Source organism: Heterodontus francisci, unplaced genomic scaffold (genome assembly GCF_036365525.1).
Source record: "Heterodontus francisci isolate sHetFra1 unplaced genomic scaffold, sHetFra1.hap1 HAP1_SCAFFOLD_632, whole genome shotgun sequence".
NCBI classification, from domain to species: domain Eukaryota; kingdom Metazoa; phylum Chordata; class Chondrichthyes; order Heterodontiformes; family Heterodontidae; genus Heterodontus; species Heterodontus francisci.
Genome location: NW_027141616.1, coordinates 536,426 through 592,745, shown reverse-complemented (window position 1 = coordinate 592,745; position 56,320 = coordinate 536,426). Strand labels below are relative to the sequence as shown.

General features: G+C 44.9%; 2 protein-coding genes across 2 annotated transcripts; one reads left to right on the top strand and one right to left on the bottom strand.

Moving 5' to 3' along the window:
• Positions 1-41,352: 41,352 nt before the first annotated feature.
• Positions 41,353-43,527, top strand: LOC137364168 (histone H3). Its single transcript, XM_068027561.1, has one exon. It carries the CDS (start codon positions 41,379-41,381, stop codon positions 41,787-41,789), a length of 411 nt encoding a protein of 136 aa, XP_067883662.1. The 5' UTR covers positions 41,353-41,378; the 3' UTR covers positions 41,790-43,527.
• LOC137364169 (histone H2AX-like) lies at positions 42,621-43,304 on the bottom strand. The gene has a single exon (XM_068027562.1). It carries the CDS (start codon positions 43,284-43,286, stop codon positions 42,897-42,899), a length of 390 nt encoding a protein of 129 aa, XP_067883663.1. The 5' UTR covers positions 43,287-43,304; the 3' UTR covers positions 42,621-42,896.
• Positions 43,528-56,320: the final 12,793 nt, after the last annotated feature.

The following is a 56,320-nucleotide window of genomic DNA, read 5'->3' as shown; positions in this document are numbered from 1 at the left end:
TTCGTGGATAATGTGTGGCCGACAGAGCAGCCCCACTGGGAACAACTGTATCCCCAGGGACAACACACCCCCAAACCAAACGCCCACCCACCCCCACCCCACCCCTCGCTGGGGCCTTCCGGACTGGGCCCAGCAAACCCGCCTCACCTACCACTTTGCCAAGATCCAGTGCTGGGCCTGGGTCTGAGGCCTCTGCAGTACTGGCAATGGCCACTACTCCCAGTGGAGCTGCCGATACTGCTGAACTGCCAGCCCTGTAAACGACCGGCAGCTTTTGGGGATGGGATCCCGGTTCCTATTAAAGTTTTTAAAAGGACACGGATCCCGGCTCCTTAAACTTTGACAACAAAAGATTCAGAATCGCTCTAGGGGCAGGGGTGCTGAAAAAATGCAGAGGCGGGATTCCCCCCACCTTTTAGGCCTGGCGCCAGGAGCCCCGCCTCCTGCAAAAAATCCAGCCCATGAATGAAAATATCTGTGATTACCTTTTGTTATACAAACAATAGCTGTAATGTTGTGCTAAATCTATCAGCCTGTTGTCCTGTAAGTGAGAGTGGGATTCATTATTACCTGCCAGTCTCCAGTACAGTTTGTGAATGTAGGAGTCATTTTGTCTCTGTTACTCATTGTTACTGTGTGAGATACATTCTGAACCTGTCAGTCTCTGGTATTGAATATGAGTGGAGGATACATTCTGTCAGTGGTCTGTATGTAATTGTTGGATTCATTTGGTATTTTTCAGTCACTGGTATTGTATATAAATGTGGGATTCATTCTATATCTGTCAGTCTCTGGTAGTGTGTGTATCTCAATGTCAGCTGCTCTATGTGAGTGTCTGGTACTCTGTGTGAGTGTCTGTTATTCTACGTGAGTGTGTCTGGTGCTCTATGTGAGTGTCTGCTGCTGTATGTGAGTGCCTGGTGCTCTATGCATGTGTCTTGTACTCTATGTGAGTGTCTGCTGCTCTATGTGAGTGTCTGCTGCTCTATGTGAGTGTCTGCTGCTCTATGTGAGTGTCTGCTGCCCTGTGTTGACATTCTGAGTTCTTTTTGCCTTCAGTCTGGTTCAGTAAATATACCGAGTCGGATGTGTAGGTAAAATCAATTACTTTATTTGCGCATTAGCCGGTGGACTTACTATGATACAGCGGCACTGACTCCAACAGAGTCTGTCGGGTCCACCAAAGTAAGTGCCCCACCGTGTTACAGATATCGTTTATACATTTAGGATTCATGCTATACCTCCTTGTTTAACCAATCAGTGCGATACAACTCAGCTTCGTGATATACCCCTTTGTTAAACCAATTATTGAGGTTAACAGCACATTTAGCAGCACATTCTGTTTGTTTTACATACTAATTACTGAGGTTAACAGCCCATCGTGTTCTTAATATCATTGCACAATCTACCTATGTCTAGTCTATTCTAAAGTCTATTTCCAATAAGGGGTGCGATTAACTCGGGCGTGACTACACAATTACAGAAGCTAAATTCTGCTGATCTATTTCCTTATCCTACAAAAGCAAGCTTTTATTCCTAACTTGGCTAAATTTCCCATCAAGCATAGTGCCATGCCTTTCTGCTCACTTCCACAGTGTGAGTGCTGCTCTCTGTGAACGTCTGCTGCTCTCTGTGAGTGTCTGGTACTCTGTGTGAGTGTCTGGAACTCTACGTGAATGTCTGGTACTGTTAAGTTTGGACTCTTTCTGAATCGGTCAGTGGTACTATTAGCATGAGAGATTGAGTATCACTAAGCCTTCGGTACTGTGAGGGAGCATAATAGTCAGTCTGTATCTTTCAGCATCTAGTACTGGACATGTGTTTCAGAATCACGATCTGTCAGTCTTTGCTACTTCATGTTAATGTGGGATTCATTATGTAACCTTCAGTCTCTGGGACTGTCTACAAGTCTGGATTCATTCTACATACAAATTTCAGCACAACAACAGGCCATTGATGGAGTAGGTTTTAAGCAGACAAAGTGTGTAAGATTTTGCCTACTATTAAATATCTGTCACTGTGAACACAATAGTGAAAGATAATGTATCCTTCAATCTGATACAGGATTGGTGTGCAAGGGTTACTCAGGCTGTACTAATCAATTTGATCGGTGCCATTCAGTCTGACTCTGAGTGAGAATCTTGGACTTGCCTGTAATGTAGAGCTGAGTCTGCACGAATGGAACTGCTACAGTATCTTCCAGTCTCATACTGTATGAAGGCTGGAATGTGATCCAAAGCACAGTCAATACAAATTGAATTGCTATTGTATCTTTTAGTTTCACAGTCTGGGGGAGTTTTAAAGTGGAAACTGAGTTTGTATCTTAGGTTTTCGAGTCATAGAGTTATGCAGCACAGAAACAGGCCCTTCAGCCCATCGTGTTTGTGCTGGCCATCAAGCACCTATCTATTCTAATCCCATTTTCCAGCACTTGGCCCATAGCCTTGTATGCTATGGCATTTCAAGTGCTCATCTAAAGACTTCTTAAACGTTGTGAGGGTTCCTGCTTCTGCCACCCCTTCAGGCAGTGTGTTCCAGATTCCAAACACCCTCTGGGTGAAAAATTTTTTCCTCAAATTCCCTCTAAACCTCCTTCCCCTTTCCTTAAACCCCTGGTTATTGACCCCTCTGCTAAGGAAAAAAGTTTCTTCTTATCTATCCTATCAATGCCCCTCATAATTTTGTATACCTCAATCAGGTCCTCCCTCAGCCTTCATGCTCTAAGGAAAACAATCCTAGCCTATCCAGTTTCTCTTCATAGCTGAAATGCTCCAGCCCAGGCAACATCCTGGTGAATCTCCTCTGCACCCTCTCCAGTGCAATCACATCCTACCTACAATGTGGTGCCCAGAACTGTGCACAGTATTCCAGCTGTGGCCTAACTAGCATTTTATACAGCTCCATCATAACCTCCCTGCTCTTACATTTTATGCCTTGGCTAATAAGGCAAGTGTCCCATATGCCTTCCTAACCACCTTATCTAATTGTGCTGCTGCCAACAGTGATCTATGGACAAGTACACCAAGGTCCCTCTGACCCTCTGTTCTTCCTAGGGTCCTACCATCCATTGTATATTCCCTTGCTTTGTTAGTCCTCCCAAAATGCATCACCTCACACTTCTCAGGATTAACTTCCATTTGCCACTGCTCTGCCCATCTTACCAACCCATCTACATCGTCCTGTAATTGAAGTCTTTCCTCCTCACTATTTACGACACCCACCAATTTTCGTGTAATCTGCGAACTGACTGATCATACCTCTTATATTCACATCGAAATCATTAATGTACACTAAAAACACCAAGGGTCCCAGCACCAATCCCTGTGGTACACCACTGGTCACAGGCTTCCACTTGCTAAACAACCCTTGACCATCACCCTCTGCCTCCTGCCAATTTTGGATCCAATTTGCCAAATTGCCCTGGATCAGATGGGCTCTTACCTTCTTAACCAATCTCCCATGCAGGACCTGATCAAAGCCTTACTGAAGTCCATGTCGACTACATCAACTGCTTTACCCTCATCTACACATCTAGTCACCTCCTCGAAAAATTCAATCAAGTTAGTTAGACACGATCTCCCCCTCACAAAGCCATGCTGACTATCCCTGATTAATCCCTGCCTCTCCAAGTGGAGATTAATCCTGTCCCTCAGAACTTTTCCCAATAGTTTCACTACTACTGATGTTAGACTCACCGGCCTGTAATTACCTGGTTTATCCCTGCTACACTTCTTGAATAAAGGTACCACAGTAGCTTTCCTCCAGTCCTCTGGTACCTCTCCTGTGGCCAGAGAGGATTTGAAAATTTGTGTCAGAGCCCCTGCTATCTCCTCCCTTGCCTCACATAACATCTCATCTGGCCCTGGGGATTTATCCACTTTTAAGCCCGCTAAAACAGCTAATACTTCCTCCCTTTCAATGCTAATTTGTTGAAGTATATCACAATCCCCCTCCCTGATCTCTACACCTACATCGCCCTTCTCCATAGTGAACACAGATGAAAAGTAATCATTTAAAACCTCACCTATGTCCTCCAGCTCCACATACAGATTGCCACTTTGGTCCCTCATGGGCCCTACTCTTTCCCTGGTTATCCTCTTGCCCTTAATATACTTATAAATTGCCTTGGGATTTTCCTTTATCTTGCCCGCAGTGTTTTTTCATATCCCCTCTTCGCTCCCTTAATTACTTTTTTAAAGTACCACCCTACACTTTCTATACTCCTCCAGTGCCTCCACTGTTTTCAGCCCTCCGAATCTGCCATAAGCCTCCTTTTTTTCCCTTATCCAATCCTCTATATCCCTTGACATCTGGGAAAGACATTCTATCTTACGGAATCTCTCAATCTGATGCTGCACCTGAAATTTGGACGAGTATCTAATGTATATGTCAGCAGACACTATGGGAATTAATACTGCAACTTATAAACCCATAATGTGTTAATATTGGGCGGGTATTAACTTGAATCTCGGAGCACATTATTGAGGCTAATTTTGTAACTTTGAAACGGGAACCATGTGTCAGTTCTCTGTGTGTTTAATTTGTAGCTGAGGTTGCACTATTGTGGGATTGACACACTGATAATTTGATAGTGGGTGAGAATTTGGACTGGGATTTATGAATCTACCTGTCAGTGGTCCTGAGTTGGGGTGACATGGAAACAGCGTCTGTCTCTCCTGCTCTGTTTGATTGATGGATTGAAATGTGTCTCTGGAACTATTTCTGCTGTCTGAGACTGTGGAACTGATGACCTGTCTGTGTCTCTGCGCTCTGTGAGTGATAATGTACGGACTGTGTGTGAGAAGGAGCTGGTGACACTCTTCCTTGTAACTTGGGTGGAGGAAAAATGACATTTACTCTGGTTTCTTCAATTATTTGCTTGTTGGAACAAAAGTATGTTTACAACTCAAATACAGGTGAGGTCGAAGAGACAGAGTTTTAATTAATTTAATCCCTCAAATAATAAACATTATGGATACCTGCAAAAGAACCTCAGCCACACAAATATTGTCATTGTTTCACTCCACTACAATAACAGTTTCTTCCCATTCTGTCTCCCTCCCCTTGTCCACACACAACCCGAGAATAGTCTCTCCCTTCCCCCACTCACTCCATGTTCCGGGACCGGTTTCCGCTCCACTCCGCCTCTTACAAACAGCCCCGCCTCCCCCTGAACTTGCCCCGGACTCGATGCTGATCTCTGAGTCCATCTGCGGACACGCTCCCAAAGCGATGTGCCGCTGGAAGGAGGCTGCTGTTTGCTCCCTTCCCCCAGGACCGGGATCTCTCCGTTTGCGGCTGTTTTAAACCATCTTCTTCCGCTCACAGGTAGTGCTGGGGGAGGGGAGCGCAGGCGCAGATTTCTGCAACAATTCCGCAAACAGATACATGGAAAATTTCCGGGACAGAATGAGGCCATTCGGCCCATCGTGTCCGCGCCAGCGCAAAGAGAGCGATCCAGCCTCATCCCACAGTTTATTGTTATTGGACAGTGAAGTGTGAAAACAGAAACGGACAGTCAAGATGTGGGGAGTTACACAAAGAGAATCTATTATAGGCACCAGGTGAGAAGTGTGAAGGACACATTTTAAACAGCGGCTGTTTGGTTTCGCTTGAACGGTTAGACCATGGGAGCGGGAACTGGAAATCTGACCTGTGTAAAAGTCCCTGCTCCGTCGGTCAGTCCCATTCATGGCCCAGTGGATTGTTTCTGGATGTCATTAAATTGTTGTAAAATGGCCAAAGCCCCTGGTATGCAGTAGCTGGGGGCTGCAGGACTGCAGTGGAATCAGACACTGACTCTGTTTCTGTTGCTGGGTTTCCTTTGTGATTGTTCATAATGATTATTCATTGAAACATTGTTTTGGTCACATTTGTATCTTCTACCACATCTCTTCCTGATTTTTTTTATTCGTTCATGTGATGTGGGAATCGCTGGCTAGGCCAACATTTATTGCCCATCCCTAATTGTCCTTGAGAAGGTGGTGGTGAGCTGCCTTCTTGAACAGCTGCAGTCCATGTGGGTTAGATACTCTTAGAAAGGGAGTTCCAGGATTTTGATTGGGGAGGCAGTGATGCAGTGGTATTGTCACTGGATGAATACCCCAGAAACCCAGGGCCTTGTTCTGGGGACATGGGTTCAAATCCCACCGTGGCAAAATGTTGAATTTATTTACTAAGTCTGGAATTAAATGAAGCTCGTTTTATGATGGCCATGAAACCATTGTTGGTTGTTGTAAAAACCCATCTGGTTCACTATTTTCCTTCTGGGAAGGAAATCTGCTCTCCTTACTTGGTCCGGCCTACATGTGACTCCAGACCCACAGCAATGAATTTGACTCTTAAATGCCCTGTGAAATGGCCTAGCAAGCCTCTCAGTTGTATCTAACTGCAACAAAGTCAATTATAAATACCTTTTCTTCCTACAGGCAAATACTTGAAGGAAGTGGAATAAATCCACACATAGTAAGTACAGTATCACTCACAGAGAGCAGACATCAGTTCCACCAACAACAGAAGTAGTCAGACTGGCACTGATCTCAAGTTCCAGAGACATTCATTCAATCCAACAGTCACACAGAGCAGGAAAGACTGAAGTTGTTTCCATTTCACCCCAACTCAGTCCCACTGACAGGTAGATACATCAATCCCAGTCCAAAATCACACCCACTATCAGATTGCAAGGCACTGTGTCACTCTCATAAGAGAGCAGCCTTAACTGCAAATTCAATGTCCGATAGAACAGACAAACAGTACCTGATTGCAAGGTACAGAATTAATCTCAATAATGTACCCAGACTGCAGACTGAGCTACATGTTACACACCACTCCACAAAACTGACAAAGGGTCAGACTGGAAGACGCAATATTAATTCCATTGCTACGAGTTGAATGAAGCTGACTTCACATACCAGGCCATCAATCAGATTGTAAAATATATTGCCATTCTCAAATTGTGTTCACAGTGATACTGATTGAATACTAGACCAAAACTCTCACACAATATCTGATTAAAACCAACAGCTATTAACTTCAGTTGATCCACCTTTCAATTAGATGCAAGTCAGAATACATTGATGGAACATTAAGGTGTGAAACACATCCTTTCCAACACCATACCTGACCGATACAGAATGCATCCCAAACTCACATGGAACACCAGATACTGAGAGCAACTGAATGAATCCCACATTCATACATGGCTACAGACGGAGTGTAACAAAGGAGTCACTATCACATGATCAGAAACAAAGACTGATGGAGACAGAATGAATTGCACACTTATGCACAGAATCAGGGACTAAGATTTACAGAATGCAATCATACAGAATACCAGAGTCTCACACAGACAAAATGAATCCTACACTCACATATCAACCCTCAGACTGACAGATACAGAATTAATCACACTCTCACACACAGCACCAATGTTATACAAGTATAGAATGAGTCTAAATGAATACAAGAGATGGAGTGATTGTGAGTGTGGGATTTATTCTCATTCAGCCCTCGGCACTGAGAGATGCAGAATAATTTCAGTTGCTTACCATACCTGAGAATGGCAGACAGAGGATGTATCCCAAAGGGTGGCACAGTGTTGCAGCAGTTAGTACCACAGCCTCACAGCTCCAGCAACCTGGGTTCGGTTCTGGGTACTGCCTGTGCGGAATTTGCAAGTTCTCCCTGTGACTGTGGTTTTCCGCCGGGTGCTCCAGTTTCCTCCCACAGCCAACGACTTACAGGTTGATAGGTAAATTGGCCATTGTAAATTGCCCCTCATGTAGGTAGGTAGGTGGTAGGAGAATTGAGGGAAGGTGGGGATGTGGGAGGGAATATGGGATTAATGTAGGATTAGTATAAATGGGTGGCTGATGGTTAGCACAGACTCAGTGGGCTGAAGGGCCTGTTTCAGTGCTGTATCTCTCTATGACTCACGCACAGTACCAGAGATTGACAGATACAAACTGAATTTTACACTTTCATTCAACTCCAGGTGTTAACAGGTATGGAATTAATATCATATTCACACACAGTACCAGGCACTGGCACGAATGAGTGAGACCTGCATTCAGATGCAATACCAGAGACTAACTGACATTCAGTAATTACCAGTGACATTTAGTTTCAGTTACTGACTAAAACAGAATTAATCCTATTTAGTTTCAGTGAGTGATGGATAAGGAAGGATATCAACATCTTTATAGAGTGCCCAAGGCAGATGGATGAAACTTATACTCACATAGAGTATCAGAGACTCATATTTTTATTAATCCATCATGGACACACAGGAACAGAGCCTGGCATACAGATGCGCACACTCAGACATAATACCAAAGATTCAAAGATATAGAAGAAATACCACATTCACTGACAGTGTTAGAGACTGACAAACACACTCACATACTGTTCCAGAAATTGACAGCTGCAGAATGAATCCCATACTCACATACAGTGCCAGAGATTGACAGGTAGAGAATGAATTCCACATTCAGACACTACCACAACCTCACAAACACTGAATTAATCCCATACTCAGGCACAATGTCAGAGAAAAACAGAGACTGAATAGATTCCACACTCACACACAGAATGAGAGACCACAGTTACAGAAAGAAAACTCCTCCCCCCCACCAAACACACCAAGTATCAGACACAGAATGAATCCCAGACTCATGTATAGCAGCTCTGACAGATACAAAGTGCTTTCCACACTCAACAAAGAACAAAGAACAGTATAGCACAGGAACAGGCCATTCGGCCCTCCAAGCCTGCGCCGATCTTGATGCCTGCCTAAATTAACACCTTCTGCACTTCCGGGGCCCATAACCCTCTATTCCCTTCCTATTCATATATTTGTCAAGATGTCTCTGAAATGTCGCTATCGTATCTGCTTCCACCACCTCCCCTGGCAGCAAGTTCCAGGCACTCACCACCCTCTGTGTAAAAAACTTGCCTCGCACATCCCCTCTAAACTTTGCCCCTCGCACCTTAAACCTATGTCCCCTAGTAACTGACTCTTCCAGCCTGGGAAAAAGCTTCTGACTATCCACTCTGTCCATGCCGATCATAACTTTGTAAACCTCTATCATGTCGCCCCTCCACCTCCGTCGTTCCAGTGAAAACAATCCGAGTTTTTCCAACCTCTCCTCATAGCTAATGCCCTCCAGACCAGGCAACATCGTGGTAAACCTCCTCTGTACCCTCTCCAAAGCCTCCACGTCCTTCTGGTTGTGTGGCGACCAGAATTGCATGCAATATTCTTTGTGTGGCCTAACTAAGGTTCTGTACAGCTGCAACATGACTTGCCAATTTTTATACTCTATGCCCCGACCGATGAAGGCAAGCATGCCGTATGCCTTCTTGACTACCTTATCCACTTGCGTTGCCACTTTCAGTGACCTGTGGACCTGTACGCCCAGATCTCTCTGCCTGTCAATACTCCTAAGAGTTCTGCCATTTACTGTATACCTCCCACCTGCATTAGACCTTCCAAAATGCATTACCTCACATTTGTCCGGATTAAACTCCATCTGCCATTTCTCCGCCCAAGTCTCCAACCGATCTATATCCTGCTGTATCCTCTGACAATCCTCATCATTATCCGCATCTCCATCAACCTTTGTGTCGTCCGCAAACTTACTAATCAGACCAGCTACATTTTCCTCCAAATCATTTATATATGCTACAAATAGCAAACGTCCCAGCACTGATCCCTGCGGAACACCACTAGTCACATCCCTCCATTCAGAAAAACACCCATCCACTGTTACCCTCTGTCTTCTGTGACTGAGCCAGTTCTGTATCCATCTTGCCAGCTCCCCTCTGATCCTGTGTGACTTCACCTTTTTCACCAGTCTGCCATGCGGGAGCTTGTCAAAGGCTTCACTAAAGTCCATATAGACAACATTCACCGCCCTTCCCTCATCAATCATCTTCGTCACTTCCTCAAAAAACTCAATCAAATTAGTAAGACACGACCTCCCCTTCACAAAACCATGCTGTCTCTCGCTAATAAGTTCGTTTGTTTCCAAATGGGAGTAAATCCTGTCCCGAAGAATCCTCTGTAATAATTTCCCTACCACTGACGTACGGCTCATCGGCCTATAATTTCTTGGATTATCCTTACCACCCTTCTTAAACAAAGGAACAACATTGGCTATTCTCCAGTCCTCTGTGACCTCACCTGTAGCCAATGAGGATGCAAAGATTTCGGTCAAGGCCCCAGCAATTTCTTCCCTTGCCTCTCTCAGTATTCTAGGGTAGATCCCATCAGGCCCTGGGGACCTATCTACCTTAATGCTTTGCAAGACACCCAACACCTCCTCCTTTTTGATAATGAGATGACTGAGACTATCTACACTCCCTTCCCTAGGCTCATCATCCACCAAGTCCTTCTCCTTGGTGAATACTGATGCAAAGTACTCATTTAGCTCCCGAAATGCTCCCCCACTGAAACTTCGACCACCTGGCCGGGCTCATTCCCCAATACCAGATCCAGAATGGCCCCATCCCTAGTTGGACTATCTACATACTGTTTCAAGAAGCCCTCCTGGATGCTCCTGACAAATTCCGACCCATCCAAGCCCCTAGCACTAAGTGAGTCCCAGTCAATATTGGGGAAGTTAAAATCACCTACCACTACAACCCTGTTACCTTTACATCTTTCCAAAATCTGTCTACATATCTGCTCCTCTACCTCCCACTGGCCATTGGGAGGCCTGTAGTAAACCTCCAACATCGTGACTGCACCCTTCCTATTCCTGAGCTCCACCCATATTGCCTCGCTGCATGACCCCTCTGAGGTGTCCTCCCGCAGTCTTCTTCTTCTTCTTCTTTGGTCTCCTTAACCAGTAATGCAACTCCCCCACCCCTTTTACATCCCCCTCTATGCCGCCTGAAGCTTCTAAAGTCTGGAACATTTAGCTGCCAATCCTGCCATTCCCTCAACCAAGTCTCTGTTATAGCAACAACATCATATTTCCAAGTACTAATCCAAGCTCTAAGTTCATCTGCCTTACCTGTTATACTTCTCGCATTGAAACAAATGCACTTTAGTCCATCAGTCCCGCTGTGCTCAGCAACATCTCCCTGCCTGCTCTTCCATGCATTACACATGCATTGCCAGAAACTGCTCACACATGCATTACCAGAAACTGACAAATACAGTGTTAATCTCACACCCACACACTGTACCAGTGAATGACAGATAGGTAATGAATTTCACTGAGGGTCAGTACCAGAGACTGACAGATAAAAAAATGATTTTCAGTCTCACAGGCAAGACAACAGATTTATGACAACATTAAAACCAATGATTGGTTAAATAAAATGCATTAATAGCTCTTCTCCACTCCTAGTATTTCTAAATCTCACACATTCACGATAATGTGAACAATTATTTCCTGTTGCATCCCTCGCAGATTTGTAAACTTCACTGTATTGGAGTGAGGTGACATCTACTGGCTGGAAGCAAGAATTTCAGTAGAGTGGCAGAAACTCCCAAAGTCTGTCAGGTTTAAAGAAACATTGCAATATGAGGAAATAATAAAGGGGGTTTGATAGGGTAGACAGAGACATGTTTCCACTTGTGGGAAAAAAGGGCCAGAAATTTAAAATTGTCATTAATAAAAGAAATGAGGAATTAATGAAAAATGTGTTTATGTAGTGAGTGCTTAGAATCTGGAACATGCTACCACAGGGAGAGGTTGAGGCGAATAGTATCGGTGCACTTAAGGGGAAGCTTAACAAATGTATGGGGTGAAAGGAATAGAGGAATATACATATAGGGCTTTATTTTTCTGTTATTCATTTATATGAAGCAGGATGGCTGGAAATATGTGTAGAGCACAGAGCAGTTGGGATGATCCCAATGCAGTGTTTTGTCTGGATGGATCTGCCCAGAACACTTGTGATGCAGGAGCTGGGAGCTTCAGTACTTCAGTGGAGACAGTCACTGATGCTGGTTTTCATTTGCAGGTGTTCTTAATGAATATTAATTGAGAAATTAAATTGATCACTTTGATATTTTGCACCTCACCTGTTCTTGAGTTATAAGATATATTTTTTCTTCATACAGGCAAATACTTGAAGCAATTGTGATGAATGTGATGGTTGCTGCACTCGAGGCACAAGGAACAGTGCAGCCAGCTCCTCTCACACACAGTAGGTACATTATCACTCAGAGTACAGAGGTACAGATAGTTCATCAGTTCCCTTGTCTCAGAATGCAGAAGTAGTCAGACCCGCATTGATCCCGAGTTCCAGAGTCATATTTTCAATCCAACAATCAAACAAAGCGGGAGAGAAATAAATTGTTTGTGTTTCACCCCAACTCAGTACCACTGACAGGCAGATACATCAATCCCAGGTCAAAATCGCACCCACTAGCAGATTGAAATGCAATGTGTCAATCTAAATATAATGCAGACTTAGCTATCAATTAAATATCAGATAGAATTGGCACACAGTATTGACTGAATGGCACAGAATCTGACCTAATGATGTACCCTGAGTTTTTAATTAAATACCATACCCAAAGCTCACGCCTATTGATTATAAAAGATGATTAACCATCCCAATAGTGTACCCTGAGATACAAGTTACATACAAGTTCAACATTCATTACAGTAAAATATTTAAAAGGGCTGAAAAATCGCATAACCTGAGACACAAATTAGATACCAGTTCAAAACTCACCCACACCATGAAAAATTTCTCAATATTACATACCATTCTAAAAACAGATACAATATCAAACTGAAATACAGTATCAGTTCCATTAGTACAGATTGAGCTAAACATTGCCAGTCCAAAAATCACACACAGGGCTGAATTTTATAAGCCCGCTGCCGAAATCGATGGCCGGTGAAAACAATGGTGGTCTGCTCGTGCGGGCCACACGTCGTGGATCCACTGCGATCCTAAGTGTGGCGGCTCATTTAAATAGCCGGGGTGGGCCACCTCCCGCCGATCACGTGTAAGGGGCGAGCTGACCATCCCTGGCAATGGTGTCAGCTGCCTGTGCGCAGGTGCTGATACCATTTTTAAAGGGCTTTGAGCCCTACCTTTAAATTTAAATATTTAAACCACAAGGACATAAAAATAAACAAAGACATTTCTTCTGCCTCTCTCCCACCCCCAGTAACAATTAAATTAATGACTTGCCCTCTCTCCCCAAAAACACTTATCTTGTCCACCTGACCTTCCGCCCCTCCCCCCCCAAAGTGCATAAACTTTAACCTCAAACCCTTCCCACCATCCCCTACACCAATATATTACTTTGACCACGTTCCCCCTCCCTCCTGCACTAAGAAACTTACCTCCTTCCCCCTGCCCATGAGTGTGTGCCTCATTTCCCGGGACAGGGATCCGAAGGCGCAGGAGTGCCAGCCACCAGGCCGAAGATGGGAGCAGGAACTCAGGTGGGTACGTAAATATAATTAGTGCATTAATTTACATATATTTGAATATGCAAATGGAGATCTGGTCGCCGAGCGGCGGGAAGCGGGGTGCCGCCATGAGGACTCGCCACCACCAGCAATATCAGCGGGTCGGATCCTCCCAGCCTCTCCCGGAGGCATTTTCTGCTGCCCCCTCCCCACATGAAAGGCAATGTCGGGTGGGGGTCTGTAAAATCCAGCCCACAGTATCCGATTGTGCAATGCTTGTAAATTGTAAACTGTGGTGTAAATTAGATGTCAGTACAGAACTCACCCAAACTGAAGAATTGAAAAATACAGGAGACTGAATTACACATTATTTACCAGCCATAAAAACATATACAGTATCAGAATGAAATACAGTATCAATTTCATTTGTGTAGACTGAGCTCCACATTACAAACCAGTAAAAAATCTAATCTAACAGAGGTATGGAGGTTTTAGTGGTTGTGGTACAGGATTAATCCAGAAGTCTCGACTAATGATTCAGAGACATGAGTTTAAATTCCACTACAGCAGCTGGGTAATTTAAATTCAGTTAATTAAATAAATCTGGAATAAAAAAAATCTAGTCTCAGCACTGGTGACACTGGAGCTACTGGATTGCTGTCAAAAAATCCATCAGATTCATGAATGTCCTTGAGAGAAGGAAATCTGCCATTCTGACCCAGTCTGAAGTATAAGTGATTCCAGGCCCACAGCAATGTGATTGAATCTTAACTGTCCTCTGAAATGGCCCAGCAAACCACTCAGCTGTATTGAAAGTGCAATTAGGGATGGTCAATAAATGCTGACCTTGCCAGTGACACTAACGTCCTGTGAATTAATAAACAAGCATTATCAGACTTAGAGATAACATTATCTATTCCATTGGAACCGGCTGAAGTACAGATAACATAGCACTCCAAAAATCTATAGTGTTCGAGTGAAAGATACTGTCTCAATTATTGATTGCAGCCTGAGCTCCACATTACATACCAATCTAAAATCGCATACAGTTTCAGACTGAGATACAATATTTATTCCATTACTGCAACAGAACTACATGTTCCACATTATTGAATAGGCCTGGGCTCCTTTCTCTGGAAAGAAGGAGGCTCAGTGTTCAGGCTAATAGAAGCATTGGCTATGAAAGGATTTGATAGGGTAGAGGTAGAGATTTTTCACACTTGTGGGAAAAGTTGTGAATAGGAAATAGTCAGTAATAAATCAAATAAATAATTCAGTAGAAACTTCTTCATCCTGCTTTGACCGTGGTTAGAATCTGTAACATGCCACCACATGCAGCAGTTGAGTTAATGAACATTGCTACATTTAACAGCAAGTTAAATGATTATATGAGGCAGAAAAGATTTGAGGAATTTGCTGATCAGATTAGATGAAGTAGAGTTGGAGGAGGCTCATGTGGAAATGCAAAATCTTGGACAGAATAGCCTGTCTCTTTGCTGTAAATTCTATGTAATTCTGTGTAGAATGAATTCAGAACAGCAAAACATCCCAGAGATTAATGGTTACGGAATATATCCCATAAACAGAATCCCAGAGACTTACAGATACTGAACAAAAGCCACACTCACAGGCTGTCGCAGAGACTGACAGATACTGAAAAAACCCACACTCACAGGCAGTACCAGAGATTGACAGATACTGAACAAGACCCACACTCACAGATAGTACCAGAGACTGACAGATACTGAATGAAACCCACATTCACAGGCAGTACCAGAGACTGACAGATACTGAACAAAACCCACACTCACAGGCAGTACCAGAGATTGACAGATACTGAATGAAACCCACACTCATAGACAGTACCAGAGACTGATACTGAATGAGTCCCAGATTCAAAAAGTTACAGTGGCTGAGAATTACAACAATATTCCTACACTCACATACTGTACCAGTAGCTTAAAGATACAGAATGAATCACACACTCAAATACCATACATGAGACTGAGATACAGAATGAGTCCACTCTATCACACAGTACTGACAGATACAGAATGGATCATAAAGTCACATGCACCAACAGAGACCTATTAGCACAGTATGAATCCTACTGTCACATACACGACTAGAATATGACTGACTGCAGCATGAATCCCATACTCCCACTCAGTAACCAAGACTGACCGTTAGCCGCATATAAAGAATAATTTGCATTCTCATGTCTGGGACAACAGGCTGGCTGATGTGGCACAATGGTACAATTAATGTTTGGACAAACTCAATGCAATTCTGGCTCGTCTCCATTCCCAATATTTCTAAGTTCCACCTGTCCAACATAAGCTGAACAATTATTGCATGTTGTGACTGACGGTCTGATCTGTAAACTGCACTGTATCACAGATTGCTGACATTTGCTAACTGGAAATGAGAACTGTAACATAGGAGAAGAAATTTACACAGTCTGTCAAGGTTAAAGAAGCAGGTAATGTGAGGTAATAGATTTTGTCTGTAAGTGCTACACTCATATTGTTTTATATTTTTCTATTGAAAATAAAGGTAATTGATTCTTACTTTAAAAAGTTGCCTTCAATTAGATATTTGTAAATGTGCCCTGTTATATTTTACACTGCATTGAGCAGTATTTCTGTCTGATTTTTTAGGATACGATTTACATCACTTCAAATAAAGAAAACATAACTACACAAAGAACTGAGCACAACGCTGAAAGTTTCACAGCAAATAGTCAAAAGGGAAAGGGATGAAATACAAATAAAAATCTGAAATACTGAAAACACTCAGCCAGTCCAGAAACAACTGTGGAGAAGAGAAGCTCAGGTTAATGGTCCAGTTCTGTGACCCTTCTATAGACCTGAAACGTTGCTCCTGCCTTCCTCTCTCCACAGATACTGCTGGAACTGCTGAGTGTTTCCAGAATCTTCTGTTATTCAGATTTCCAGCAAGTTTCTCTTTTTGAAGAATGAAATATTCCCTGGGAAGGAATTGTAAGATTTTGGTTCGGTCTTCACAGATACACAAAGAAGGGGTCCGAGCTCATAATGTGATTTTAAAATAGTTTATTAAGAAGCAACAGTTTAATGTAATATTAAGAAGTATCAGCTTAAATATGAACAGTTTAAATATGATGATGCGTAAGCTAAATAGATGAATTAGACGTACGACCCATAACAGATTGAATGGATTACCGATCCGGATCATACAGTGGGGAAGAACAGTGTTGACAGCCTCCCTGTCGATGAAGCAGGCGAGGTGTTGGTGTTGGTGTCCTCAGTCTTCTTCAGCCAACCAAAGCGTTAGGCCAAAGTCTAACACTCAGCTGAAGCCGAGCTTTGGGAAGCTCTCCTGTCTGAATAAGACTGACTATTTCCCTGTCGAGCACCTGTTTATATACTTTATTTCTAGGGACTGGTACCCTCTGTCAATCACTTGTGCCAACACTTCTAACCAATGAATACAGGACAGGTAACTGAAGTATCAGGGTGGCCACCCCCGCCCCCCCCGCCCACAACAACTTTGTCCATCACTTTTGCTCAAGGTCATTTTATACTGGAGGCCATTTGTTAGCTTTCACTAGACACTTGTACTGATAACAGGGTACACAAAGTGCTGGAAGACTCCCTGTATCAGTTCAGGAATGTCTATGGTGCCCAGTGGCTTCTATATGACCACCTCAGGAACAGCATACTCCTCAGCCCCTATCTTTATTTATACCAGTGCTGACCCTGGCTACGAAGAACTGCTCCTCTCTCCCTTTGGAGAGAGAGAGAGAAACAGCTTTTCTGTGGGTGGCCTCATGCTATGCCTGCTATTTTAATTTTATTTATTTCAACATACAGCACTGAAACAGGCCCTTCGGACCACTGAGTCTGTGCTGACCATCGATCACCCATTTATACTAATCCAACATTAATCCCATATTCCTACCACATCTCCCCACACCTATACAAGGGGCAATTTATCATGGTCAATTTACCTATCAACCTGCAAGTCTTTGGCTGTGGGAGGAAACCGGAGCACCCAGCGAAAACCCACATGGTCGCAGGGAGAACTTGCAAACTCCACACAGGCAGTACCCAGAATCGAACCCAGGTCGCTGCAGCTGTGAGGCTGCGGTGCTAACCACTGCACCACTGTGCCGCTATGATATATTTCTCTAAGCATTCTACATTATTATGAGAAGAACCAGTTATTAAAGGTCCCATTTCTTACAGAATGGAACTTTGCATAAGAAATAGGATTAGGCCACTCGGCCCTTCGAAATAGCTCTGCCATTCAATAAGATCACGGCTGATTTCCTACCTCAACTCCATCTCACTACACTAGCACAGATCCCTTGATCACCTAAGTGTCCAAAAACCTATTGATCTCTCTCTTGAATATACGCAATGATTGAGCATCCACAGCTCTCTGGGGAAGAGAATTCCAAAGATTAACAACCATTAGAGTGAAAAGAAATCTCTTCTCAGTCCTGAATGACTGAGCCCTTCACACTGAGACTATGAGCCTTTTTTCTCGGTTTGCCAGCCAGAGGAAACAGATTCCCTGTATCGATTTTGTCAAACCGCTTAAGATTTTTATTTGTCAGCAGGATTACTTGTCATTCTTCTAAATTCTGGGGAATTCTGGCATAGTCTACTCGAGCTTTTCTCACACATGGATGACGTCGCCGTCTTCTGCTCGGACCCGCTGTCTGTGCGCAGACTGATGAGCATCTGCGACCAGTTCAAACTGGCCTCGGGAGCCAAAGTTAACAACGGCAAGAGCAAGGCCATGTTCTTTGGGAACTGGGCTGACCGATCCTTTGTCCCCTTCACCAGAAGGTCAGACTACCTGAAGGTGTTGGGGATATGATTCGGAAGGGCTGGGACGTGCACCAAAACCTGGAAGGAGCGAGTAGCCAAGATATATCATTAACTGAGCATGTGGGAGCAGCGATCTCTCTCCATTGTGGGTAAGAACCTGGTTATCAGATGTGAGGCGCTCACATTGTTTCTGTACGTGGTGCAGGTCTGGCCCATACCCCACTCCTGCGCTGTGGCGGTCACCCGAGCCATTTTCCGCTTCATCTGGGGACCCAAAATAGACTGGGTCGGAGGGACACGATGTTCAAACCTCCGGATAAGGGTGGGAAAAATGTACCCAACGTCGCCCTCATCCTGATGACCAGCTTCATGTGCGGCTGCATCAAGCTGTGCGTAGACCTCCAGTACGCAAACTCCAAGTGTCACTACATGCTGAGGTTCTATCTGTCCCAGTGTTGTGAAGGATGGGCCTGGTCACATTGCCGCGGAATGCTCCATCCAGTTGGACCGTGCTGTACCACCTATCCTTCGTGGGAAAGTTTCTGCGGAAAAACACCTTTGACCACCAATCCATCAGGCAGTGGTCTGTACGGAATGTCCTCAAGGCCCTGCAGGAAAAGTAGATGGTGGATCCAGTCGGATGGTTCCCTGAGCAGACTGCCAAAGTCATTTGGCAGAATGCCTCATCACCAGACCTTTCAAACAAGCACCAAGATGTAGCTTAGCTGGTGGTGAGAAGAACCCTCCCCATCAGATCTTTCCTGCACACCCAAAGTCTCAACCCTCCGCACAATGCCCTCGAGGTGGCTGTGGTGGGGAAGAGACGGTTGCCCACCTCCTTCTGGAATGTGTCTTTGCAAAGCAGGTGTGGAAAGAGGTGCAGTGGTTTTTGGTTCATCCCAATCAGCTCTGTAACACAGGAGTCTGTGCTCTACGGGCTGTTCCCAGGGACGCACACCGAGATAAACATCAACTGCTGCTGGAGGACTATCAGTTTGGTGAAAGACGCCCTTTGGTCCGCCTGAAACTTGCTGTTCTTCCAGAGCAAAGAGTTGTCCATGACCGAATGTTGCAGACTGGCACATTCCAAGGTCCAGGACTACGTGCTGAGGGACGCACTAAAGCTTGGGGCAGCCGCAGCAAAGGCTCAATGGGGAAAGACCACTGTGTAAGGTCCCCCCATCAAGCTGAATGGAGGGGCTGGATCCATGAAAAACCCCTTGAACTTTATCGGGAAAATTTCGTGTGCTGTAAAATTTAAAAATGTATCTGGCATGACAAATGAAATGGAAGGGTTGTGAGGCAACTCACTCCTGTATTGAAGCAAACTGACCTCCTTTACACTGTTTGTATTTTTTGACTTGATGCTGTTTGAAACTGTTTGGTAATGTATTTTTTTTACAGATTTTGATGAATAAAGTATATTCTGGAAATTAAAAAAAAGTCTGGAAGTGGTAAAAGCAGCGGGAAAGCTCGGTTCAAGGCCAAGTCTCGCTCCTCCCAGGCTGCAGTTCCCGGTGGGCCGTGTTCACAGGCTCCTGAGAAAGGGTAACTATGCTGAGCGTGTGGGTGCCGGAGCCCCGGTCTATCTGGCTGCTGTGCTCGAGTATCTGACAGCTGAAATCCTCGAGCTGGCTGGTAATGCGGCCCGGGACAACAAGAAGAGCCGCATCATCCCCAGACACCTGCAGCTGGCCGTCCGCAACGACGAGGAGCTCAACAAGCTGCTGGGAGTAGTGACCATCGCTCAGGGCAGGGTGCTGCCTAATATCCAGGCCGTGCTGCTGCCCAAGAAAACCAGCACTCAGAGCTCTCAGAAACAGTAAATTGGCCAAAATGTCATCCAATAACCCAAAGGTTCTTTTCGGAGCCACCCACAGTCTCTGTGAAAGGGCTGGTTACTGTCAGGATGGAGTCAGTGATGGAGTTATTGTCACAGTGGATTGACCTATTTCACATCTGTCCAGGTGTGTTTTCCGTTCCCTCTCTGGATTGCGCTCTGTTTCTCTGCTCACACATCCCCCTGTACCCACCCACCCCCAGTTAAATGAAGAACTGAACTACAGGGTTTCAATCAACAATTTAATAAATGCCGCCACCTTCAATTTCATAAATTCGGAGACCCTCCTGATGCATTCATGATAAGTGTTTCGGTGCTGATGAATTAATTTAATAATGACAGTATCTGGGTCAATTCTGGTCTGTTTTTCATTGAGACAGTTTGAATTCAGTTTTTTTTTCCTCCGGTGATCTGAGCGCCACTTCTCAATGAGAATCTGCTCACGGAACAGAGTAAGTGCAGGAAGGAAGAGGCCTTTCTCCGGCTGTTTGTGGACACGGTAAGGGAGACGGAACGGGAAGATTCTGCTATTGAAAATCATTGTTGCTTTCTGTCCTCAAACCTGTAATGCAGTCCGAAGAAGGGTCACTGACCCGAAATGTTAACTCTGCTTCTCTTTCCACAGATGCTGCCAGACCTGCTGAGTGATTCCAGCATTTCTTGTTTTTGTTCCTGGAATGCATGTTCCTGGTTTGGCTGCAGTTTCACACTGTTTGTTGTTCTTGAACAGTGAATAGAGGAAATAGAGCCGGGCAGTAGGGATGTGGGCAGTTATGCGAACAACAACTATTGCTGTCATAAAAGCAAAATACTGCAGATGCTGGAAATCTGAAATAAAAACAAGAAATGCTGGAACCACTCAGCAGGTCTGGCAGCATCTGTGGAAAGAGAAGCAGAGTTAACGTTTCGGGTCAGTGACCCTTCTTCAGAACTATTGCTGTCACTCGGTGAGAAGTATCGAGGAAATATTTTAAACAGCGGCTCTCGGTGTCGGTTGAATGGTTGGTCCAATGAGAAACAAGGAAATGGCAGAGACTTTGAACAAGTATTTTGACTCAGTCTTCCTGGTAGAAAACACTAAAAGATTCCCAAGAATAGTAGAGAATCAAGGGGGAAAAGGAGGGAAGGAACTTGAAACAATCACTATCGCCAGAAAAAATGTATGAGGAAAACTAATGGGACTAAAGGCTGACAGATCCCCTGGACCTGATGGCCTGCATCCTAGAGTTTAAAAGAAGTGTCTACAGTGGATGCATTGGCTGTAATCTTAAATTCCCGAGATTCTGGAACAGTCCCAGTGGATATTAAAACCGCAAATGTGAAACCCCTATTCAAAAAGCAGGTAATGATAGGCCTGCTAGCCTAATGTCTGTCATTGCAAAATGCTGAAATCCATGATTAAGTAAGTGGTAGCAGAACATTCAGAAAATTAAAGTACAATCATGCAGAGTCAACATGGATTTATGAAAAAGAAATCATATTTGACAAAATTATGAGTTCTTTGAGGATGTAACAAGCAGGGTATATGAAGGGGAACCAGTAGATGTAGTGATCTGCTCTGATGGTGCTACCTTCCATGACAGCACTTCTGATATGTCTTCCTTTTTCCTCAACAGAGGATTCCCTCCCCCCCCCCCACTGTGGTTGACAGGGCCCTCAACCGTGTCAGGCCCATTTCCCGCACCTCTACCCTCACCCCTTCCCCTCCCTCCCAGAACCGTGACAGGGTTCCCCTTGTCCTCACTTCCACCCCATCAGCCTCCATATCCAAAGGATCATCCTCCGTCATTTTCGCCACCTCCAGCGTGATGCCACTACCAAACACATCTTCCCCTCCCTTCCCCTGTCAGCATTCTGAAGGGATCTTTCCCTCCGCCACACCCTGGTCCACTCCTCCATTACCCCCACCACCTCGTCCCCTTCCCATGGCACCTTCCCCTGCAATCGCAGGAGGTGTAATACCTGCCCATTTACCTCCTCTCTCCTCACTATCCCAGGCCCCAAACACTCCTTTCAGGTTAAGCAGCAATTTATTTGTACTTCTTTCAATGTAGTATACTGTATTCGCTGCTCACAATGTGGTCTCCTCTACATTGGGGAGACCAAACACAGACTGGTTGACCGCTTTGCGGAACACCTCTGCTCAGTCCACAAGCAGGACCCTGAGCTTCCGGTTGCTTGCCAATTCAACACTCCCCCCTGCTCTCATGCTCACATCTCTATCATGGGCTTGCTGCAGTGTTCCAGTGAACATCAACGCAAGCTCGAGGAACAGCATCTCATTTTCCAATTAGGCACACTACAGCCTGCCGGACTGAACATTGAGTTCAATAATTTCAGAGCATGATGGGCCCCCCATTTTACTTTCATTTTTAGTTATTTTTTCTTTTTCTTTTTTACATTTTTTTGTATGTTTATTTTATTTCATCTTAGTCTGTTCAGTTGGCTTACCCACTGTTTTTATTTTCATGTCTGTACTTGCTGCTATTCAATTTTCAGTCCATTAATACCCTATCTGTACTAATGCTTTGTCTTTCAACACATCATTAACATATTGTTAGCCTTTGATCCATGACCTTCTGATCAGCTATTCTGTGGCCTTGTCCAATCTACACCTTCTCCTTTGTTATCTGTTGCCCCACCCCCGCTTTACTTGCTTGTAACCTTTGACATTTCTAATATTTGCCAGTTCCGAAGAAGCGTCACTGACCCGAAACGTTAACACTGCTTCTCTCTCCACAGATGCTGCCAGACCTGATGAGTATTTCCAGCATTTCCTGTTTTTATATCAGTAGATGTAGTGTATTTGAAAGGTGTTCGATAAAGTGCCATGTAAAAGGTTACAACACAAGATAAGAGTTCATGGTGTTCAGGTGTAATATATTAGCATGGATAGAGGATTGGCTAACTAACAAGAAACAGGGAATTGGGTTCAATGGGTCATTTTTCAGTTTGGCAAACTAACTAATGGTGTGCCACAGGGATCGGTGTTGGGGCCTCAACTACTTACAATCTATAATTACTGGCTTAGATGAAGGGACCGAGTGTATTGTAACCAAATTTGCTGGTGATACAAAGATGGGTGGGAAAGCAAGTTGTGAGGAGGACACAAAGAGTTTGCAAAGGGATAAAGACAGGTTAAGTCTGCGGACAAAAGTTTGGCAATGAAGTATAATGTGGGAAAATGTGAGGTTATCCACTTTGGTATGACGTAAAGAAAAGCAGAATATTATTTAAATAGAGAGAGACTGCAGAATGCTGTGGTACAGAGGGATCTGGGTGTCCTTGTATATGAATCACAAAATATTAGCATGAAAGTACAGCAAGTAATTAGGAAGGCAAATGGAATGTTGGCCTTTGTTCCAATGGGGATGGAGTATAAATGTGCAAGTTGTTGGTTCGACCACACCTTGAGTGTTGCATGCAGTTTTAGTCTCCTTATTTATGGAGAGATATATTTGCATTGGAGGTAGTTCAGGCAAGTGCCACTAGGTTGATTTCTGGGATGAAGGTGTTGTGTTATGTGGAAAGGTTGACCTGGTTGTGGTGCACTCATTGGAGTTTAGAAGAATGAGAGTCGATCTTATTGAAATATATAAGATTCTGAGGGGGCTTGACAGGGTATCTACTGAGATGATGTTTCCCCTCATGAGGGAATCAAGAACTCGGGGGAACAGTTTCAAAATAAGGGGTCTCATTTTCGATGGAGTTGAGGAGGAATATCTTCTCTCAAAGGGCTGCTATTCTTTGGAATTCTCTACCCAAGCGGATGGTGGAGGCTGGTCATTGAATATATTCAAGGCTGAGTTAGACTGACTTTTGATATACAAGGGAGTGAAGGGTTATAGGGGCAGGCAGGATAGTGAAGTTGAGGCCATGATTAGATCTGCCATGATCTTATTGAATGGTGGAGCATTCAATTGGTGGAATGGCCTAATCCTGCTCCTAGCTATTATGTTCTTATGTTATAATGCCAGATGGAAATAAAACCTGACTTATGCATACATCCCTGCTCCAGCAGGTATTCCCATTCATGGAGCAGTGCAGATGTTGGGTTGTTCCTTGATGTCACTAACTTGTAAAACTACCAAAGCAAACCTGATGAGCAGAAGCTGAGTGCTGCAGTGGAATCAGACACTGACACTCTTTGTATTTCTGGTTGGTCATAATGATTATTAATTGAAATATTAAATTCATGTTATGCCAAAAACCACACCTGCCAAAAATGAGACATATTAATTTCGTCATATGGAACATTATTTTTTGAACTGTTATGGACTTGAAATACCTTGTTTAAAAAGACCACAACAATGGCTGAAAATATGGCTGCACATTTGCATTCTAAAAGACTGAAGAAGACAGTAGGAGTGCTCCCTGATTCAATTAGCCAGATGGGGTTGTCAATAGAGATGATCAAGAGACATTGAATGTGTAAGATACTGCATTCCACTCCCCCCTCCCCACGCAACCACCCCCCCCCCCCTCCCACGCGCAACCACACTCCCCTCTCCCTCCACCCCCACCCTCCCACCACCACGAGAGTGTCTGTTAAGCTTGAAGGAATCCACAAAATCTGTCAGGAAAGACTGTACCAAATATGGAGCTAGTCACATGACTAACCCCCTGGGCAACTTAGGGTTTGAATTGTGCCACACAGAAAGACAGAGACTGCAATTTGAAGACAATGGAGAAGGCAGATCTCTCCCTCTTTCTCTCTCTCACACACACACACACACACGCAGAGTTCCAGGGACCCATGGGAGTAACTCAAGCATCAAGAGAAAAGACCAGCAAAACAAGTTTGAAAGTGTGCACCTGGCCCCAACAAGTACTGCAAGACATAACTGTGTAATCAAAGACTTTAAATCAAACCCAAATCTAGTAACAGAACTACAGCTATTGCTTCAAATCTGTTCTCCTTTTCCATTTCTATTTGTGTGTCTGTTTATCACATATGCATGCTAGCGTGGTTGCGCTGCATATCTTTAATCATTTTAACTGAATTAGATTTTTAACGTTAATAAATTTACACTGTTCCTTTTTAAATCTGAGAAAACCTGTCTGATTGATTTCTTTGCCATTGCAATCCGAGAGCAGTGGAGCTAAAACATGGTGTTTTAAAAAGTTAAACCCTGTTACAGGCAAGGAAGAGGCTGAGAGGGGGAACCTTCGACCCCTTTCTCACCTCATCGTAACAATGTCTTTTCTAGCTTACACCTCAATTGATCTTGAGTTACAAGAGATATTTTTCTCTCCTTCTGTAGGTAAAAACTTGAAGGAACCTGAAGGAATGTGATGATTCCCCGGCACAAGGAAAAGTGTAGTCCACTCCTTCTAACACAGAGTAGGTACATTATCACTCCCAGAGCACAGAGACAGACAGGCCATGAGTTCAACAGTCACAGAGAGCAGAAATAGTCAGACTTGCACTGATCTCAAGTTCCAGAGACAAATTTTCAATCCAGCAGACAGTCAAACATTGCAGGCGAGGCAGAAGTTGTTTCCAATTCACCCCAACTCAGTACTGCAGAAAGATAGGTCCATTGATCTCAGTTCAAAATCACATGCACTATCAGATTGAAAGGCACCGGATCAATCTCACAAAAGTGCAGCCGAAGCTACAAATTAAATATAAGGTAGAGCAGCTGATGGAAAGGTACGGAATGAATCCTAAGAATGTAGACCAGAGTGCAGACTGAGAGACAGATTACAATGTAGTACAAACATCTCATACAGTATCAAAAGGAAAGTTACAGTATTATGCCAATTAGTGCAGACTGCACTACACATTACATACCAATCCAATAATCTCTGTCAGAGCTGTAATGAAAGATAGAGTATCAATTCAATGATTCTAATTATACTGAGCACAGCATTTGTGAGTTTGTAATATATGTCATCATTCACAAATGTGTTCAGCGTTACAGACTAAATACTAGTCCAAAACAAACAGAGATGAGGAGAAATTTCTTTACTCAGAGTGTTGTTAAACATTAGGAATTCTCTACCCCAGAGAACTGTGGAAGCTCAGTCATTGAGTATGTTTAAAGCAGAGATTGACAGAGTTCTAAATACAAATGACATAAGGGGATATGAGGATAATGTGGGAAAAAGGCATTGAAGTGGATGATCAGTCCTGATCCTATTGAATGGCAGAGCATGCTGGGTGTCCTGCTCCTATGTTCCATAAACTCTCACACCACAACTCAATAAAACACAGTTAAAATGAGGCAAATTGTGATACATTATGGCGTTAAACAAATAGTTCTCAATACTATCCCTGAGATACATATTAAGTACCGGTACAGAGGAATCCTGCACCAGAGTCTCATAGATACAGAATGTCTCAGACTTGTAGACAATACCAGTAGCTGAGAGATACAAAATTAATTCCACTTTAACTGACTGTCCCAGAAACAGACACATAAAAAGTGAATTGCAACACACATTAAGTACCAGAGACTGCCAAATGCAGAATGAGCTCTGGATGTGCACATGCAGACTGTACCAGAAATTGACTAATACTGAATGGGACCCACACTTATACGTTGTACCAGAGACTAACAGCGAAAGAATAAATCCAACATTCATTTCCAGTACCAGAAAATAATATATGCATAACAGATATCACTCACATACACTAGCAGAGATTGACAGACAACAGAATGAATCCCACAATCTCATTCAGTACCAGATACTAACAGGTACAGAATTACTCCCATACACACTGTACTAGGCACTGAAAGACATAGGAGGAATTGTACATTTACATACAATAGCAAACACTGACAGATACTGTAGGAGTCACATGCTCACAGTGAGTACCAGATACTGTTGAAAAGAGAATTAATCCCGCACTTGCATTCATTGCAAGAGACTGACAGATACATAAATGATATCCATACTCCCATCGGAGATTGACATGCAGAACTTGAACCACACCCATACATAGTACCAAAACCTGAAAGGTATTGAGTCAATAACACAATCAGATACAGTACCAAAGACTGACAGGCATATTACAGAGGTCACTTGCATAGAATAGTAGAGATTTTCATGGACAGAATGCATCTTATTTCACATTCAGTCTGGATATTGACCAATAGACAATGAATCCTACGATCACACTCAATACCAAGTTCAGACAGACACCATATATATCCCCCACTTATTCACAGTATCATAGACTGACGGACACAGAGTGAGTCACAAAATCAATTAATTTCAGAGACCAGCAGATAGAGAGTTAATCTCACTCTCACAGAAAGAACCAGAGACTGACAAATGTACAATGAGACCCAAGCTCACATAAAGTGACAGACAGATAATCAAAACCCCGCACATACATAATACCTTCGACTGACACATAGAAAATGAATCAAACAATCACATTCTGCCTGTAAGACTGGTGCATACAGAATGAATCTCACACTCACATTTAGTTCCAGACACTGACAGATACAGAATGATATCCACATTCACCCACAGTACCAGATAGATACAGAAGCTGCCACACATTCACATACAATACTCATGATTGACATACAGAATGAATCACACAATCACATTTAGTTCCATAGACTGACACTGAAATAATCTCACACTCAGATACAGTACAACAGAGATAGATTTAGAATTACATTTGCTTTCATATAATGTACCAGAAAGTGTGACAAAATTAATCTCACACAGTACAAAAGATTGATGGAATTTGTCCCACACTCAAGGTAATAGGTTTTAGGAAAGTGAAGTGGGGATGGCGGAGGGGTGGCGGGAGCGGGGGGGGGAGGGGCGGTGGTGGGGTGGGGGGATGGTCGGTGGAGGTGGGGAAGAGAACAAAAGGGAAGGTGTGTGTTCGGGCAGGACATGGTTGCCCACCTCCTTCTGGAATGTGTCTTTGCAAAGCAGGTGTGGAAAGAGATGCAGTGGATTTTGTTTAGATTCATCCCAAGCAGCTCTGTCACACCAGAGTCTGTGCTCTGCGGGCTGTTCCCAGGGCCGCGCACCGAGATAAACATCAACTGCTGCTGGAAGACTATCAATTTGGTGAAAGACGCCCTTTGGTCTGCACGAAACTTGCTGGTCTTCCAGCGCAAAGAGTTGTCCACGACCGAATGTTGCAGACTGGCACATTCCAAGGTCCAGGACTACGTGCTGAGGGACGCACTAAAGCTTGGGGCAGCCACAGCAAAGGCTCAATGGGGAAAGACCATTGTGTAAGGTCCCCCCAACAAGCTGAATGGAGGGGCTGGATCCATGGAAAACCCCTCGAACTGTATCGGGAAAATTTTCGTTTGCTGTAAAATGTATATGGCATGGAAAATGAAATGGAAGGATTGTGAGGCAGCTCACTCCTGCAATGAAGGAAACTGACCTCCTTAGCACTGTTTGTAATTTTCGACTTGGTGCTGTTTAGAACTGTTTCGTTATGTACCTTTTACAGATTTTTATGAATAATGTATATTTTGGAAATAATTAATAAAAGTCCAGTAACGATTTAAAAACCTGTTTCCATATTCCACTTTTACCATCACAAATTCCTGGCGCTATTTCACAAGCAGCTTTAATTTGTCAATTGTTGTCAACTGTTGGAACTGGCGGTAAACAACTCTATTTAGCAATCTATAACGGGACAAATAACTTCAACTCCGTGTGGAAGTAATAAATTATGGACAATTGGTAATTCCCCTTCACACAGGCTTCAGGGAGACAGTGAGAAGTCACTGAAATAATTGCTTAAACATTTTAAATAGTTTCCATTCCTGTTACCAGCGTGTTGGAATTAGACAGTAATCAGCCCTTTCACAGAGACTGTGGGTGGCTCTGAAAAGAGCCTTTGGTTTATTAGATGACATTTTGGCCGCTTTACTTTTTCTGGGAGCTCTGAGCGCTGGTTTTTTTGGGCAGCAGCACGGCCTGGATATTAGGCAGCACCCCGCCCTGAGCGATGGTCACTCCTCCCAGCTTGTTGAGCTCCTCGTCGTTGCGGACGGCCAGCTGTAGGTGTCTGGGGATGATGCGGGTCTTCTTGTTGTCCCGGGCTGCATTACCAGCCATCTCGAGGATTTCAGCAGTCAGATACTCGAGCACAGCAGCCCGATAGACCGGGTCTCCGGCACCCACACGCTCAGCATAGTTGCCTTTTCTCAGGAGCCTGTGAACACGGCCCACCGGGAACTGCAGTCCAGCCACGGAGGATTGAGGCTTGGCCTTGGCCCGAGCTTTCCCGCCGGTCTTTCCTTTTCCAGACTTTTTTTTATTTCCAGAATATACTTAATTCATAAAAATCTGTAAAAAAAAACATTACAAAACAGTTCCAAACATCATCGAGTCAGACAATACAAAGATTGCGAAGGAGATCAGTTTCCCTCAATACAGGAGTGAGTTGCCTCACAACACTTCCATTTCATTTTACGTACCATGTACATTTTACAGCAAACAAATATTTTCCAGATACAGTTCGAGGGGTTTTCCTTGGAACCAGCTGCTCAGTTCAGCTTGGTGGGGGGACCTTACACAGTGGTCTTTCTCCATTGAGCCTTTGCTGTGGCTGCCCCAAGCTTTAGTGCGTCCCTCAACACGCAGTCCTGGACCTTGGAATGTGCCAGTCTGCAACATTTGATCGTGGACAACTCTTTGTGCTGGAAGACCAGCAAGTTTCGTGGGGCAGACCGAATTGATAGTCCTCCAGCAGCAGTTGATGTTTATCTCTGTGTGCATCCCTGGGAACAGCCAATAGAGCACAGACTCCTGTGTTACAGAGCTGCTTGGGATGAACCTCGACAAAAACCACTGCATCTCTTTCCACACCTGCTTTGCAAAGACACATTCCAGAAGGAGGTGGGCAATCGTCTCTTCCCCACCACAGCCACCTCAAGGGCATTGTGTGGAGGGTGTGAGACTTCGGGCGTGCATGAAGGATCTGAAGAGGAGGGCTCTTCTCACCACCAGCCGAGCTACATCTTGGTGCTTGTTTGAAAGTTCTGGTGATGAGGCATTCTGTTAAATGACTTTGGCAGTCTGCTTGGGGAACCATCCAACAGGATCCACCATCTCCTTTTCCCGTAGGGCCTTGAGGACATTCCGTACAGACCACTGCCTGATGGGTTGGTGGTCAAAGGTGTTTTTCTGCAGAAACTTTCCCACGAAGGATAGGTGGTTTGGCACGGTCTAACTGGACGGAGCCTTCCACGGCAATGTGACCTGGCCCATCCTTCTCAACACTTGGTGTTTGCGTACTGGGGATCTACACACAGCTCGATGCAGCCACACACGAAGGTAGTCATCAGGATGAGGGCGACGTTGGGTACATTTTTCCCGCCCTTATCCAGAGGTTTGAACATCGTGTCCCTCCGGACCCGGTCCATTTTGCGTCCCCAGATGAAGCGGAAAATGGCTTGGGTGACCGCCACAGTGCAGGAATGGGGTATGTGCCAGACCTGCACCATGTACAGCAACAACGTGAGCGCCTCGCATCTGATGACCAGGTTCTTACCCATAATGGAGAGAGGTTGCTGCTCCCACATGCTCAGCTTATGTTGTACACTGGCTACTCACTCCTTCCAGGTTTTGGTGCACGCCCCGGCCCTTCCGAACCATATTCCCAGCATCTTCAGGTACTGTGACCTAATGGTGAAGGGGACAAAGAATTGGTCAGCCCAATTCCCAAAGAACATGGCCTCGCTCTTGCCATGGTTAACTCTGGCTCCCGAGGCCAGTTCGAACTGGTCGCAGATGCTCATCAGTCTGCGCACACACAGCGAGTCCAAGCAGAAGATGACGACGTCATCCATGTACAGGGAAGTTTTAACCTGAGTGTCTCCTCTGCCTGGGATTGTCACCCCTCTTATGTTCACATCCTTTCTAATATACTCGGCAAAGGGTTCAAACAGCAAACAAACAGGACAGGGGAGAGAGGACAGCCCTGTCTGACTCCAGATTGGATCGGAAAACTTTCTGATTTCCACCCATTGATTGAGACAGCGCTACTGATGTTTGTGAAGAGCAGTTTGATCCAATTGCAGATTCTCTCCCCAAAGCCCATTTTGGAAAGCACATCCATCATGAAGGTGTGCGATATCCTGTCACAAGCCTTCTCCTGGTCCAGGCTGATGAGGCAGGTGTCCACCCTCCTGTCCCGTACATAGGCGATCGTATCCCTGAGTAGCGCGAGACTATCAGAGATCTTCGTGCCGGGTACAGTACAGGTCTGATCAGGGTGAATCACCAACTCCAGAGCAGACTTGACTCGACTGGCTTTGACTTTGGACAGAATCTTGTAGTCAACATTAAGCAGTGAGATGGGCTGCCAATTTCTGCCCTCTCCCCCTTCCGCTTGTAGATGAGGGTGATGATGCCTTTCCTCATGGATTCTGACATGCTGCCGGCCAGGAGCATATTCTCGTATACTTCCAGCAGGTCTGGGCCGATCCATTCCCACAGGGCTGGATACAACTCAACCGGTAAGCCATCGCCTCTGGGAGTTTTACTCGTCTCAAAGGACTTGACGGCATTTGTCAGCTTGTCCAGAGTTAGCGGCTTGTCCAGTCGCTCCCTTATGCTATCATCTAAGACCGCTGTTATAGATCACAGGAAGCTCCACTGTCTGTGGGCTTCACGTCAGACAGCCAAGCATAAAAGGATTTGCTGATCCTTAGTATGTCGGACTGCGAAGACGTTACCGAGCCATCCTCTTCCTTCAGGCTTCTGATCACAGAGTTCTCTCTGTGAAGCTTTTGGAAGAAGTAATGTGAGCACATCTCATCCTGCTCGATGGAGCGGACTCTGGACTGGAAGGTGGTCTTGGAGGCCTCTGTGGCAAAGAGCGAGGCCTGCTGGCTCTTCACCTCATGGAGGTCCTCCTTGACCTCGACCTCCATCGTCTGAAACACATGCTAGGTGCCAGATGCTGAAAGGTATAGGTTGATTACTCCACTCACTCACAGTACCTCAGCCTGAGTCATCTAAAGCAACCTAACACACAAATAGTTGCACTGAGAGATTGAGAAAGAGTCCAAAACTCAGTGTACCAGACACTGACAGACACAATCTGAAGACTACACACACATGGATATAGGATTGGCTAACTCACAGGAAACAGAGAATGGGGATAAATGGGGCATTTTCAGATTGGCAAACTGTAACTAATGGTATGCCACAGGGACCGGTGCTGGTGCCTCAACTATTTATGATCTATATTAATAATTGCATGAAGGGACTGAGTGTACTGTTGCCAAATTTATGGATGGTACAAAGATAGGTAGGAAAGCAAGTTGTGAGGAGGCCACAAAGTGTCTGCAAAGAGATATAGATAGGTTAAGTCAGTGGGCAAAAGTTTGGCAGATGGGGTATAATACGGGAAAATGTGAGATTGTCTACTTTGGCAGGAAGAATAGAAAAGCAGAATATTACTTACATAGAGACAGACTGCAGAATGCTGCTGTACCAATGGATCTGGGTGTCCAGGTACATGAATTACAAAAACGTTAGCATGCAGCGAAGGCAAGTAATTAGGAAGGCAAATGGAATGTTGGCATTTTTAGCGTGGGGAATGGAGTATAAAAGTAGGGAAGTTTTGCTATAACTGTACAGGGCATTAGTGACATCCCAACTAAAGTACTCCACACAGTTTTGGTCTCCTTACTTAAGGAGGGGTACACTTGCATTGGAATTAGTTAAGAGAAAGTTCACTGGACTGATTCCTGGGATGTTGGATTGTCTTATGTGAAAAGGTTGAGCAGGAAAGTGGAATTAAGGCCACAATCAGAACAGCTGTGATCTTATTGAATGGCGGAGCAGGCTCGATGGGCCAAATGGCCTTCTCCTGCTCCTATTTTGTCTCTTATTATCTTCTTACACACACACACTCGACCAGTGTGTGGCGAATCTAGAATTAATCCCACTTTCGTACAAAATACCAGAGACTGAAAGGTACAGAATTAATCCCACAGATATATACAGTGCCACCGACAGGGACAGAATGAATCCCATGCTCACACACAGCATCAGGAATTGAGATACATGTGATTCCCACCCTCACAGAACAATATCAGACTGAGTTACAGAATGATTTCCACATTCACATTGAGCACCACTGACTGCTAATTAATTCATCCCATAGTGGCGCAGTGGTTAGCACCGCAGCCTCACAGCTCCAGCGACCCGGGTTCAATTCTGGGTCGTGCCTGTGTGGAGTTTGCAAGTTCTCCCTGTGTCTGCGTGGGTTTCCTCCGGGTGCTCTGGTTTCCTCCCACAGCCAAAAGACTTGCAGGTTGATAGGTGAATTGACCATTATAAATTGCCACTAATATAGGTAGGTGGTAGGGGAATATAGGGACAGGTGAGGATGTGGTAGGAATATGGGATTAGTGTAGGATTAGTATAAATGGGTGATTAATGGTCGGCACAGACTCGGTGGGCCGAAGGGCCTGTTTCAGTGCTGTATCTCTAAATCTAAAATCTAAATCAATCACACACACTACCAGAGGCTGGCAGATACAGAATGTATCGCACACTTTCGCAAAGTACCAGTGAGTAACAGGTACAGAATGAATCCCAAATTCACACACTGTACTAGAGAATGGCAGATCCAGTGCCAATGACCAATTCAGAAAGAATTCCAAATTTACACATGACACTGGAGATGGAGAGATACAAAATTAATTCCACATTCACACTCTGCGTGAGACTGATAGTTACAAAATGGATCCAGAACGTGCAGACAGTGCCAGAGACTGATAGTTGCAGAATGAAATAAACACTCACATACAGTACCAGAAATAACAGAAATGGAATTGATACCACACATATATGTGATACCAGTGATGGAGAATACAGAATGAATCACACACACATAACAGGAACAGAGATAGAGTTATACAGAATGAGTCTCACACTCATGTACAGTACAACAGATTAACAGGTAAACCGTCAATCTCAAACACACATACATTACCAAGGGTCAGTTCAGAATAACTACGAAACTCAGATAATGTGTTAGAGGCTAAAAGATACAGATGAATACAAAACTCACACACAAGATACTAATAGATACAGCCTGAAAACTGCACTCAAACACAGTACCAGATACCGACAGATACTGAATGAATCCCACACTCATACTCAATACCAGAGACTGACAGATGCAGAATGTATGTCACACTAAACGTCTTCTTAGGCAGTCCCTCGGGAAGGAGGGACTTTCTTCCACTCCAGGGTTGTGTGTCCTTAGGTAACTGAATAGTCCAATTCTGGATCCAGACACTCGGCCACAGGTGGGGCAGATGGTGTCTGATGAGGTGGGTGAAGGGGATTCTCCAATTTCCAAGTACTCCTTCCAATGTTTGCATTTGGTTGCTTACTGGGCATGTCGATGAATTTTGAACTGGTTGGCACCTTCGCGGATGCTTCTTCTCCATTTTGGGTGGTCTCAGGCAAGAGATGCCCATGAATCAGTGCAGATGTCATGTTTTTTCAGGGAGTGTTGAAAGGAAATTCTTGTAACGTTTGCTCTGCCCTCCTAGTAGCCTCTTGACCTGACGGAGCTCAGAGTAGAAAGCTTGTTTTGGGACTCTGGTGTCGGGCATGTGGATAATGTGGCCCGCCCAACATAACTGACTCACCATGACCAGTGTCTGGATACTGAGGATGTTGGCCTGAGAGAGGACACTGATATTGGTGCGCCTGTCTTGCAACTGAATTTGCAGGATCTTGCGGAGGCACCACTGGTGATATCTCTCCAGGGCTTTGAGATGTCTGCTGTACAGTATCCATGTTTCTGACACATACAGGAGGGCAGGTAACACTGCAGCCATGTCAACCAAGAGCTTGGTGTCGGATTTGAGGTTTTTCTCATCAAACATTCTTTTCCTCAGACAACTGAAATCTGCGCTGACACACTGGAGGCGATGCTGAGTGTCATCGTCGATATCTGTCCTTGGTGACAGGAGGTTCCCAAGGTATGAACAGTGATCCACATTGTCCAGTGGTTCGCCGTGGATCTTGATAGTCGGGGGACAGTGTCAGGGAGCAGGTTGGTAGAGGACCTTTGTCTTCTGGAGGTTTAGCTTAAGGCCAATTATTTCATATGCCTCTGTGAATGCATCGATAAGGGTTTGAAGCTTGGCCTCTGAGGGTGTGCATATGCCAGCGTCATCAGCATACTGCAGCTCGATGACAGAGGTTGGAATAACCTTGCATCTGGACTGGAGGCAACATAGGTTAAATAGTTTCCCAGCAGGTCTGGCAGCATCTGTGGAAAGAGAAGCAGAGTTAACGTTTGAGGTCAGTGACCCTTCTTCGGAACTAGCAAATATTAGAAATGTCAAAGGTTATAAGCAAGTAAGCCGGGGGTGGGGCAAGAGATAACAAAGGAGAAGGAGTAGAATGGACAAGGCCACATAGCTGACCAAGAGGTCATGGAGCAAAGGCAAACAATATGTTAATGGTGTGTTGAAAGACAAAGCATTAGTACAGATAGGGTGTTAACGGACTGACGATTGAACAGCAGCAAGTACAAACATGAAGAAAAAACAAAGTGATTCCTGACAACGCTGGCCAGCGCCAACGTCATCAGGCTGCGCCGCGGTGTGCACATGCGCAGATGGTCTCCTGCTCTCTGCACATGCGCTGCGTTCCAGCTTGCCAGGACCAGTTTGCGCATGCGCTGGTGACGTCATCGCGTTACGTCGTCGTCCTCGGGCAACGCGCCAGGTTGGCCTCTGCGCATGCGCTTCATGCAACGCCACCGGTTATTCACGCATGCGTCAATCTTCCGATATTGACGCATGCGTCAAAGCTTCGGCGCGAGTTTTTGAAAGTGGAAGGAGGAGAGGTTTCGTCGGGCATTTTCTCTCAATTATTTATTCGTTATGGAGATTTGCTTCATTTTTATTAGACAGAGGAGATTGTTCCAAGGTAAGTTGTTCTGAAAACATTTCCATTGTCTGGGGCACTGCATGTGCTCCAGTCCCTGTTGTAAGTTGCTGTGTGCAGGCAGTACATGTGCTGCAGTCCAGCGAACAACCTTCCATCTAAACGGTCACTTTCGTTTTTGTAACGTTTCAATGGAGTGCATTCTGTATTTCTTATCTCATCTCATGTGGTCCCTTAATAGCCTTCCTGAACATATGCCTGCCTGTTCAAAGCTCCACTTCCCCCACCTGCGGTACCCTCTCCTTGCTGTTCAGTTACACAGTCATCTGTTCCTGCACCCATCCGAGCAGTGCACATGGACACACAGCCACCTGTTCCTGCACCCATCCGAGCAGTGCACATGGACACACAGCCACCTGTTCCTGCACCCATCCGAGCAGTGCACATGGACACACAGCCACCTGTTCCTGCACCCATCCGAGCAGTTCACATGGACACACAGCCACTTGTTCCTGCACCCATCCGAGCAGTGCACATGGACACACAGCCATCTCATGCCGTGTCCAGTGGGAGCACAAATGTGAATGCTCTTGCTGAGTACACAACTGGTGAGGTGGGAGTGCAGCCACACCATTCTCCATCCTCAGTGTTGCTTTAAGGCAAAGGTAGGTAAGAGTGAAAGAAATGGAAGGTGATGCTGATAGTAGTAGGCAGGATTAAATGGGAGCGTATGGGAAGGCGCAGGAGTAACATAACTACTAGCAGGGAACAGCTGGGCTAAATGACCTGCTTTATGTTCATAGTCCAAAAGAAATGTGCTTCTTTTTCCAGCACCCTCACATCGTTCATGTTTTCCCTGAGAGCAGCATTGAACAATCACGAGATAGGGGCAGTTACATCATCCTGACTCCTACAGCTGAGGTGGGTACTAAGTGATTCATTGGCGGTGTTATCAGTACATGCCTATCCTGCAGAGCATAAAGCATGCGCAACAGTAATTTCATTGGAGGGAGGGAAGCTCTGACACTCCTGTTCTTTCCTTATTTCTTTTCATGTAAAACGCGCCCTTGAGAAAACAATCCTTGAGACTTAAGGACGGCATTCAAGCAAAGGAGGCAGTGCAGGAGAGGACGCAAGGATGTGCTGATTCCTGCATCTGAGGTGGGTAATAAGTGCTTCATTGGCGACATTATCAATTGGTGGCTTCACTGCAGAACTTAAAAAGGTGTGCACAACAGTAATTTCAGTGGATGGAGGGAGGCAAGCTCTGACTCTGATTTGCTTTATTTCTTTTCATGTAAAACATGCCGTCGAGAAAACAATCCTTGAGACTTAAGGTCAGCATTCAAGCAACGAAGGCAACTGGATCATGCTGCGGAGCTTGTCCCGATGTGGAAAAGAACATTGCGTTTATGGATGAATTGGGAGTGCACATTGGGATGTGCTTGGGGAACATTCACCAAGAATAGACTGAGCTCAGACTCTTGTGACTTTGCCTTCTTCACATGAACAATACAGTAGTGGAATAGAGAGCCAAGCGTTCATTCACCACAAGGCTCTCCAGGAACAATCTCTTTAGCTGTGCATAGCAGAGTCTGTCTGTCTGTCTGTCTCACGGGAATGCTGGACACAACACTCATGTATCCATGCACAGCAGTTCCTCGGATGCTTAATGAACTTAATAAAACTTCTCAATAATTAAAACCAGAATTGTTGAGGTTTTGTTTTGGATGCTATTTCCCCGACTTTGCAATTGCACTTCAGATATTCAACAGTGGTGGAGGGGTGGAGGTAGGGGGGTAGAGGGAGGGGTGGGTGAAGAGGGGGATAGAGGGGTGGGTGAAGAGGGGGAGGTGGGGGGGAGAGCGGGGAGGGGTGGGGAGAGGGAGCATGCAAAAGGCAGGGACTAGACAGTTGCAATGCCTGAAGTACCGTTGAGAAGTAGGGGAGAAAGCAACTGGGTAGGGGAGAAAGCAACTGGATTGGGCATCCGCAGCTGGAGGGAATGGCTGAATGGAGAAGGCCGGAAGCGAGAGGCCGTAGAGAGCCGCGGGGAGCGAGCGGCCAAAGACCTTGGTGTCACCAGGTGCAGGGACTGGCTGGTAAGTCTTTTGCTGTTGTGTTTATGATGCATACGCAGAAAAAGGCACTCCTCTTCCACTCCGCTGCTCCCCCCACACTCTCCCCCACGGCCGCCCACACCCCCCCCGCTCTCCCCCACCCTCTTCCCCCCCCTCTCTTTCCCCCCTCCCTCTTTCCCCTAGCTCTCCCCCTCCCCAACCCCCACACCCCCCCCACCCCGGCCGCCGGCGCTCCCCCCCCCGCGCTGCTCTCCCCAGCCCCCCGCGCTGCACTCCCCGGCCCCCCGCCACTCTTTCACTCCGGCCATTGTATGCTGCCACGTGTTTGTTAGGTTGCCTCTGTGTGATTCTTTGACCAGCGCCATCTTTAGTCCTGGCAGCTGCTACAGTCGCAAGTCGTGACGTTTTAGTGGCACATGCTGTATTTGCGCATGTGCCAAAACAGCGCCACCTACCGATAGCGTTGTCAACAAATGCAGTCAAAAAAAACAGTGGGTAAGCAAACTGAACAAACTACAATGAAATTAAATGAACAAAAGAAAAAAAATTGTAAAAAATGTAAAAAAGAAAAAAGAAATAACTAAAAATAAAAGTAAAATGACGGGCCCCCGTCCTTGACTACATTCCACAGCATGCTACCAACGTGCTGTCAGCACAATTCCAGACTGACAGAGACTGAAAAGGCAAACTGACAGCTAAAAATCCATAAGGCCGCTGGCATGTATGGAATTCCCACCGAAGTTCTAAAATACAGCAGAGAATCACTCTTGACACAAATACATGGTCTCATTTCCCTCATCTGGAAGGAAGGGAGCATGCCAGGGGATCTGAGATGCCGTAATTGTGATCATCTTCAAAAAAAGGTGACAAGACAGACTGTGGTAACTACAGAGGGGTATCCCTGCTGTCCACCACAGGGAAGGTCATCCTAAGAGTCCTCCTCAACTGCCTCCTCCCCGTGGCTGAAGACCTCCTACTGGAATCACAATGTGGATTCTGTCCATCAAGAGGCACAGTGGACATGATCTTCACAGCAAGACAACTTCAAGAAAATGTAGGGAGCAGCAACAACCTTTACACATGGCCATCTCTGTCCTGACAAAGGCCTTCAACTCGACCAACCGAGAGGGATTATGGAACGTCCTCCTCAAATTTGGCTGCCTGGAGAAATTCGTCACCATCCTCCGATGACTGCATGACGACATGCAAGCTGTAATCCTTCCCAACAGCCCTACCACTGAACCAATGCTAATATAAGCTGGGCTCAAGCAAGGCTGTCTCATCACACCAATGCTCTGTTCCATCATCCTCGCCACAACACTCCACCTCATCTCCTCACACTCAAGCACAGTACCAGAGTCTGACAGATACAGAATGGATGTCAAACTCAAACACAGTACCAGAGTCTGAGAGATACAGAATGGTTGTCAAACTCAAACACAGTACTAGAGTCTGACAGATACAGAATGGATGTCAAACTCAAACACAGTACTAGAGTCTGACAGATACAGAATGAATCCATACAGCATCAGACACTGAGAGCTACCGAATGACAGAACACACTCAAACACAAAAGAGAGTGAAAGAATTGAATTAATTGCACACTCACCTACAATAGCAGAGACACAAGGACATATAAGAGTCCTCCCAAAAACAGCCAGGACATTTCCAGGGAGGTTTACACAGGGAGCGGATCTTTAAAAATAAACTGGGTTTGTAGAGAGTCTTTATGAAATATACTTCCTGATGTTTGTGTTTGTGATTGGTTGCAAATCTTTAATCTGATTGGATGGCGAAAGACACCAATTAGAGAATTACAATATAAAACCATTGTGACATCTCTGCCAATTCCCCAATCACAATCTTTACTTTCCCCCATCCCTCATTAGCATAGAGCTGTGGGATTGTCTATTTAATCGGCACTCGGAAGGGGTTTGGTTTATTTCTGTGTCTGAAATTGAATCTGAAGATGGTTGAGGAGAAGAAGAAAGCAGCTGCTAAGAAGGGCGCCAAGAAAACTGTGAGTAAACCGTCAGCAAAGGGCGGCAAGAAGCGGAGAAAGTCGAGGAAGGAGAGTTACTCCATCTACATCTACAAAGTGATGAAGCAGGTTCACCCCGACACCGGCATCTCCTCCAAGGCCATGAGCATCATGAACTCGTTTGTGAACGATATTTTCGAGCGCATCGCGGGTGAGGCTTCCCGCCTGGCCCATTACAACAAGCGCAGCACCATCAGCTCCCGGGAGATCCAGACCGCCGTGCGCCTGCTGCTGCCCGGGGAGCTGGCCAAGCACGCCGTGTCGGAAGGGACAAAGGCAGTGACCAAGTACACCAGCTCCAAGTAAAACTGCACAATGGACTAAAAAAACATCCCAAACACAACGGCTCTTTTAAGAGCCACCCACAATCTCTCTGAAAAAGCTACATCATCTCTGGTATCGATTTGTTTTTTTTATATGCAGAGTCTGGTACTTTCTATTTGCCTTTGTGATCTCTGTTTTAACCCCATGGATTCTGGGTCATTCAGTTTCACTGTCTGTGAGATCTTTGTGTCTCTACTTCATAATGCCGCGTAAATTAATTACTGATCACTGACCCAAGTGCGCTTTGATTTCGGACGCGCATTCATATTCGGCCCCTTTCCTGTTTTTCGTTCATAAAAGCTGATACATCAGTTCTCAGTCACTTGTTTCCCTTGTTCAAGCTCGGCCTCAATAATTAATAAGTACATTATCTGGAAACCCCGCTGTTGTAGGAACCCTCAGTCTCACATTTCAACACGTGACAGTAAAATTCTTCTCTCCGCTTTTGTCTCCCACAAATAGGTTCAATCTAGAATCAGTGATGCGGTATCTTGACAAAGATTGATCTGAAATGTATCCGCTTGCAGAATGCTGTGAAAGAGACTTTCTGCAGCCGCTTACAGACTGTTTCAAAAAGGACGGAGAATAAACCCGAATAGATACCGGATTGGAAAAGTGTATCTGGAACTTGTGACAAAGTGTAGGATAATACAAGAGAAAGAGTTCAAAATCTTTGCTGTAAAAGATCTTTGCTGACAAATATCATTGAAATGTTCTGATCATGTTCATAAGATGAATTAAAGCAAATTTTTCCTTTGTCAAAACCGTTGTTTCCGGCACTGATATTGGCGGTTTTTTTAAAATTGATGTATCAGTAATAATCGGCCAATCGGAGGTAATAGCTTCCTGTGTTTCTGTTTATTATCGGAGTTTGGTTTAAACTGACTGGGTGTCGGGTTCCAGCCAATTACTGCTCAGGGCTGTTCCTCACAGAGTTTAAAAAGGCGGATGTGCAGCAGATTCAGTATTAACAGTCTGTGTGTCTCAGATTGTGCAGAATCCGTTGAGAAAATGGCCCGGACAAAGCAGACAGCGCGTAAATCGACCGGAGGGAAAGCTCCTCGCAAACAGCTGGCTACCAAAGCGGCCCGGAAGAGCGCTCCAGCCACGGGTGGAGTAAAGAAGCCTCATCGCTACAGACCCGGCACTGTGGCTCTGAGGGAGATCCGCCGCTACCAGAAATCCACTGAGCTGCTCATCCGCAAACTGCCCTTCCAGCGGCTGGTCAGAGAGATCGCTCAGGACTTTAAGACAGACCTGCGCTTCCAGAGCTCGGCCGTCATGGCCCTGCAGGAGGCCAGCGAGGCTTACCTGGTGGGGCTCTTTGAGGACACCAACCTGTGCGCCATCCACGCCAAGCGAGTCACCATCATGCCCAAAGACATCCAGCTGGCCCGCCGCATCCGCGGGGAACGCGCCTAAAACCCGGCTTCAGTAACAAGTGTAACAAGGGCTCTTTTCAGAGCCACCAAATCAGCAAAGGAAAGAGCTGCCATCTCTGTTCATCATCAAACCCATTAGATTGGAGGGGCGGCCACATGGTTTCTGGTAAAGGCCTGTAGGACTGAGAGCTGATCTGGAATTTAGAAAGCAGCGTTACCGGAGACTCATTGCTGTTCAGCACAATTTCACCCCGTCTCCTGGGATTCGTTCGCTGGCATTTGGGGAAAAGAAATAGATCCCAGTTTTATTTGGAAGGAATTAATGGAGCCAGCTCCGTTCACATGAGGGTTATTTACAAACATTACCCAATGAGTTCGCTAATAGTTGAATCCCTTGGAGATCGGTACACAGGACATGTAAGGCAGCTCGGTCACTCTGACTCGAACCGCCAGATGGTTGCAGACCCTGACACTGCGGGGACAGAAACCCCGACTCTCTCCCGCACCCGGGGGAGTAGACAGCTTTGTGTCCGGAGAATCGGGAGGGCCGGGGAGAAGGTACATATTAAAGCGCTGCAATGGACTCCGCTCCTGTGTGTGCACAACTCTCACTGATTCCGTCCTCTGGGAACAGTGCGGTCCAAACAGATCAGGTTAGGAGAGAAACACACAGCCCGAGAATGGCCTCTTCCTTCCTGCATTTACTCTGTTCTGGGAGCAGATTCTCATTGAGAAGCCGGAGAGAGAAAAAAAACAGAATTCAAACTGTCGAAATGAAAAACAGACCAGAATTAACGCAGACACTTCCATTATTAAATTAATTCATCAGTTCCGAACCAGTTCTCATTAATGCACTGGGATACTCTCGGGATTTATGAAATTCCAGGTGGCGGGATTTATTAAATTGTTGATTCTGACACCCTGCAGTTCAGTTCTTCACTTAACTAGAAGGGGAAATGTGTGAGCAGAGAAACAGCGCAATCCAGAGAGAGAACTGAAAACACACCTGGACAGATGTGAAACAGGTCAATACTCTTGTTACAATAACTCCATCTCTGATTCCCTCCTAACAGTAACCAGCCCTTCACAGAGACTGTGGGTGGCTCTGAAAAGAGCCTTTGGTTTATTAGATGACATTTTGGCCGCTTTACTTTTTCTGGGAGCTCTGAGCGCTGGTTTTCTTAGGCAGCAGCACGGCCTGGATATTCGGCAGCACCCCGCCCTGAGCGATGGTCACCCCTCCCAGCAGCTTGTTGAGCTCCTCGTCGTTGCGGACGGCCAGCTGCAGGTGTCTGGGGATGATGCGGCTCTTCTTGTTGTCCCGGGCTGCGTTACCGGCCAGCTCGAGGATTTCAGCGGTCAGATACTCGAGCACAGCAGCCAGATAGACCGGGGCTCCGGCACCCACACGCTCGGCATAGTTACCCTTTCTCAGGAGTCTGTGAACACGGCCCACCGGGAACTGCAGTCCAGCCCGGGAGGAGCGAGACTTGGCCTTGGCCCGAGCTTTCCCACCGGTCTTTCCTCTTCCAGACATTTCCACTGTCTCACAAATACTTTCACGAAGAATGGTTAATTTCCACAGCATTTACTGTACTTATAGACTGAGAACTCATCTCATTGGTCGGTACTTAATTCACCTCATTTGCCTATATTCTTCACCAATCAGGACACTGACAAACGGAAGAGGGCGGGATTTACCCGCCACACGACCAGAAGCAGAGAATTTGTCAATTTCAAAAAGCCCGCCAATTTCATTTCCGGAAAAGAGCGGATTAAAATAAATGTCAAAGATTTAAAATCCCTTCTCTTTTTTTTCTTTTATTCAATTCTTTCCGTCACCAATCACAAGCGCGGTTTAAAAATGTTGTTTAAATTGTGGTTCATTCTACAATCGTTTACAAACTGTTCCGGATGGGAATAAATCCCTGTTCACAGCATTTCCCTGAAGGAAAACACTCAGTTTAGTCTTCAATCAGAGCCCAGTGTCCTTCTCTGAAAAGAGGAAGCCGGATCTGCTTAATCTGCTCTGTTCCTGTTCCGGCGAGTTGCTGTGAATAAAACGATGAATCAGTTCACATTTCAGGAATAGAGTGAAGGGACTGAGGTCTGACCGTTACAGCTAAAAACAGCTGTTAATGCAGTCATTCAGGAGCTGTGCCATAATAACAGCTTGAAGCGAAAAAGAGGTGGATGAGCGGATTATGTGTCCGTGTACAGTTTATGGGACAGGAGACACAGGTACAGCAGTGGGAACGTTATTATGTTATACATTGTTTTAAAATAATTTAATGGAGATGTCGGATGCAGCTTTTTCAGAGAGATTGTGGGTGGCTCTTAAAAGAGCCGTTGTGTTTGATCTGTTTTTCAGTCCATTGTGCAGTTTTACTTGGAGCTGGTGTACTTGGTCACCGCCTTTGTCCCTTCCGACACGGCGTGCTTGGCCAGCTCCCCGGGCAGCAGCAGGCGCACGGCGGTCTGGATCTCCCGGGAGCTGATGGTGCTGCGCTTGTTGTAATGGGCCAGGCGGGAAGCCTCACCCGCGATGCGCTCGAAAATATCGTTCACAAACGAGTTCATGATGCTCATGGCCTTGGAGGAGATGCCGGTGTCGGGGTGAACCTGCTTCATCACTTTGTAAATGTAGATGGAGTAACTCTCCTTCCTCGACTTTCTCCGCCTCTTGCCGCCCTTTGCTGACGGTTTACTCACAGTTTTCTTGGCGCCCTTCTTAGCAGCTGCTTTCTTCTTCTCCTCAACCATCTTCAGTTTCAATTTCAGACACAGAAATAAACCAAACCCCTTCCGAGTGCGGATTAAATAGACAATCCCACAGCTCTATGCTAATAAGGGATGGGGGAAAGTCAAGATTGTGATTGGGTGATTCGCAGTGATGTCAAAGTATTTTTACTGTAATTCTCTAATTGGTGATTTTCCCCATCCAATCAGAATAAATATTTGCAACCAATCACAAACACCCTTCCTGCAATCAGGAAGGATATTTCACAAAGATTCTCCGGCCCCAGTTGATATTGAAAGAGCCGCTCCCTGTGGACAGCTCCCTGGAAATGTCCTGGCTGTTGGTGGGAGGACACTTATTGATGATTCTCTGTCGTTGTGTCTCTGCTATTGCATGTGAATGTGTAATTAATTCCACTGCTTTTAGTCTGTGGTACTGTGTTTGCACATGTTATGTAATTCGGTAGTTCTCGGTCTCTGGTGCTGTATGGATTCCTTCTCTATCTGTCAGACTCTGGTACTGTGTTTGAGTATGACATCCATTCTGTATCTGTCAGTCTCTGGGATGGTACGTGAATTTGGGACTTACTCTGAATCTGTCAGTGGTTCTGTATGTGTGGAATTCAAGCTCTATGTGTCAGCATCTCACAATATGTTCACGATTTATTTGTCAGTCTCTGGTAAATTTGGCAGTCACTGAATCTGCAAGTGGTACTGTAGGAGTGTTTGTGATTGATTTTGTATGTGTCAGTCTTTGGCACTACATCGGAGTGTGGGATTAATTCTGTATCTCTCAGCCTCTGGTAGTGTGTGTGATTGTGGGATGAATTAATCAGCAGTCAGTGGTGCTGTATGTGAATGTGGAAATCATTCTGTAACTCCATCTCATATTGTCATGTGCGAGTGGGAATCACATGTATCTTTCGATACCTAGTGGTGTGTGTGAGCATGGGATTCATCCTGTACTTGTCGGTGGTACTGTTTGCATCTGTGGGATTGATTCTGTACCTTGCAGTCACTGGTATTGTGTATGAAAGTGAGATGAATTCTAGATCTGCCACACACTGGGTGTGTGTGTAAGAATATAATAACATCCGAAATAGGAGCAGAAATTGGCCATTTGACCCATCAAGCCTGCTCTGCCATTCGATAAGATCATGGCTCTTCTGATTGTGACCTTAATTTCACCTTCCTGCCTACGCCCATAACCAATGATTCCCATGTTGATCAAAAATTTGTCCAACACAGCTTTGATTCAATGACTCGGCCTCCAGAGTCCTCTGGGGAACAGAATTCCAAAGATGAACAACCCTCTGAGAGAAGAAATTCCTCTTCATCTCCTTCTTGAATGGAAGACCACTTAGCTTGAAACTCTCGCCCCTACATTCCCCCACAAGGAGAAACATCCTCTCAGCATCTACCTGTCCAGCCCACTGAGAATCTTATTGGTTTCAATAAGATCAGCTCTCAATCTTCTAACTACAGTGGGTATAGGCCCAACCTGCTCAACATTGTCTCATAAGGCAATCCTTCATCACAGAAATCAGCCTAGTGAACCTTCTCTGAATTGATTCCAATGCAAGTATATCCCTCCTTAAGTAAGGAGACCAAAACTGTATGGAGTCCTTTAGTTGGGATGTCACTAATGCCCTATACAGTTATAGTAAAACTTCCCGACCTTTATACTCCATTCCCATTGCTAAAAATGCCAACATTCCATTTTCCTTCCTAATTACTTGCTATACCTTCATGCTAACTTTTTGTAATTCATGTACCTGGACACCCAGATCCCTCGGTACAGCAGCATTCTGCAGTCTCTCTCTCTATGCAAGTAATATTCTGTTTTTTCTATTCTTCCTGCCAAATTAGACAACCTCACATTTTCCCACATTATACTCCAACTGCCAAACTTTTGCCCATTGACTTAACCTATCTATATCTCTTTGCAGACACTTTGTCCTCCTCATAACTTGCTTTCCTATCAATCTTTGTCACATCCATAAATTTGGCAACAATACACTTGATCGCTGCATGTAAGTTATTAATATAGACCATACATAGTTGAGGCACCAGCACTGATCACTGTGGCACTCCATTAGTTACAGATTGCAAAAATGAAAATGCCCAATTTATCCCCACTCTCTGTTTTTCCTGTGAGTTAGCTAATCCTAGATCCATGAGTGTATAGTCTTCAGTTTGTATCTGTCAGCATCTAGTGCTCCATGTGAGTTTTGGACTCTTTCTCAATCTCTCAGTGCTACTATTTGTGTGTTAGATTGCTTTAGATGACTCAGGCTGAGGAATTGTGAGTGAGTGCAGTCATCAACTGATGCCTTTCAGCACCTGGCACTGAGCATGTGTTTCAGAATCACTCTCTATCTGTCAGTATCTGGTACTCTGTGTGAGTGTGGGATTCATTATATAATCTTCCGTCCCTGGGACTGTTTGCAAGTCTGGATTCATTCTGCATAAAATGTCAGCACAGCAACAGGCCACTGATGTGGTAGGTTTTAAGCAGACAATACGTTTGAGGTTTTGCCTAGTATTAAATATCTGTCACTGTGAACACAATAGTGGAAGATAATGTATCCTCCAATCTAATACCGGATTGGTGGGCAAGTGTAACTCAGACTGTACTAAGCAATTTGATCAGTGCCATTCAGTCGGACAGTGAGAATTTTGGACTTGCATGTAAAATGAGCTCAGTCTGGAACTGTACAGTATCTTCCATCTGACACTGTATGTGGTTTTAGGACTGGTATGTAACTTATGGCTCACTATACAAATCAAATTTATATTGTATCTTTTAGTATCACAATCCAGATGAGTTTTCAACTGGAATCTGAGTTTGTATCTCAGGTTATACTGTATTTCATAATCTCTCAATCTGATTATGCAGTTGAGATATGGACTAGTGTCCAAATGTAGGTGATGCAGTGGTTATCACCGCAGCCTCACAGCTCCGGCGACCCGGGTTCAGTTCTGGGTACTGCATGTGTGGAGTTTGCAAGTTCTCCCTGTGACCATGTGGGTTTCCGCCGCGTGCTCCGGTTTCCTCCCAGCCAAAGACTGTCAGGTTAATTGGTAAATTGGCCATTGTAAATTGCCCCTAGTGTAGGTAGGTGGTAGGAGAATGGTGGGGATGTGGTCGGGAGCATGGGATTAATGTAGGATTAATATAAATGGGTGGTTGTTGGTCGGCACAGACTCGGTGCGCCGAAGGGCCTGTTTCAATGCTGCATCACTAAATAAAAATAAATATATTATGGGAATTAATACTGCAACTTCTAAACTCATAACATGTAAATATTTAGCTGGTATTTAACCTGAATCTCAGAGTACATTATTGAGGTTAATTCTGTAACTTTGAAACGGGAACCATGTGCCAGTTCTATATGTATTTAATTTGTAGCTGAGGTTAGTCATAGAGTCAGAGTTATACAGCATAGAAACAGGCCCTTCAGCCCATCGTGTCCATGTTGGCCATCAAGCACCTATCTATTCTAATCCTATTTTCTAGCACTTGGCCTGTAGCCTTGTATGCAATAGCATTTCAAGTGCTTATCTAAATTATTCTTAAATGTTATGAGGGTACCCTGCCTCTACCACCCCTTCAAGCAGTGTGTTCCAGATTCCAACCACTCTCTGGGAGAAAAGGTTTTTCCTCAATTCCCCGCTCAACCTCTTGCCCCTTACCTTAAATCCATGCCCCCTGGTTATTGACACCTCTGCTAAGGGAAAAAAAAAGTTTCTTCCTATCTACCGTATCTATGCCACTCATAATTTTTTCTTCCTCAATCAGGTCCCCCCTCGGCCTTCTCTGCTCTGAGGAAAACAACCATGGCCGATCCAGTCTCTCTTCACAGCTAAATGTTCCAGCTCAGGCAACATCCTGGTGAATGTCCTCTGCACCCTCTCCAGTGCAATCACATCCTTCCTATAGTGTGGTGCCCAGAACTGTACACAGTACTCCAGCTGTGGCCGAACAAGCATTTTATACATCTCCATCATAACCTCCTTGCTCTTATATTCTATGCCTCAGCTAATAAAGGCAACTATCCCATATGTCTTCCTAACCACCTTTTCTACCTGTGCTGCTGCCTTCGGTGTTCAATGGAAAAGTATACCAAGGTTCCTCTTACCCTCTGTACTTCCTGGGGTCCTTTCATCCATTGTATATTCTCTTGCCTTGTTAGTCCTCCCAAAATGCATCACCTCACACTTCTCAGGATTAAATTTTATCTGCCACTGCTCTGCCCATCTTACCAACCCATCTATATCATCCGTAATCTAAGGCTTTCCTCCTCACTATTTACGACACCAATTTTCATGTCATCTGCGAACTTACTGATCACATCACCTATTCTTCTTTTTTTCTTTTGGGCCTCCTTATCTCGAGAGACAATGGATACGCGCCTGGAGGTGGTCAGTGGTTTGTGAAGCAGCGCCTGGAGTGGCTATAAAGGCCAATTCTGGAGTGACAGGCTCTATATGACATCACCTATATTCACATCTAAATCGTTAATGTACACTGCAAACAGCAAGGGTCCCTGCACCAATCCCTGCGGTACACCACTGGTCACAGGCTTTCAATCGCAAAAACAACCCTCGACCATCACCCTCTGCCTCATGCCACTCAGCCAATTTTGGATTCAATTTGCCAAATTGCCTTGGATCCCATGGACTCTTACCTTCTTGACCAATCTCCCATGTGGGACCTTATCAAAAGCCTTACTGAAGTCCATGTAGACTACATCAACTGCTTTAACCTCATCTACACACCTAATCACCACCTCATAAAATTCAATCAAGTTTGTTAGACACGATCTCCCCTTGACAAAGCTATGCTGACTATCCCTGATTGATCCCTGCCTCTCCAAGTGGAGATTAATCCAGTCCCGCAGAATTTTTTCCAATAGTTTCCTTACCACTGATGTTAGACTCACTGACTGGTAATTACCTGGTTTATCCCTCCTCCCCTTCTTGAATAATGGTTCCACATTCACTGTCCTCCAGTCCTCTGGCACCTCTCCTGTGGCCAGAGAGGATTTGAATATTTGTGTCAGAGACCATGCAATCTCCTCCCTTGCCACACATAGCAGCCTGGAATACATCTCATCTGGGCCTGATGATTTATCCACTTTTGAGCCCGCTAAAACCGCTAACACCTCCTCCCTTTCAATGCTAATTTGTTCACGTATATCACAATCCCCCTCCCTGATCTCTACACCAAAATCATCCTTCTCCATAGTGAACATAGATGAAAAGTAACCATTCAAAACCTCATTTACATCCTCTGGCTCCACATACAGATTGCCACGTTGGTCCCTAATGGGGCCTACTCTTTCCCTGATTATCCTCTTGTCCTTAATATACTTATAAATGCCTTGGGAATTTCCTTTATCTTGCCCACCAGTGTTTTTTCATGCCCCCTCTTCGCTCTCAATTACTTTTTTTTAATGTATCCTCCCTGCACTTTCTATACTCCTCTAGGGCCTTTGCTGTTTTCAGCTCTCTGAATCTGCCATAAGCCTTTTTTTTCCCTTATTCAATCCTCGATATCCCTTGACATTCAGGGTTCCCTGAACTTGTTGGTCCTACCCTTCATCTTTACGGGAACATGTGGGCCCTGAACTCTCACTATCTCCTTTATAAATGACTCCCACTGGTCTGATGTAGACTTTCCTAGAAGTAGCTGCTCCCAGTCCAGTTTGGCCAGATCCTGTTTTATCATATTGAAATTGACCTTCCCCCAAAACAGTACCTTTATTTCCAGTTCATTTTTGTCCTTTTCCATAACTGCCTTAAATCTTAGAGTTCTGGTCACTATCCATGAAATGCTCCCCCACTGACACTTCTACCACTTGTTCGGTTTCATTCCCCGAGATTAGGTCCAGTACCACTTTCTCTTGTACGACTCTCTACGTGCTTGGTCAAAAAGCTCTCCCGAATGCACTTTCAGAATTCCACCCCCTTTGACCTTTTGCATATGACTATCCCAGTTAATATTGGAGAAGTTGAAATCCCCTATTATTACCCTATTATTTTTACACACCTCTTAGATTTCCCTACATATCTGCTCCTCTATCTCTCCCTGACTGTTTGGAGGCCTGTAGTACACTCCCAGCCAAGTGATTGCCACCTTTTTGTTTTTAAGTTCTACCAATATGGCCTCATTTAAAGAACCTTTTAATATATCATCCTTCCTTACTGCAGTAAATGATTCCTTGGTCAATAGTGCAATGCCACCTCCTCTTTGACATTCCCCCCACCCCCTCGCCCTCGCCCCCACTCCAGTCCTTGTCATGCCTGAAGATTCTATACCCTGGAATATTAAGCTGCCAGTCCTGCCCTTCCCTCAACCATGTTTCTGTGATAGCAATAATATCATATTGCCATGTGTTAATCAACGCCCTCAATTCATCTTCGGAGTTCCGAAGAAGGGTCACTGACCTGAAACGTTAACTCTGCTTCTCTCTCCACAGATGCGCCAGACCTGCTGAGTATTTTGAGCATTTCTTGTTTTTATCCCTCAATTCATCTGCCTTACTTGTAAGACGCCTTGCGTTAAAATAGATGAAATCCAGCCTTGCATTATTTGCTTGCAATATTGTGGGATTGACACAGTGATAATTTGATAGTGGGTGAGAATTTGGACTGGGATTTATGTATCTACCTGTCAGTGGCACTGAGTTGGAGTGACATGGAAACAACGTCTGTCTCTCCTGCTCTGTTTGATTGATGGATTGAAAATGTGTCTCTGGAACGATTTCTGCTGTCTGAGACTGTGGAACTGATGACCTGTCTGTGTCTCTGTGCTGTGTGTGTGATAATGTACGGACTGTGTGTGAGAAGGAGCTGGTGGTTGGGCATTGCCTGTGAATGGCTCTGTGGTGTAGTAGACAGCACGTCACTGTTATATTAAATATACGTCACCATCCACTTTGGTGAAACCCTCCATTCTTTAACCATTGCACTGCCCCGTGACAGGTAGATGGGGGAGGGGTGCGCAGGCGCAGATTTCTGCAACAATTCACCAAACAGAATCAAAAAGTTCCAGCACAGAATTAGGCCATTTGGCCCATCGTGTCCGCACCAATGCAAAGGCAGCAATCCAGTCTAAGCCCATAGTTTGTTATTGGACAGTGGGATGTGGGGAGTTACACAAAGAGAATCTATTATAGGCACCAGGTGAGAAGTGTGAAGGACACATTTTAAACAGCGGCTGTTTGGTTTCGCTTGAACGGTTAGACCATGGGAGCGGGAACTGGAAATCTGACCTGTGTAAAAGTCCCTGTTCCGTCGGTCAGTCCCATTCATGGCCCAGTGGATTGTTTCTGGATGTCATTAAATTGTTGGAAAATGACCAAAGCCCCTGGTATGCAGTAGCTGGGTGCTACAGGACTGCAGTGGAATCAGACACTGACTCTGTTTATATTGCTGGGTTTCCTTTGTGATTGTTCACAATGATTATTAATTGAAAAATTGTTTTGGTCACTTTTGTATCTTCTACCACACATCTTCCTGAATTATAATAAATATTTTCCTTTCTACAGCCAAATACTTGAAGGAAGTAGAATAAATGTAGTGATTCCTCGACACAAGGGGAAGTGCAGCCAGCTCCTCACACACAGTAAGTACATTATCACTCACAGAGAGCAGAGACATCAGTTCCACAATCACCGACAGCAAAAGTAGTCAGACCGGCACTGATCCCAAGTTCCAGAAACATTTATTCAATCCAACAGTCACACAGAGCAGGAAAGACTGAAGTTGTTTCCATTTCACCCCAACTCTGTCCCAGGTAGATACATCAATCTCCGTACAAAATCACACCCACTATCAGATTGCAAGGCACTGTGTCATTCTCACAAGAGTGTAGCCTGAACTACAAATTCTATGTCAGATGCGAAAGACAAACAGGACCTGATTGTAAAGTACAGAATTAATCTCAATAATGTAAGACTGCAGACTGAGCTACATGTTACACACCACTCCACAAATCTCATAAATGGTAAAAATGGAAGACATAGTCTTCCATTACTGCAAACTGAACACAAGTAGTTGGAGGAGTAGGCCATTCAGCCCCTCAAGCCTGGCTCGCCATTCAATAAGATCATGGCTGATCTCTCCCAGGCCTCAACTCCTCTTTCGGGCCTGCTCTGCTTTACCCTCGACTCCCCGAGATTTCAAAAATCTATCTGCCACCTCCTTAAATACATTTAGTGACCTAGCCTCCACAAGTCTCTGACGTAGAGAATTCCAGAGATTCACCACCCTCAGAGAAGAAATTCATTCACATCTCAGTTTTAAATGTGTGCCCCCTTATTCTGTAACAATGTCCCCTAGTTCGAGATTCCCCCACCAGTGGAAATATATTCTCAACATCTACCCTGTCAAGCCCCCTTAGAATCTTAGATGTTTCAATAAGATCACCTCTCATTCTTCTAAACTCCAGTGAATAAAGGCCTAACCTGTTTCGCCATTCTTGATAAGACAACCCCTGCATTCTAGGAATCAGCCCAGTGAACCTTTTCTGAACTGCCTCCAATGCTAGTATATCCTTCCTTAAATATGGGGACTAAAACTGCATGCAGTACTCCAGGTGTGGCCTCACCAACACCCTGTACAGTTGTAATAAGACTTTCCTATTTTTAAACTCTCACCCGCTAGCAATAAAGGCCAAAATTCCATTTGCCTTCCTAATTATTTGCTGCACCTGCATGCTAACGTTTTGTGTTTCCTGCACAAGAACACCCAGATCCCACTGTACTGCAGTATTTTGTAGTCTTTCTCCATCTAAATAATAATCTGCCTTTTTATTCTTCCTACCAAAGTGGATGACCTCACACTTTCCCACATTGAACTCCATCTGCCAAGTTTTTGCCCACTCACTTAACCTATCGATATCCCTTTGCAGATTCTTTGTGTCATCATCACAACATGCCTTCCCACGTATTTTTGTATCGTCAGCAAATTTGGATACTCTACACTCTGTCCCTTCCTCCAAGTCATTAATATAGATAGTAAATAGTTGAGGCCCTAGGACCGATCCTTGTGGCACCCCACTAGATACGGCTTTCCAACCTGAAAAAGACCCATTAATCCCGACACTCTGCCTTCTGTGTGTTAGCCAATCCTCAATCCATGCTAACACATTACCCCCAATACCCTGAGCTCTTATTTTGTGCAATAACCTTTTATGTGGCACCTTAGTGAACGCCTTCTGAAAATCCAAATACACTACATCTACTGGTTCCCCTTTATCCACTCTGCTTGTTATATCCTCAAAGAACTCTAACAAGTTTGTCAAACATGATTTCCCTTTCATAAAACCATGTTGACTCTGTTTGATTGCATTATGTTTTTCCAAATGTCCTGCTTTTTCTTCCTCAATAATGGACTCCAGCATTTTTCCAATAACTGATGTTAAGCTAACTGGTCTATAGTTTCCTGCTTTCTGTCTCCCTCCTTTCTTGAATAAGGGCGTCACATTAGCGGTTTTCCAATCCGCTGACACCCTACGGAATCCAGTGAATTTTGGTATATTATGACCAATGCCCCTACTATCTCTGCAGCCATTTCTTTTAAAACCCTTGGATGGAAGCCATCAGGTCCTGGCGACTTGTCTGTCTTTAGTCCCATCAGTTTGTCCAGCACCTTTTCCCTCGTGATAGAGATTGTTACAAGTTCCTCCCTCCCATTTACACCTTGCTCATCTATTATTGTAGGGATGTTTATAGTGTCTTCCACCATGAAGACCGATGCAAAATATTGGTTTAAATTATCTGCCATTCCCCTGTTCCATGTTATTAATTCCCCAGTCTCATCCTCGAAGTGTCCCACATGTACTTTAGCTACTCTCTTCCTTTTTATGTTCAAGGATATTCGATGTTCCGGACGAATAGGCAGAAAGGAAAAGGAGGTGGGGTAGCTTTGTTATTAAAGGAAGGGATCAGTGCAGTTGTGAGGAATGATATAGGTGTAATAGATGGTGATGTAAAATCAGTTTGGGTGGAAATAAGGAATAGCAAGGGAAAGAAATCACGGGTGGGAGTGGTCTATAGGCCCCCGATGAGTTGCTCTTGCTGTTTGTTTGTTGCCAATTTACTCTCAATCAATTTTCTCTCTCTATTTGTTTTTTAGTCATCTGCTGCTGGTTTCTAAAAAATTCCCATTCTTCTGGCCTAGCACTAGCTTTTGCTGCTTTGTATGCCTTTGTTTTTGATTTGATACTCTCTTTAACTTCCTTTGTTATCCACGGATGGTTCATCGTTCTCTTCGAGTCCTTCCTTCTGAGTGGAATAAATGTTTGCTGAGTGTTATGAAATATCTGCTTAAAAGTCTGCCACTGTTCATCTACTGACTTCCCCTGTAGTCTATTTTCCCAGCCTGATGATCAATGGCATTACCATCACTGAATCCACCACCATCAACATCCTGGAGGTTACCATTGACCAGAAACTGAACTGGACCAGCCACATAAATGCTGTGGCTACAACAGCAGGTCAGAGGCTAGGAATTCTGTGGCGAATAACTCACCTCCTGTCTCCCCACACCTTTCCACCATTTACAAGGCACAAGTCAGGAGTGTGCTGCAATACTCTCCACTTGTCTGGATGAGTGCAGCTCCAACAACACTAAAGTAGCCTGCTTGATTGCCCCCATCCACCACCTTCAACATTCACCACCGATGCACAGTGGCAGCAGTGTGTACCATCTACAAGATGCATTGCAGCAACTCACCAACGCTTCTTCGACAGCACCTTCCAAACCCGCAACCTCTACTATCTAAAAGGACAAGGGCAGCAGATGCATGGGAACACCAAGTTCCCCTCCGAGCCTCGCCATTCCTTCATTGTCGCTGGGTAAAAATCCTGGAACTCCCTTCCAAACAGCACTGTTGGTGTTCCTACATCTCAAGGATTGCAGCGGCTCAAGAAGGCAGCTCACTACCACTTTGTTTAGGGCAATTTGGAATGGGCAATGAATGCTGGCATAGCCAGTGATGCCTACATCCCATGAACAAATGAAAAAAGTGAGGAAATAATGAACGGCTTTTATAAAGTACAAGGAGACATGTTTACTTTTGTGGTGGTGTCTGAAACAAGAGCCAAAAATATAAAATCGCCATTCATAGAACCAATGAGGAATTCATGAAATATGTATTTATGTAGTGAATGGTTAGAATCTGGGATTTGCTATCACAGGGAGAGGTTGAGGCAAATAGTACCGATGCAGGGAAGGTGGAACAAGTGTATGGGGAGAAAGGAATTGAGAGATATACATATCGGGCTTTATTTATCTTTCATTCATATGAAGCAAGATGGTTGGAAATATATGTAGAGCATAGAGCAGTTGGAACAATCCCAGTGCAGTGTTTTGTCTGGATGGATAAACTGCATTTATTTTAATGCAAAAAGCCTTACAGGTAAGGCAGATGAACTCAGAGCATGGATTAGTACACGGGATTGTGATATTGTAGCTATTACAGAATCGTAGTTGAGGGATGGGCAGTACTGGCAGCTCAATGTTCTGGGGTACCGATCCTTCCGGCGTGACAGAGGTGGAGGTAAGAGAGGAGGGGGAGTTGCACTATTGATTAGGGAAGACATCATGGCAGTACTTAGAGAGGATATCCCGGGGTGAATGTCCAGTGAGGCCATATGGGTAGAACTTAGAAATAAGAAAGGGGTGATTCCTTTGATGGGATTATACTATAGACCCCCCAATAGTCATAGGGAAGTGGAGGAGCATATAGGTTGGGAAATCACAGATAGGTGTAGGAATTATAGGGTTGTAATAGTAGGTGATTTTAACTTCCCTAATATT

Bases quoted from the DNA above. Each gene is read 5' to 3' on its own strand.
- LOC137364168 (XM_068027561.1), top strand. From the start codon at position 41,379: ATGGCCCGGACAAAGCAGACAGCGCGTAAATCGACCGGAGGGAAAGCT.
- LOC137364169 (XM_068027562.1), bottom strand. From the start codon at position 43,286: ATGTCTGGAAGAGGAAAGACCGGTGGGAAAGCTCGGGCCAAGGCCAAG.